At 38.8% G+C, this 72,089-nt stretch overlaps 4 protein-coding genes across 4 annotated transcripts; 2 read left to right on the top strand and 2 right to left on the bottom strand.

The window, feature by feature from the left end:
- Positions 1-2,949: 2,949 nt before the first annotated feature.
- Positions 2,950-3,989, top strand: LOC112666644 (olfactory receptor-like protein OLF4). The gene has a single exon (XM_025457828.1). It carries the CDS (start codon positions 2,950-2,952, stop codon positions 3,877-3,879), a length of 930 nt encoding a protein of 309 aa, XP_025313613.1. The 3' UTR covers positions 3,880-3,989.
- A 20,326-nt stretch (positions 3,990-24,315) lies between these two features.
- Positions 24,316-25,263, bottom strand: LOC112666879 (olfactory receptor-like protein OLF4). Its single transcript, XM_049097750.1, has one exon. The coding sequence runs from the start codon at positions 25,261-25,263 to the stop codon at positions 24,316-24,318; it is 948 nt and encodes a 315-aa protein (XP_048953707.1).
- A 17,891-nt stretch (positions 25,264-43,154) lies between these two features.
- On the bottom strand, positions 43,155-44,087 carry LOC112666881 (olfactory receptor 7A17-like). The gene has a single exon (XM_025458362.1). It carries the CDS (start codon positions 44,085-44,087, stop codon positions 43,155-43,157), a length of 933 nt encoding a protein of 310 aa, XP_025314147.1.
- Positions 44,088-65,562: 21,475 nt separating this feature from the next.
- Positions 65,563-66,510, top strand: LOC112666938 (olfactory receptor-like protein OLF4). The gene has a single exon (XM_025458408.3). It carries the CDS (start codon positions 65,563-65,565, stop codon positions 66,490-66,492), a length of 930 nt encoding a protein of 309 aa, XP_025314193.1. The 3' UTR covers positions 66,493-66,510.
- Positions 66,511-72,089: the final 5,579 nt, after the last annotated feature.

The following is a 72,089-nucleotide window of genomic DNA, read 5'->3' as shown; positions in this document are numbered from 1 at the left end:
CGAAAGATGAATGGATAAAGAAGATGTGGCTTATGTATACAATGGAATATTACTCAGCCATTAGAAACGACAAATACCCACCATTTGCTTCAACGTGGATGGAACTGGAGGGTATTATGCTGAGTGAAGTAAGTCAGTCGGAGAAGGACAAACATTATACGTTCTCATTCATTTGGGGAATATAAATAATAGTGAAAGGGAGTATAAGTGAAGGGAGAAGAAGTGTGTGGGAAATATCAGAAAGGGAGACAGAACATAAAGACTCCTAACCCTGGGAAACTAACTAGGGGTGGTGGAAGGGGAGGAGGGCGGGGGGTGGGGGTGAATGGGTGATGGACACTGAGGTGGGCACTTGATGGGATGAGCACTGGGTATTATTCTATATGTTGTCAAATTGAACACCAATAAAAAATAAATTTATTATAAAAAAAAAGAAAAAGAAAACCAAAGTGAGGGGTATCACAATCCCGGATTTTAAGTTGTACTACAAAACTGTGATCATCAAGACAGTATGGTACTGGCACAAAAACAGACACATAGATCAATGGAACTGAATAGAGAACCCAGAAATGGGACCTCAATTCTATGGTCAACTAATATTCAACAAAGCAGGAAAGACTATACACTGGAAAAAGTACAGTATCTTCAATAAATTGTGCTGGGAAAATTCATTTTCCCATGTGCATCCATGTGCAGAAGAATGAAACTGGACCATTCTCTTATACCATACACACAGATAAACTCAAATGGATGAAAGATCTAAATGTGAGACAAGAATCCATCAAAATCCTAGAAGAGACCACAGACAACACCCTTATTGAAATTGGCTATAGTAACTTGTAGATACATCTGTGAAGATATATCTGTATAGATACATCTGTGAACGCAAAGGAAACAAAAGCTAATATGAACTATTGGGGCTTAATCAGGATAAAGAGCTTCTGCACAGCAAAAGAAACAGTCAACAAAACTCAAAGACAACGTACAGAATGGGAGAAGATATTTGCAAATGCCATATCATTTAAAGGACTAGTATCCAAGATCTATAAAGAATTTATTAAACTCAACACCCAATAAACAAACAATCCAAGCATAAAATGTGCAAAATATATGAATAGAAATTTCACCGAAGAAGACATACACATGGCCAACAAGCATATGAGAAAATGCTCCGCATTACTTGCCATCAGGGAAATACAAATCAAACCCACAGTGAGATAGCACCTCACACCAATGACAACGGTGAAAATTAACAATGTTGGAAAGGATGTGGAGAAGTGAGAACCTTCTTGCACTGTTGCTGTTGCTGTGAATGCAAACTGGTGCAGCCTCTCTGGAAATCTGTGTGGAGGTTAAAAATAGAGCTACCCTACAATCCAGCAATTACACTATTGGGGATTTACCCAAAGGTAAAGGTGCAGTGAAAAGTGAAGACACCTGCATCCCAATGTTTATAGCAGCAATGTCCACAATAGCCAAACTGTGGAGGGAACCTTGATGTCCTTCGACAGATGAATGGATAAAGAAGACGTGGTCTATATATACAATGGAATCAGAAAGGATGAATTCTCACCATTTTCTTCAACTGGATGGAATTGGAGGGTATTATGCTCAGTGAAGTAAATCAATCGGAGAAGGAGAATTATCTTATGGTTTCATTCATACATGGAATATAAGAAATAGTGAAAGAGGTTATAAGGGAAAGTAGGGGAAATGAGTGAGAAAAAATTAGAGAGGATGATAAAACATGAAAGACTCCTAACTCTGAGAAACAAACAAAGGGTAGTGGAAGGGGAGGTGGGCAGGGAGATAGGGTAACTGGGTAACGAGCACTGAGGAGGGCATTTGAAGAGAAGAGCTCTGGGTGTTTTACTATATGTTGGCAAATCAACCTTCAAAAAAATAAATTAAATAGATAGATAGATAGATAGAGAAAGAAAGAAAGAAAGAAAGAAAGAAAGAAAGAAAGAAAGAAAGAAAGAAAGAAAGAATAAAAAGAGTACCAAGAACACCACTCTGGTCAAAAGTTTCAATCCCAATTGTTGTGATAGCTCTAAGGTTCTTGACAGGCTGATGAGTATGGAAGGGATTTCCTGTTGTTTTCATAAACAATTAGTGAGTTTGAGCAAAATTCATATATTTGGTCACCATTTTGATTTGCCCATTATTATCATATGCCCATATATACTATGCCCATTTTAATTTTTTAATTAATTTTAATTTTTTGAGGAAACTCTATCCTGTTTTCTACTTGCTGCACCTGTTTGCATTCCCACCAATAGTGCATGATGGTTCCCTCTTTTTCATGTCCTCACCAATGTTTGTTATTTCTTGTCGTATTATACTAGTCATTATGACTGATGTGAGGTGATATTCTTCTGAATGTCACATAGATGGAATTATTTTATCTCCTCAGATTGTTCACTGTTCATATGCAACAATGCAACTGATTTTTTTGAGAGTTGACTTTCTATCCATTACTTGGCTGAATTAATTTATTAGTTTTATTTGTCTTTTTGTGGCATCTTTAGGATTTTCTACATATAAGATCACAGTCTGCATAAATAAATTGATTTCTTCCTTTCCACTTTGGATGCTTTTTCCCTTTTTTTCTTTCTTTAATTGCTTTGAATAGAATTTCCTGTGTTATGTTGAGTAGAAGTCAGGAAAGTAGTCATCCTTGCCTTATTCCTGATCTTACAGGAAAACTGTTCTCTGTATCCCCATCACATATATTTGCTGTGGGTTTTTCATAAATGGCTTTGTGTTGAGATAGTTTCCTTCTATTCCTAGGTTTTAGTGTTTTTATCATGTTCCATACACAAATATAAAAAAAATAAAAAATAAACATTAATTTTTTGAGGTTAGAACATAAACAATAATGACCCTGCCAGGATAGTAATGGATGATTGTGTCATGCTCTTTCTCTCTTATAGTCACACTGATGACATGGAACTAGAGAATGATACACGAATTTCAGAATTTCTTCTTCTGGGATTTTCGGAGAAACCAGAATTGCAGCCCTTCCTCTTTGGGCTTTTCCTGTCCCTGTACCTGGTCACCATATTTGGGAACCTGCTCATCATCCTGGTCTTCAGTTCTGACTCCCACCTCCACAAGCCCATGTACTTCTTTCTGGCCAACCTGTCCTTTGTAGACATCTGTTTCACCTCCACAACCATCCCTAAGCTGCTGGTGAATATACAAACACAGAGAAAAGTCATAACTTACAAAAGCTGCATCATGCAGATGTACTTTTTCATACTTTTTATAGGTTTAGACAACTTTCTCCTGACTGTAATGGCTTATGACCGATTCATGGCCATCTGTCACCCCCTGCACTACACAGTCATCATGAACCCTCGGCTCTGTGCACTGTTGGTTTTGGTGTCCTGGATCATAAGTGCCCTGCACTCCTTGTTAGAAAGCTTAATGGTGTTGCAGCTGTCCTTCTGTACAGCCTTGGAAATCCCCCACTTTTTTTGTGAACTCAATCAGATGATCCAACTTGCCTGTTCTGACACCTTTCTTAATGATTTGGTGATGTATTGTGCAACTGTGCTGCTGGTTGGTGCTCCCCTGGCTGGGGTCCTTTACTCTTATTCTAAGATCCTTTCCTCCATACGTGGAATATCATCAGCTCAGGGAAAGCATAAAGCATTTTCCACCTGTGCATCTCACCTCTCAGTTGTCTCCTTATTTTACTGTACAGGCCTAGGAGTGTACCTTAGCTCTGATGCTCCCCAGAGCTCCCACTCAAGTGCAGCAGCCTCCGTGATGTACACGGTAGTCACACCCATGCTGAACCCCTTCATCTACAGCTTCAGGAACAAAGACATAAAGGAGGCTCTAACTGTATTTTTCAGAGGGAAGCCATAAAAGGACCATTTTTCAACAAGTATCTATGATTGCAGGCTTAATGCCTAATATCAGAAATTGTGAATCTTTAATCATATCATGAAATAAAAATTAATCCCTCTATTTGTATCCTGGAGTGTCAATTTTTCTAAATGTCTCTTGCTTTATTAATTTTTTCTTTTTTTAATAATAAATTTATTTTTTATTGGTGTTCAATTTGCCAACATACAGAATGACACCCAGTGCTCATCCCGTCAAGTGCCCCCCTCAGTGCCCGCCACCCATTCACCCCCACCTCCCGCCCTCCTCCCCTTCCACCACCCCTAGTTCATTTCATAGAGTTAGGAGTCTTTGTTCTGTCTCCCTCTCTGATATTTCCTACCCATTTCTTCTCCCTTCCCCTCTATTCCCTTTCACTATTATTTATATTCCCCCTGGGATTCCTGGGTGGCGCAGCGGTTTGGCGCCTGCCTTTGCCCCAGGGCGTGATCCTGGAGACCCGGGATCGAATCCCACATCGGGCTCCCGGTGCATGGAGCCTGCTTCTCCCTCTGCCTGTGTCTCTGCCTCTCTCTCTCTGTATCTGTCATAAATAAAAAAAAATATTTATATTCCCCAAATGAATAAGACTATATAATGTTTGTCCTTCTCCGGTTGACTTATTTCACTCAGCATAATACCCTCCAGTTCCATCCACGTCGAAACAAATGGTGGGTATTTGTCATTTCTAATGGCTAAGTAATATTCCATTGTATACATAAACCACATCTTCTTTATTGAATTTAAACAAGCCGCATTGTTGAACTTTATGCTCTTTCTGAAAGCCAACAAATTTTTCATTTTTGTTGTCTTCATTTCCAGAGTCCCAACTTTGAATCAGAAACAATTTGGAGATTCCTATTTGCCTCATAGTGATGAATTGTCCTAGTTTTAAGGAATAAACTATATTTGGCATCTGGAGCCATTTTTATAATTTTATTGTAGAGGAAATTCTGAGATCAAAGTTTTTAACTTTATATCTGCCATTCCTTTCTACATTACAACCCTAAATGCTCTTTCCGATAATATCAACTTTAACCTGCTGGTTTGTTTTGTAGCTAGTCATGGGGCTTTATGGTCCTTATTAGGATCCCATTCTCTTATCAGCTCAACATTCACAGTATCCCTGATACACAATAGTAACGCAAAAACTACTTATGAAAAACACACTCCAAGTATAATCTATAGAAAGATAAATTTGCATGAAACAAAGGTCTTGTTAAGTGTTCAGTTTCAGAGAAGACCTGAAATATTATGAAATAAAAATTTCAATCACACTATACTTAATTGTGGAGAATGTGTTTTTGGTGATGTACATCTATTCAGTGAAGTGTGGGATATTTGGTGTCCATTTTTATGGAGTTTTTTTTTTATGGAGTTTTATTAATTGAAGAATGTAGTGGCAGATTTTATTATTTTATTGGATGATTTTGCCTTTTGTATTTGAAAATTTCTAGTGCTGGTTACAAATATTACTCCTTCCACTGCCCTAAACTTAGTATCTTTTCCTTGAAAAATGTTGCCATGACTGTTATAGTGTGAATGAGTGTACAGTAAGTGTATTTGCTGTGTTATTAATTTCTTTGCTTTCTTATGATCTTCTACTGATGATCTTATTTATTCACATCTTCTCCCCACCTCCTTTTCTTTTCTCTAACTAAAGTTTGTCCATTATTGATTTGTTCATGTTCCATATTTCTTTTTGATTCTGTCATAGTAGGTTGTAAGTTTCTAGGGATTTATCCATATCTTCTAAGTTGTCCATTTGTTGGAGTGAAATTATCCATACTTGTCTCTTATGATTCTTTGTATTTCATAGTATTGGTTGTAGGGTATCAACTTTTCCTTCTGACCTTATTTTTTTCTTTTCCTTTATAAAAAAATTTTTATTTATTTATTTATTTTTTTTTTTTTTTTTCACATTTTTTTATTGGTGTTCAATTTACTAACATACAGAATAATACCCAGTGCCCGTCACCCATTCACTCCCACCCCCCGCCCTCCTCCCCTTCTACCACCCCTAGTTCGTTTCCCAGAGTTAGCAGTCTTTACGTTCTGTCTCCCTTTCTGATATTTCCCACACATTTCTTCTCCCTTCCCTTATTTTCCCTTTCACTATTATTTATATTCCCCAAATGAATGAGAACATATAATGTTTGTCCTTCTCCGACTGACTTACTTCACTCAGCATAATACCCTCCAGTTCCATCCACGTTGATGCAAATGGTGGGTATTTGTCATTTCTAATAGCTGAGTAATATTCCATTGTATACATGGAATGGATAAAGAAGATGTGGTTTATGTATAAAAAAATTTTTAAATTTATTTATTTATGATAGTCACACAGAGAGAGATGAGAGAGAGGCAGAGACACAGGCAGAGGGAGAAGCAGGCTACACGCATCAGGAGCCCGATGCGGGACTCAATCCCGGGTCTCCAGGATCGTGCCCTGGGCCAAAGGCAGGCGCCAAACCGCTGCGCCACCCAGGGATCCTTCTTTTCCTTTTTTAAAATTTAAATTCAATTAGCCAACATATAGTACATCATTAGTTTCAGATGTAGTTTTCAGTGATTGATCAGTTGTGTTTAACACCCAGTGCTCATCCCACCATGTGCCCTCCTTAATGCCTATCACCCAATTACCCCATCCCCCCACCAACCTTCCCCTCATCAATCCTAAGTTTGTTTCCCAGAGTTAAGAGTCTCTCATGGTTTGTCTCCCTCTCTAATTTCTTCTCATTCAATTTTCTTCCCTTCCCTTATGATCCTCTGCACTATTTCTTATATTCCACACATGAGTGAAACCATATTATAATTGTCTCTCTCCAATTGACTTATTTCACTAAGTATAATACCCTCCAGTTCCATCCACATATTTAAATGGTATTCATCCTCTTTAATGGCTGAGTAATATTCCATGATATACATATACCACATATTCATTATCCATTCATCTATCGACTGACGTCTCAGCTCTTTCCACACTTTGGCAATTTTTTTTAGATCTCTTTGAGTTTTATTAATCTTAATGGAAAATAGATCAATATTTTAAAAACAGTCATAGAAAAATAAAACCACAACTCACGTTTCATAAAAAATATAGGCTAATGTACTACTGATCAGTATATCTTATGTCCCAAAGCTCTAGAAAGTTTTATCATATTTCTTATAATTTTTTCACTGGGATAGTGGTGGGGGGTCTTCTATTACTTTTTTGTATATTTTTTATTGGAGTTTGATTTGCCAACATATAGTATAACACTTAGTACTCATCCTGTCAAGTGCCCCCCTCAGTGCCTGTCACCCAGTCACCCCATCCTCCTGCCCACCTACCCTTCCACTACCCCCTGTTCATTTCCCAGAGTTAGCAGTCTCATGTTCTGTCACCCTGTCTGATTTTTCCACCCATTTTCTCTCCATTCTCCTATAATCCTTTTAAGTATTTTTTAAATTCCCCATATGTGTGAAACCTTATAAAGTTTGTCCTCCGATTGACTTACTTCACTTAACATAATACCCTCCAGATCCAATCACATTGAAGCAAATGGTGGCTATTCATTGTGGAAGGAGCCTCAGTGTCCATCGAAAAATGAATGGATAAAGAATATGTGATACACACACACACACACACACACAATGGAATATCACTCAGCCATTTGAAATGACAAATACACACTTTGGCTATTGTGGACATTGCTGCTATGAACATTGGTTTGCAGGTGTCCCTTAGTTTTACTACATCTATATTTTATTTATTTGCATCTTCTCTCCTGATCCTTTCCTTACTCTAAGAGAAGTGTTCTTCTTTTGGCTTAGCTTTTCAAAAAATTAACTCCTAGATTTTTAAATCTTTTCTATTGGCTTTCTGATCTATATATCACTTATGTTTGCTCTGATACTTGTTATTTCTTTTCCTCTGTTGCTTTGGACTTAGTTTGTTCTTCATGTTCTAAGTCATTGAATCAAAAATTGAGGTTATTTACTTAAGCTCTTATTTTTCTTAATGTAGACATTTATTACCATAACCTTCCCTCTTAGAGCTGCTTTTACACCATCCCATAAATTTTGATAGGATGTGTTTCCATTTAATTTGATTCAAGAATTTTAAATTTCCTTTTTGGTTTCTTCTGTCACACATCAGCTGTTCATGACTGATGCGGCTTTAGTTCCACAAAATCTGAATATCTCAGATATCTGTACCCTTAAGTTCATTGCACCATTACAAAATAGCCAATAAGTGAAAACAGTCCAGTATCCATTGACAGATGCTTTAATAATGATAGGATATCTGTACAATGGAATTCAGCAATAAAAAAATGAAGACATCCTTTCCTTTGTTAAAACATGGATGGACCCTGAGGGCATTATGTGAAATACTATTTCACATATATTTCATTATTTCACTATGTGAAACAATCAGAGAAAGAAAGTATTGTATGGTTTCACTTATATGTAAAATACAAAATTCTGAATTCATAGAAACAGATAGTAGGTTCATGTTTGCCAGTGGCTGTGGTTTGAAGAAATGAGAAGTTGCTGATGAAAGCCTACAAACTTTCAGTTATAAGATGAATGAGTTCTGGGAGTATAATGTGCAACATGGTCATTATGGTTAACTATATTGTGTTGTATACTTGAATGTTGCTAACAGAGTATATGATAAATGTACTTACAGCAAAAAGAAATGATAACTTTGTGACATGAAGGATGTATCCAGTAACCTATTGTGGTGATCATTTCACAACGTATATGTATATGAAACCACCAAGTTGTATGCTTAAACTTCCAGAAGTGTATATATCAATTATTTTTCAACAAAACTTGAAAAATGAAGAAAAAACATTCCTATGTCTCTATGTTCTATTTGCATTTCAAATGTCTCCTCCTAAAAAAACAAAACAACAACAACAACAAAAAAAACAAAAACAAAACAAAAAAAAACAAATGTCTCCTCCTTCCAGGGGAACTCTCCTCATAAAAAAATAAAAATAAAAAAACAGAGTACCAGGATGAAAACCATTATGAATAGGTCACTGGGACGGTCAATCAATAGGCAAAGTGTATTTAAATAAGGATGCCATGAAAATGGCATCAATGATACAGCAGTTCTTCGTTTCATCAACTAGTGAGTTAGATACGAGGTCCCTGGTCTCTCTGAGGCATCTGGAGAGAAAGACTTATTTCTTTAATTTTTTTAGACTAGGAATGGTGATCTACAGGCAAGTGGTGGAGAGGATATATTTACATTTGGAGTAAAGCCTGTCTCTCTGGAGTAAATTTCCATAACTGCATAGTAGACACATAATTCAGTCTCACTCTCTTCTCAGAAATCATTCCACTGCTGAAGGTGTAAATGGAAATTAAACCTTTCAAATTGAAATTTACACCAGTGGAAGACTGTTTGCAGAGATGGTCCCACATCTCTGACTTTATAGCTATGTCATTGGCAATGTGGGCAGCACCTTCCATCAGGTGGTGGAGACTCTTCCTCCACCTTTGATCAGGGCCAGCATTAGGAATATTTATTTGCCATGACCAGCATAATATGATGACAGTGACAGTGTACCGTAGAGCCTTGTTACATTTCTGCTTCTCTCTCATGGAACTCTGCACCAAATAGTGCATACAGCCAGGTGGGCTGCCAGAAAAAAGTGAGGAAACGTAGAGCAGAGCCCAGTTGTCCAAATCAAAATCACCCTGGATCAACTACAGCTATCTAGCCAAGCCCTAGTAATATTAGAATGCTGTGATGACATCAGTGATCTTCCTTCCCCTAGCTGACACACTGCTGACTCAAGACTCTTGAAATCAACAGAGATTAGAACTACTCATCACCATACAATTCCACTTGATACTAAAGACATTTTACTAAGACATTTGTTTCCAGGCTGATTTGCTATGCAGCAACATTCATGACCATTTTGTTAATATATGTTTATGTTGGATAATTGTTTTTTTTTAATTAACTCTAATGAGGATCCTTTTTGAGTACCAAGTGGTTTAAAACATTCATTTCTGTGGAGAAAAAAATGGTGACTCAGAATCATGTATCTAGGCAGGAATTCAAGCTCTCTGTGTCTTGCTGAGACATCTTGATTTTAATCGATGAGATTTATTTTTGGTTTTGACCTCCAGGACTGGAAGAGAGTAATTTGCTTCTTTTAAATTCTCAGTATAGCAGCTGGTTGTAGCAGCAATAAAAGAGCAACAAAGACATTTCTACAATAAAAAATTTTCTTTGAAGAAACTGAAGTTAAGCTTCTCAAATCATTCACCAAGCCTCCTTGGGTAAGGGCATTTTGTGTTGAAACCTTGCCTTAAGTTGAGGAAAAATCTATGGTCAGTTTGGAGATATTCAGCTCTATGAGTTGGTATTCCATTGTATACATAAACCACATCTTCTTTATCCATTCATCTTTCGATGGACACCGAGGCTCCTTCCACAGTTTGGCTATTGTGGACATTGCTGCTATAAACATCGGGGTGCAGATGTCCTGCCATTTCACTGCATCTGTATCTTTGGGATAAATCCCCAGCAGTGCACTTGCTGGGTCATAGGGCAGATCTATTTTTAACTCTTTGAGGAACCTCCACACAGTTTTCCAGAGTGGCTACGCCATTTCACATTCGACCAACAGTGCAAGAGGCTTCCCCTTTCTCCACATCCTCTCCAACATTTGTGGTTTCCTGCCTTAATTTTCCCCATTCTCACTGGTATGAGGTGGTATCTCATTGTGGTTTTGATTTGTATTTCTCTGATAGCAAGTGATACAGATCATTTTCTCATGAGCTTGTTGGCCATGTGTATGTCTTCTTTGGTGAAATTTCTGTTCATGTCCTTTACCCATTTCATGATTGGATTGTTTGTTTCCTTGCTGTTGAGTTTAAGAAGTTCTTTATAGATCTTGGATACTAGCCCTTTAAATGATATGGCATTTGCAAATATCTTCTCCCATTCTGTAGGTTGTCTTGTAGTTTTGTTGACTGTTTCTTTGGCTGTGCAGAAGCTTCTTATCTTGAAGAAGTCCCAATAATTAATTTTGCTTTTGTTTCCTTTGCCTTTATAGATATATTTTGCAAGAAGTTGCACTGTCCATTTCAAAAAGGGTGTTTCCTGTTCTTCTCTAGGATTTTGATGGATTCCTGTCTCACATTTAGATCTTTCATCCTTTTTGAGTTTATCTTTGTGTATGGTGAAAGAGAGTGGTCTAGTTTCATTCTTCTGCATGTGGCTGTCCAATTTTCCCAGCACCATTTATTGAACAGACTGTCCTTTTTCCAGTGGATAGTCTTTCCTGCTTTGTTGAATATTAGTTGACCACAGAGTTGAGGGCCCATTTCTGGGTTCTCTATTCTGTTCCATTGATCTATGTGTCTGTTTCCGTGCCAGTACCACAATGTTTTGATGATCACAGCTCTGTAGTATAACTTGAAATCTGGCATTGTGATACCCCCAGCTATGATTTTCTTTATTGAATATTCCCCTGGCTATTCAGGGTCTTTTCTGATTCTACACAAATCTTAAGATGATTTGTTCCAACTCTCTGAAGAAAGTCCATGGTATTTTGATAGGTATTGCATTAAACGTGTAAATTATCCCAGCACCATTTATTGAAGAGACTGTCTTTCTTCCAATGGATAGTCTTTCCTCCTTTATCAAATATTAGTTGCCCATAAAGTTCAGGGTCCACTTCTGGATTCTCTATTCTGTTCCATTGATCTATGTGTCTGTTTTTGTGCCAGTACCACACTGTCTTGATGACCACAGCTTTGTAGTACAACCTGAAATCTGGCATTGTGATGCACCCAGATATGGTTTTCTTTTTTAAAATTCCCCTGGCTATTTGGGGTCTTTTCTGATTCCACACAAATCTTAAAATAATTTGTTCTAACTCTCTGAAGAAAGTCCATGGTATTTTGATAGGGATTGCATTAAACGTGTAAATTGCCCTGGGTAACATTGATATTTTCACAATATTAATTCTGCCAATCCATGAGCATTGAATATTTTTCCATCTTATGTGTCTTCCTCAATTTCTTTCAGAAGTGTTCTCTAGTTTTTAGAATACAGATTCTTTGCCTCTTTGGTGAGGTTTATTCCTAGGTATCCTACACTTTTGGGTGCAATTGTAAATGGGATTGACTCCTTAATTTCTCTTTCTTCAGTCTCATTGTTAGTGTATAGAAATTTCACTGATTTCTGAGTATTGATTTTGTATCCTGCCACATTGCTGAATTTCTGTATGAGTTCTAGCAATCTTGGGGTGAAGTCTTTTGGGTTTTCTATGTACAGTGTCATGTTATCTGTGAAGAAGGAGAGTTTGACTTCTTCTTTGCCAATTTGAATGCCTTTTATTTCTTTTTGCTGTCTGATTGCTGAGGCTAGGATTTCTAGTACTATGTTGAATAGCAGTGGTGAGAGTGGGCATCCCTGTCTTGTTCCTGATCTTAGGAGAAAGATTGAGAGGCCCATTGAGAATAATATTTGCTATGGGCTTTTTGTAGATGGCTTTTAAGATGCTGAGGAATGTTCCCTATATCCCTACACTCTGAAGAGTTTTGATTAGTAATGGATGCTGTATTTTGTCAAATGCTTTCTCTGCATCTAATGAGAGGGTCATATGGTTCTTGTTTTTTCTCTTGTTGATATGATCTATCAGGTTGATTGTTTTACGAATGTTGAACCAACCTTGCATCCAGGGGATAAATCCCATTTGGTCATGATGAATAATCTTCTTAATGTACTATTGGATCCTATTGGCTAGTAACTTGTTGAGAAGTTTTGCACCTGTGTTCATCAGCAATATTGGTCTATAATTTCCTTTTTGTGGTGTCTTTGTCTGCTTTTGAAATTAAGGTGATGCTGGCCTCATAAAACGAGTTCAGAAGTATTCCATATCTTTCTATCTTTCCAAACAGCCTTAGTAGAATAGGTATGGTTTCTTCTTTAAACGTTTGATAGAATTCCCCTGGGAAGCCATCTGGCCCTGGGCTTTTGTGTCTTGGGAGGTTTTTGATGACTGCTTCAATTTCCTCCCTGGTTATTGGCCTGTTCAGGTTTTCTATTTCTTCTTTTTCCAGTTTTGTTTGTGGTTTTCGAGAAATGCATCCATTTGCTCTAGATTGCCTAAGTTACTGTTGTGTAGCTGCTCGTAATATGTTTTTAAAATCGTTTTCACTTCCTTGCTATTTGTTGTGATCTTTCCATTTTCATTTGTGATTTTATTAATTTGAATATTTTTCTTTTGTTTTTAATACGGCTGACTAGACTAATGGTTTATCTATCTTATTAATTCTTTGAAAGAACCAACTCCTGGTTTTGTTGATATGTTCTAGAATTCTTCTGGCCTCTATTTCATTGACTTCTGCTCAAGTCTTTATTAGCTCTATTCTTATGCTTGGTGTAGGTTTTATTTGCTGTCTTTCTCCAGTTCCTTTAGGTGCAAGGTTAGCCTATGTATTTGTTTTTTTCAGTTTTGTGAGTGGTGCTTATATTGTGATGCATTTCCCTATTTGGACTACTTTTGCTGTATCCCAAAGATAATGTTGTATCTTCATTTTCAATAGTTTACATGAATCTTTTAAATTCTCCTCTAATTTCCTGGTTGACCCATTCATCGTTCACCAGGATGCTCTTTAACCTCCATGTGTTTGAGTTTCTTCCAAATTTATTCTTGTGATTGAGTTCTAGTTTCAGAGCATTGTGCTCTGAAAATATGCAGAGGACAATCTCAATCTTTTGGTATTGGTGGAGACCTGATTTGTGACCCAGTATGTGGTCTATTTTAGAGAAAGTTCCATGTGCACTTGAGAAGAATGTGTATTCAGTTGCATTCCGATGCAAAGTTCTGTATATATCTCTGAAATCCATCTGGTCCAGAGTATCACTGAAGGCCCTTGTTTCTTTGGTGATGTTATTCTTAGAAGATCTGTCATTTGCAGAAAGTGCCATTTTGAAGTCTCCTACTACTATTAGTGTATTTTTACCTAAGTATGTCTTTACTTTGGTTATTAATTGATTTATATACTTGGCAGCTCCCACATTAGGGGCATAAATATTCATGATTGTTAGGTCTTCTTGTTGGATAGACCATTTAAGTATGATATTATGTCCCTCTTCATCTCTTACTACTGTCTTTGGGATAAACTTTAATTTATCTGATATGAGGATTTCTACCCCAACTTTATTTTGAGGACCATTTGAATGATAAATGGTTCCCCAACCTTTCATTTTAAGGCTGGAGATGTTCCTAGGTCTAAATTGAGTCTCTTGTAGACGGCAAACAGATTGGTCTTATTTTTTTTTCCAGTCTGAAACCCTACGTCTTTTGATGGGATCATTTAGCCCATTCATGTTCAGAAAGATTAAATTAGTATCACTAACCACTATTGAAAGATATGAATTTAGTGTCATCATACCTCTTCAGTCCCTGTTTTCATGGATTATTTCTTTGGGCTTCCTCTTTCTTTACAGGGTCCTCCTTAATATTTCTTGCAGAGCCTGTTTGGTGGTCACATATTCTTTCAGTTTCTGCTTATCTTGGAAGCTTTTTATTTCTCCTTCTATTCTGAATGAGAGCCTTGCTGGATAAAGTATTCTTTACTGTATGTTCTTCTCATTTAGCACCCTGAATATATCCTGCTAGCTCTTTCTGGGTTTCCAGGTCTTTGTGGAGAGGTCTGCTGTTAATCTTTCTCCCCATATAAGTTATGGATCTGTTGTCTCTCACTGCCTTAAGGCTTTTGTCTTTATCTTTGGAATTTGCAAGTTTCACTATTAAATGTCGAGGTGTTGAGAGGTTTTATTGATTTTTTTAATTTATTTTTTATTGGTGTTCAATTTACTAACATACAGAATAACCCCAGTGCCCATCACCCATTCACTCCCACCCCCCACTCTCCTCCCCTTCTACCACCCCTAGTTCGTTTCCCAGAGTTAGGAGTCTTTATGTTCTGTCTCCCTTTCTGATATTTCCCACACATTTCTTCTCCATTCCCTTATATTCCCTTTCACTATTATTTATATTCCCCAAATGAATGAGAACATATAATGTCCTTCTCCGATTGACTTACTTCACTCAGCATAATACCCTCCAGTTCCATCCACGTTGAAGCAAATGGTGGGTATTTGTCATTTCTAATGGCTGAGTAATATTCCATTGCATACATAAACCACATCTTCTTCATCCATTCATCTTTTGATGGACACCGAGGCTCCTTCCACAGTTTGGCTATTGTGGACATTGCTGCTAGAAACATCGGGGTGCAGGTGTCCTGACGTTTCATTGCATCTGTATCTTTGGGGTAAATCCCCAACAGTGCAATTGCTGGGTCATAGGGCAGGTCTATTTTTGACTCTTTGAGGAACCTCCACACAGTTTTCCAGAGTGGCTGCAACAGTTCACATTCCCACAAACAGTGTAAGAGGGTTCCCTTTTCTCTGCATCCTCTCCAACATTTGTGGTTTCCTGCCTTGTTAATTTTCCCCATTCTCTCTGGTGTGAGGTGGTATCTCATTGTGGTTTTCATTTGTATTTCCCTGATGGCAAGTGATGCAGAGCATTTTCTCATATGCATGTTGGCCATGTCTATGTCTTCCTCTGTGAGATTTCTGTTCATGTCTTTTGCCCATTTCATGATTGGATTTTTGTTTCTTTGGTGTTGAGTTTAAGAAGTTCTTTATAGATCTTGGAAACTAGCCCTTTATCTGATAGGTCATTTGCAAAAATCTTCTCCCATTCTGTAGGTTGTCTTTGAGTTTTGTTGACTGTATCCTTTGCTGTGCAAAAGCTTCTTATCTTGATGAAGTCCCAATAGTTCATTTTTGCTTTTGTTTCTTTTGCCTTCGTGGATGTATCTTGCATGAAGTTACTGTGGCCAAGTTCAAAAAGGGTGTTGCCTGTGTTCTCCTCTAGGATTTTGATGGAATGTTGTCTCACATTTAGATCTTTCATCCATTTTGAGTTTAACTTTGTGTATGGTGAAAGAGAGTGGTCTAGTTTCATTCTTCTGCATGTGGATGTCCAATTTTCCCAGCACCATTTATTGAAGAGACTGTCTTTCTTCCAATGGATAGTCTTTCCTCCTTTATCGAATATTAGTTGACCATAAGACAGTGTGGTACTGGCACAAAAACAGACACATAGATCGAAGGTTTTATTGATTTTGGTGGGGGCAGGACCTCTATCTCCTGGATCTGAATGCCTGTTTCCCTCCTTAAATTAGGGAAGTGTTCAGCTATGATTTGTTCAAATATGGTTTCTGGCCCTCTGGCCTTCTCGGTGTTCTCTGGGACCCCAATTATATATAGATTTTTCCATCTGAGGCTGTCATTTATTTCCCCTAACATTTCCCCATGTTCTTTTAATTGTTTATCTCTTTTTTCCTCAGCTTCTTTCCTTGCCATCATCTTGTCTTCTATGTTGGTCACTCTTTCTTCCACCTCATTAACCCTCATCGTTAGGACCTCCAGTTTGGATTGCATCTCATTTAATTGATTTTTAATTTCAGCCTGATTAGACCTCAATTCTGCAGTCATGAAGTCTTTTGATTCCTTTATGGTTTTTTCCAGAACCACCAGTAGCTTTATAATTGTGCTTCTGAATTGGCTTTCTGACATCCAATTGTAGTCCAAATTCTGTTACTCTGGCAGAGAGTACTGTTTCTGATTCTTTCTTTTGTGGTAAGTTCTTCTTTCTAGTCATTTTGCTCAGTGCAGTGGCTGTATGAGCAGACTGAGTTGAGAACATCAACCATGACCCAAGTAAATTTTACCCTAGAAGATTCTGCCGAGGTCAGAGACCAGAAATTGAAAACAAAGAGCAGAATGAAATAAAACAAAAGGACCACTAAAGTGAAAAACAAATTTTAAAACAAAGTAGTAAAAAATTGAAGGCCAAGAATCCCAAAGAAAAAAGAAGTGAAACAGCAAAAGTAAAGAGGAAAAAAAAAAAAGAAAGAAAAAGAAAAAAAAAGGGGGGGGGACTGGGAGATGGTGGTGGTGAAGAAGTTGTAGTGGAGGGAAAATGTAGTCTACCTGAGGGATCCTAGAGGGTGATCCTCTTAGTTCTGAGTATATTAAGTTCTGTACATTAGAAGATGATCAGTCCCAAATTTATATAAACCAGAAATACTTGTAGAGAGCCCCAAGATTGACCACCAAAACATAAATGAGATAAAAGATGGGGGCTTAATGGGAATGAGGAATCTCACAGAATGAACCAGCATGGTATACCACTTGGTTCTGGGTACACATCGGTCATGTTTTAGATGGTATTAACTTCCACGACTGTAGAACAAATTGGGGCAGAGAAAACAAAAAAACACAAAACAAAACAAAACAAAACAAAACATATTTTGTGTATCTCTCAAAATTAAGCTGAGACTGTTGAAGGAAGTCTAGAAGTGGAAAATATATCTACGACATGTGATTATTGAAATATGAAAGTCAAAAAGGAAGAAACTTAAAAATGAAGAGGTGATAAAATATTGTAGTTAAGGTGAGAAAAGAGAAAAATATTGGAAATTTTTAGTCTGATATAAAAATGAGTTGTACTGGAAAAAGAGGGGGAAAAGTAGGGGTACCCTTTAGTTCTATATACTGTAAATCTGTCAACTTTCACTGGAGCTTTCCAGCGCTGCTTGGTCAAGAACTTGCTCTTCCACTGTCCTTCCAGCTGGTCTTCTGGGGGAGGGGCCTGCTGTGCTGATTCTCAGGTGTGTGCACCTGGGGGAGATCCCCACCCCCACCCCCGCACTGGCTGCCGGGCTCAGTGGAAGGTGTTTACCCTGTGAGGCCCCTGTTCTCTGGAGGCCCCACCTCTCCCAGGCACAAGGTGACACAAGGAGGAACAACAACATTGGCTGCGGCCAGCTCCCCAGCTCTGGGGGGATCAGCTCCCCCACTAGTAATTACCGCAGCTCCCAGTCGGCACTGGCCTAGGTGTCCCTGCGTGGCGGGGGGCACTGATCTGCACAGCTTGGGAATGCCCTGTGGCAGGAGAGTCCTCGCTGTCCTGTGTCCTCCTGGCCTCCTCCTGTCCTGCGGGGAGTGCAGGATCATGGGCTGTGTCCCCCAGCACCCTGGGATCTGGGGCCTGCACCACTGGGATCGCGCTCCCAGGGCCGCGGTCCCCGAAGGCAGCAGGGTGCAGCCCCCTCCATCCAGAGCCCCGCCTGACCCACCGGCTTCTCCCCAGGCCCCACTGGGTGCGTGCTCCAGCCCTTTATGAGCTCAGCCTGCGGTGCCTGGCACCCTCTCCCCTGGGTGCACTTCTCTGTTAGTGACCCCAGGAACCTGGAGGCTCCACTGCCCCTCCTGCAATCTTGCCCGAGTTCCCTGCTAAGCCCCTTTCAGTCCGGGAAGAATCCCGTGTGGATTTTTTAAAGGTCCTGCTTTCCTGTCCTGGAGGCTTTTACCTACCGGCCTTAGTCTGGCTCCTCGCAGTGCTCCTCCCAACTTGATTGTTTTTATTTTATTTTTTTCCACCTTCCTACCTTGTTAGAAGCGAAAACCCTTCTCTCTGTAGCATTCTGGCTGTTCTTTCTTTAAAGCTCAGGTCGAATTTGTAGATTTTCAGTATGGCTTGAAAGTTATCTAGGCTTGTTGGTGGGGCCAGGTGAGTTGGAAACCCTGCTCCTTCGCCATCTTGCCCCGCCTCTCTCTCTCTCTCTCTTTCTCTCTCTCTCTCTCTCTCTCGATTTTATTTATTTATTCATGAGAGACACAGAGAGGCAGGGACAAAGGCAGAGGGAGAAGCAGGCTCCCTGTGGGGAGCCCGATGTGGGACTGGATCCCAGGACCCTGCAATCAGGATCGCACCTCTGATGACTTTCTATTCAATTTTCCATCCCTTCCCCTATGATCATCTACACTGTTTCTTATATTCCACATATGAGTGAAACTATATGATAATTGTATTTCTCTGATTGACTTATTTCACCCAGTATAATATCCTCCAGTTCTAACCTCATCAATGCAAGTGGTAAGACACACACAGCTGATAAATCATTGCACACTACATCTGAAATTAAGTATGTACTTGATGTTGGCTTATTGAATTTAAATTTTTTTAAAAAAGAAATAATATAGAAAACCAAAAATCTTAGGTACTGCACTCCTTGACTGCATGATATTTTGACCAAAACAATTAGAAATTTCGTAGTTAGATCACAAGCTAAGAACTGGCAATTATTCATTAAGAAATATTTATTAATTATAAGAGATATATTTACATTACATGCACCACGACCTAGCTTAGCACATTATATGAGGTGTCACATTTTTTTTGACAAATATGCATTCTGTGAAGTAGTACCTTTATGAACTCCTTTCTCTATTGTAGAAATGGAGCTCAGAGGGATTTTATGTTTTGCTCTAATGTATAAACCAAGGAGGGGATGAAGTTTTGATTACAGTTATGTCAGGATCCTTTCAGTTCTGAAGTTCAGGCATGGTGGTTCTCAACTGGGACTATTTAGTCTGAAGGGCTGCTGCCAAACACTGTAACCCACAGGCCAGCACCCAGAAAAGTAATGATCCAGCCACAGTGTCAACAGTGAGAAGGTGGGAAATAGAATTCTAGACCAGCTCCTCTCTACCTTCATTGTATATACAAATCACCAAAGTTTGTAGTTAAGATGTAAATTCTGACTCATCAGGTCTCCAGTGGGCCAGAGACTCTACACTTTTTAAAAAGTATTTATTTGTTTATCCATATATTTATTTATTTGAGAGTGAGAGTGTGAGAAGGTAGAGGGTCTGAGAGAGGGAGAAGGAGAATGTCAAGTTGACCTGCGCTGAGCACAGAGCCCAACAATGGGCTCCACTCATGACCCTGAGTTCATGACCTGAGCCAAAACCAAGAGTAGGTGCTTAAAGGACTGAGCACCACAGGTGCCCCTAGAGATTCTGCATTGCTAATAATCTCCAAGGTGGTATTGATGCTGCAGGTTCTGGTCTGAGGAGCACAGTTTGAGAGCCAAGCTGTGGTCCTGTGTTAGAGCCAGGTGTAGTTAGTTTTAGATCTTCACCAGGGATCTTCCTTGCATATTTTTTGGAAAGATTAATTTTTCACTCACTATGTGGGTGGTGAAAAATTCTGTGCTCGATTGTTAAATAGAAGGGCTATTATGGGATATCAAATAAATTATGTGAAAAAGATTTTGTGGTAAGCACAAGAAGGACCTCCAAAAGATGTCATCCTGAGGAATGTTTGAAACTGTTCACTTACTTAGCAGGGCAATTAAGATAGCAGATGGAATAAAGCTACTAGTCATTATCTTACAATAATAAACCTGGACTATCCACATTGGACTAGTGTAATAACAATGGTACTTTAACTGTGGAAGAGCCAGGAACAAGAATGGAGTCAGAGAGACATTTGAAACTAACATTGTGTTGGTTTTGCAGATGGAGGAGAGGCCATGATCCAAGGAATGTGTCTCTCTTCCAGAGCATTCAGAAGGCTCACAGCCCTTAGACATCATTATTTCAGTCCAATGAGATACCTTTCATGCTTCTGATCTCAAAAACTTTCAGAGAATTATTTGTATTGAGGTGAGTGTAGATATTTGTGACAACAGCGAAATCTAATACAGATATCTTATAGGATGTTCTTCATAGGAATTGAGTTTAAGCTTCTCAAATCATTCAGTTAGCTTCCTTTGTGCCAAGGCATTTTATGTTGAAATCTCACATTAGTAGAGAATGTGGAGTTGTTTTGGATATATTTGGGTCTATTAGATGGTAGAGAGAATTTCCTACTACATAAATGTAAATATGGTCCTGACTTTGAGGCCTATGGGACATTTAGATAGGAAAAGTAATTCATTATTAGAATTAAGTTGCCCTAAAATTTTTTTAAAGATTTATTTATTTGAAGGGCAGGGGAGAGAGAGAAAAAGAGAGAGTGAGCAAGGGAAGGGGCAGAGAGAAGGAGAGAGAATATCAAGCAAAATCTGTACTGAGCAGGGAGCCCAACTCGGTGCTTGATCTCAAGATCCTGAAATCATGACCTGAGCAGAAATCTACAGTTAGATGCTCATGGAACTGAGCCATCCACTCACCCCACAATAAGCATATAACAGTGAACCTGGTGAAGAAGTACATAAATATTTGTTAAAATTTAGTAATGGTTTAAGAAAACAACAAGAAACCTTTTGCACACCCATCAGCCTGTGGAACAATGTAAAGATCTCACACTGATTGGGTTCAAAGTTTTAAAGTGCTAGCAAAAGAAAATTCTCTAATTTTGCTGGCAGAATTGTAAACTGTTACAATGTTGGGAAAACAACCTAAAGACAGGTATAAATATGAAAATAATTCATCATCATATTCATCAGCTCAGGGATTCTCAATCTCAGCACTATTGACATTCTGGTGCAGTCCATTCTCCATGGTGGTGTGTGTAGGATGAGAGCTTTGTAGGATGAGAGCATCCCTGAGAATCCCTGGCCTTCCTGACACCTCCCATGTGACCTCCAAATTGCTCAGTGTCTCCCTGGGGAACAATATCTCCTCCAGTGGAGAACCAGATTTTTAACATGACAATCTCAAAATAGTTTTGTAGAATTGTTTTAATAGCAAGGTACTGAGAAAGAAAACACTTTCAATGTGTGAGCGCCACAGCCAGATCGTGAAATATTATGCAAACCTTGAAATAAAGAATCAGAACCACCCTAGTTGATTGAGGGAAGTGCATAAGGTATTACTGAGTAAGAAGGAAGAATGGACACAGGTATAAAAAAAAGACTACCTCAGAGATTAAAGAGCATTTATGATGAGCACAGGGTACTACTTACCCATTTGTATGGTCTGTAAATGTGTATGTGTGCATCATCTAGGAACTGAAGTTTTAAAAGACACTAAGAACATAAGGAAGAAAGGATGTCAGGAGGAATGAAATCAGGTCAAGTATAGTGGTTTCAAAACAACTATGTGGAACAAAATAATATGAGGATCTAAAACTCATGTATGTAGACATAAAATAATAATTGAGTGCTATCAAAATGAGTTACTGATTCCAGATTAAATGTCCAAAGACTTGGGATAAAAGAATATGAGAGAATGACCTTTACAGCTGAGGAGGAAGCAGGATCTAAGTGATAATGTTTTTCTTACATAAAGGTATATGGATTCAAATATACTTAGGGAAGGTAAAGGCAATGGGCACTTGACGGGATGAGCACTGGGTGTTATTCTGTATGTTGACAAATTGAACACCAATAAAAAATAAATTTATTTTAAAAAAGATATGGTCAAATGATGCAACTTTTAGAAATAGATCTCATCACAAATAGACAAAAATGTCATTGGGGAATGACATAAATGCAAAAGCAAATGGGAAATACATATAGAGGTGATTTATTAGTGCCCAATGTACAAAATGCCATTTATTTTCATTTTTTATTGCAAGGATTGGCAAACGAAGAATATTAGTGACAGTCAATTTTTAAGTAAGTATAATAAAATCAAAAAAGCAATGTAGAGGGCAGCCCGGGTGCCTCAGCGGTTTAGCGCTGCCTTCAGCCCAGGGCATGATCCTGGAGTCCCTGGATCGAGTCCCACGTCGGGCTCCCTGCATGGAGCCTGCTTCTCCCTCTGCCTGTGTCTCTGTCTCTGTCTCTGTGTCCCTCATGAATAAATAAATATTTTTTAAAAAAGCAATGTAAAGAAAACCATATAACTGAGTGACAGATTTGAGCCCATACTAAAACGCAATTCCCCACATATACATCTACACAATAGAACTCAATGCAAACAGCGAATTTGGTAAAATAAAAACAAAAACCCAATGCCTTGTTTGAAAGAATGCAATCAGAAAAGGGAAAGAAACCCTTGGACCCCTCTGTACAAATGCAAAGACCTGGTAGACACAATGCACTATACAGAAAACCAATGAATAACTAATCCACAAATATGTTCAGCTCCCAGGTGATGAAATCATTGCAAAGTAAAGTTCCGTCACATAGTTTTCACTTGTCAGATAATTGTTTTCAAGTGGTTACCCAGAGTACCAGGGGATGCTAAGTAAATGGATGGCTCATGAATTACTGTTGCAAGGTCAGATCTGCAAGCCATGAATCAGTCTAGATCTTTCTCATCAATATGGAAACAGAAGTATGCTGCATTTAATGATTAAAAAGAAATGCCCTGACTTCACTGGTCATCCCTCCATCCCTAATATTCCTATTCCCTTTAATTGCAAAACTCACTGATTGTGTTCTACTTTTACTGGAAGTATTTTAGCTCCTCACTTTATTGTCAACAATTACCCATGTGCTGCTAGCTCTATGTCCACTTCTTTCTTTAATATCATCAGTGAATCCATTATTTCATCAGGTAAGCAAATGAGCATAGAGATCTCTAGGTTCTGGGCTAGGTTGGTGGCTGTCAGCTGACCTCAGGTAAATGCACCTGGCTTGAATCATCTCTGACCCTTTTCTGCAGGACCTGCTGGGCTCAGACTCACCTGCGTGGGAACTCTGAGGAAGTCTCTGTGTAGCAGTCTGAATTCCTCCTGGGTGGCAATGATGATGATTAAACTCTGTCCCCACACAAGCTTAGGACTCCAGAGGCAACTGCTAGGTCCTATCCAGCTCATGACTGGCACAGGCAGAGAGGCTGCCACACAGGAGATATTCAGAGCTTCCTCTGTCTATTCATGAGGCATGTTTCCCTCCTGCTCCTCCAACCTCTAAGTGCATGATTTCCCTGTGGGACACTGGTGGACACAAAGGAAAGTTTTTCCGGAGATTGTGTTCTCAAAAGACCAGGTTATAACCAAGTGAATCCAGATTTATTACTAATTCCTTGGGATCTCTGCTGTTCCCAGAGTTTGGACCTCTCAGCACCATATCCCAACCCTGACTTTAACTTTTCCACAAAGTCTAGGACTGAGCAATCCTTCTGGATTAGATCTCTCAGATCTCCAAAATGTCGACTGTGGTGAGCATACAACCCTGCCACCAACAGAATACTGCTGTTTTCCTTTTCAACAAGGAGAACTAACTTTGTTGACATAAACCTTGAGAAAGACATACCTTCGCTTCATGACACATTTGCCAAACTATTAGGAATTTCATACTTGTGTAATTAAGAGCTTTCATTTGGTCCCTCATTGTGAAGCATTTGTTAAAGATAAGAAGGATATTTCTTGCACTATTTTATAAGCTTGGAATAGAAAAGTAAATAGATTCTTCCCTGTAGCTTTGAGGATGAACCAAGCCCTGCAAACATCTTTTTACCCCAATGAGAACCATTTCAGGCTTCTGATTTCTCAAATTATAAGAGCACAAATGTGTGATAAAACACCAATGTAGTCACTTTACAGAGCATTAGGAATTGAATACAAACATTTGTCTAATAAAATTATGCTCAAGAACTGATATTAAGCAATCTTGGGGACTTGTTCAGTCCTATGACAATTGGCCATGTAGTGTCTCCTTTACTAAGAATGCTCTTAAAGCCTTCTTTATGTCTCTGTTCCTCAGGCTATAGATGAAGGGGTTCAACATGGGTGTGACCACTGTGTACATCACCGAGGCCACTGCACTTGAGTGAGAGCTCTGAGGAGCAGCAGAGCTAAGGTACACACCTAGGATTGTACAATAAAATAAGGAGACAACTGAGAGGTGAGATGCACAGGTGGAAAATGCTTTATACTTGCCCAGGGCTGATGATATTCCACATATGGTGGAAACAATCTTAGAATAAGAGTAAAGGATCCCAGCAAAAGGACCCCCACCCAGTAAGACAGCTGCAAAATACATCACCATGTTATTAAGAAAGGTGTCAGAACAGGCTAGTTGGATCATCTGATTGAGTTCACAAAAAAAGTGGGGGATTTGGAAGTGTGTACAGAAGGAAAGCCGCAACATCATTAAACTCTGTAACAAGGAGTTCAGGATACACATGATCCAAGACACCAGAACCAGAAGTCCACAAAGTCGGGAGTTCATGATGACTGTGTAGTGCAGGGGATAACAGATGGCCACAAACCGGTCATAGGCCATCACACTGAGGACAAAGAAGTCTGAGACAGCAAAGAGTATAAAAAAATAAATCTGTGTGACACAACCTGCATAGGTGATGACTTTGCTCTGAGTCTGGATATTCTGAAGCATCTTGGGGACAGTGGTGGAGGTGAAACAGATGTCTACAAAGGACAGGTTGGTGAGGAAGAAGTACATGGGGGTGTGGAGGTGGGGGTCACAGCTGACAGCCAGGATGATGAGCAGGTTTCCAAAGATAGTGATCAGGTACATGGAGAGGAAGAGCCCAAATAGGAGGGGCTGCAGTTCTGGTTCCTCTGACAATCCCAGAAGAAGAAACTCTGAAATTTCTGTATCATTGCCTTGCCCCATGTGGTGGAGATGACTTCAAGAAAAGAAGCAAATAGCATGACTAATTTTTATATAAACTTGCATTACTCACAGATTTGAAGTGCTACTCTTAATATTTTATAGTCTAGAAATTCATTTTAATATGCTGTGCATGGATATAGTCCCCTGCAAGGCATCCTTGTATCAGCATAGTGATGGAAATTTTCTTCCAATCCCCTTTTTTTCAAAAGGCCATGTATTCTACAGTTTTAATTAAAAAACGATTCCAAATTTCAGAAATATAATTGAGTGTTGCCATGTTTTAGGCATTGTCTAGGCAAAGAGTATAGGGTGCTAAAAACAAAATTTCCTATCACTCAATGATAGAGAAAGAATAATTAACAAATAAGAAAATTAAATAGCATTTCAGATAGCAGTAGGTGGTATGAAGAAAAAGAAAACAGGGATAAAGCAGAGAACAGAGCATGGTATTTAGGCCAATTCTGTTAACCAAGGTAACATTGCAACACAGACTTCAAGTAACAGAGGGAAGTAGATCAAAGATTATGGGGGAGTGTGTGCCCGATAGAGGGAATGGCCCAAGGAAGGTACTTGTTTCCAATGTTCAAGTCAAAGAAGCACAGCCAGCGCTGCAAGGGAATTAGCAGGAGGGAGACTGAGGAGAGACATTGTCAGACATACTGAGGAGGGAAGTGGCCTCTCTACTTCCTCTGGAACCTCATGGCACAGGAACTTCCCTGTCCACACTGCCTCTCCCACTGTGTTCATCCTGTTGCAAAGGCATCCCGGGAATTGAACCAGATCCCCTTCTTAATGGCCTCTCTTAACTGAGTCCTGGTCCCTGTATTGTGTCGCCTTGGGATTTATGAGGATTTCTCTGTCTCTGCACCAAGGACATTCTGGCCAGAGTCTGCGCTGGGGTGGGGTGTGTCCTGTGCATTGTAGGATGTTTAGAGAATATCTGGCCTACACCCACCCCTCTCCAGTATGACAGGCAAAGCTGGCTCCAGACAGTGATCAGTGACCCCCAGGGGGACAAAATGACACCCAATTAAAACCACACATTGAGTTTAACAATCTCAACTTACTTTTCTAACATTGCTATAATAGCAATTTAATGGTAAAGAATATGAAAGATCTTCAAAGTATGAGCATCAGCCACTCTCTGAAATTGACATTAGCACTGAATAAATTAATTATTTAATCAAGCCAAATAACAAACGCAGTGATCACTGGTTCTGGGCTAAGTTGAATTGGCTCTCAGGTGATGATGGATCCATGCTCTTGGCTTCCATTCTCTCTGACACTGCCATCCATAGTCCTCTGGGGTGTTGGACTCACCTGGCTGGAGTGTCTGACAGGAAGGTTACTTTGTGGAAGTCTGACTTCCTCCCTGGATGGCAGATGATAGGGACTCAAGCTCTGTCCTCAGTGGGGGCAGCAGGAAGGAGTGAAGCATCAGTCCCCAGCCAGAATTGGGACTCAGAACAAACAGACAAGAAGCATGGCCCTTCCTGTCCAAGGTTACAGGGGTAGAGGGATTAGAGATGAGGAGGTATTTACAGCTCCCTGTGTCTGCTCATTAGACAGATTTCCCTCTTGTGACTCCAACCTCTAAGCACATGATTCCCAAGTGGAAAATTCATCTGGACAGAAAGGATATTTTCCTAATGAATCCCAGTTCCCAAAAGACTAGGTGAGAGGTCAAATCAATTCAGTTTTAGGTTTTTTTTTCTTACCCCTTTCCTTTGACTTTACTCTCATCTCGATGTGTGAAATCCTAGCACCTTATCTCAGCTCTGAGTTATAATGTTCTCCAAGTCTAAGAATGAGGACTCACCTGGATTAGTTCTCTTTATCTTCAAAGCATTAACTTGTGGTGGGGAACTAGCCTTGCTATCTCCAGACAGGGTCTATTCTTCTTTTCAATAAAGCAGAGAAATAGATTTTTCTGGTAATAAACCTTGGCCACTACACACATTAGCTTCAATACAGATTTGCTGTTACCATTAGGTATTTCTTACTTTATACAAGTTAGGTGCTGTTACTTCTTCCTTTGCCATAAAATAGCTATTTATTATAACAGATGTGTTTAGATCTTTTCATATATTATAAAATGAGCTTCACATCTCATGTAGATTGTTTGATTTAATTCTATAAACATCTTCTCCCTGAGGAAGTACATTTATGAACTCCAATCTACATTGTTGACGTGGTGCTTGGTGCAGTCTTGTGATTTTTCCACATTTAATATCCAAGTTTGTGATGGGCCTTCAGTGTCATTCTGTCAGGATGCTTCTAGTTCTCAAGCTCTGGGACAGTTGTTCTCAACCAGAAATGAATTTGCCCCTGGAGATGTCTGGTAATGTGTGAAGTTATATTGTTGAACATGTATAATACAATGGAAAGCACTCCCCAAATTCTATCCTGTCACAAATGTCAACCATAAAAGGTGAGAAACCCACCTAGACCAGCATCAATGTGCCTGTGAATCCACATGGATCCCACTACAAATGCAGAATCTGATCACTGGTCCTGGTGGCTCTGTGATTCTGCTTTTCTAAAAAGTCCCCAGTGATGTTGATGTGCAGATCCTGGTGTTAAGAGTTCATGAGATAGGTAGTCAGGGCCAGGATCTCCAACAAGAAAATATGGAGTCAGGAGAACTAATATAAAATAGCACTGAGATCCGGTTTTTCAACTTAGGTAGGCACACTGATATTCTTCTTTGCACCCCTTGCAGAAATAACTTATGCAAAAGGTCCTATAATAAGACAATTAACCACATACATTTGTCAACATCATGGGCAAGTGGCAGGCAGGACATAAGCCCCCAGATATCAGAAAAAAAGACTATCTTTTGGGTTTTCCGAATAGAGTATCATATCATCTACAAAGACTGAGATTTTGTCTTCTTTGCTAATTTGGATGTGTTTGTTTCTTTTTGTTGTCAGACTGCTGAAGCAAGATTTCTAATACTATGTTGAGCAAGAGTGGCAAGAATAGACATTGCTGTCACGTCCTGACCTTAGGGGAAAAGCTCTCAGTTTTTGAAAAACTTGGCCATATTAGCTGTGGGTTTTTCATATATGGCTTTTATGATATTGAGGTTTGTTCTCTCTGTCTTTACATTATGAAAACTTTTAATCAAGCAAGGATGCTGTACTTTGTCAAATGCTTTTTATGCATCTATTGAGAGGATCATATGGTTCTTGTCCTTTCTTTTATTAATGTAGTGTATCACATTGATTGATTTGAGGATATTGAACCACATTGACAGCCCAGTACATCCAAGTTGGTTGTGGCAAACAATTCTTTCAATGTATTATTGGATCTTATTGGCTAGTATCTTGGTGAGAATTTTGGCATCCATGTTTGTGAGAGATATTTGTCTGTAATTCTCCTTTTGGGTGGGTTTTTTTTTTGTCTGGTTTTAGGGTCAAGGTAATGCTGGCCTCATAGAAAGAGTTTGGAAGTTTTCCTTCTATTTCTATTTTTTGAGGCAACTTCAGAAGAATAGGTATTAATTCTTTAAATGTTTGGTAGAATTCCCCTGGGAAGCCATCTGGACCTGGACTTCTGTTTGTGGGGAGAGTTTTGAGTACTGTTTCAATTTCCTTCCTGGTTAAGGGTCTGTTCCAATCTTCTATTTCTTCCTGTTTCAGTTTTGGTAGCTTATACAGGTCTAGGAATGCATCCACACCCAAAATTGTTGAGACTCATACAAGAATTCAGCAAAATGGCAGGATATAAAATCAATGCACAGAAATAAGTTGCATTTCTATACACTAAGATGAGACAGAAGAAAAATAAATGAAGGAGTCAATCCCATTTATAATTGCACCAAAGCCATAAGATATCTAGGAATAAACCTAACCAAAGAGGTAAAGGATCTATATTCAGAAAACTATAGAACACTCGTGAAAGAAATTGAGGAAGATACAAAGAAATGGGAAAAACTTTCCATACTCATGGAATGGAAGAACAAATATTGTTAAAATGTCTATGCTGCCTAGAGCAATCTACACATTCAATGCAATCCCTGTCAAAATACCATCAGCTTTTTTTCACAGAGCTGGAAGAAATAATTCTAAACTTTGTAGGGAACCAGAAAAGACACTGAATAGACATAAGAATGTTGAAAAAGTGAAAGAAAAGCTGATGGCATCACAATGCTGGACTTCAAATTGTATTACAAAGCTTTGATCATCAAGGCAGGATCAGCACACAGAAAGACACATAGATCCAAGGAACAGAATAGAGAACCCAGAAATGGACCCTCAACTCTATGCTTAATTCATCTTCAACAAAGCAGGAAAGAATATCCAATGGAAAAAGGACAGTCTCTTCAATAAATGGTTTTGGGAAAATTCACAGTTATTTTTAAGTATTCTTTATTGTTGGACATATAGGCTTTCTCACACTGGAATCCATTCATTATTGTTCTCAGATCTTTTCCTGATGTCTGTTTTATGTTCAGAGGATTAATATAATTGGTCTTTTAGAAGTCATTGTTATTTTACATTTTTTCTACAAGTTCATTTTAGTCATTTCATTTTCCACAAGTTCACTCACTTTATGCCAACAAGTTCTAGGCATTAAGATAGAAATTTAATGTTATTTTCCTTCTAACTAAGAACAAATTCTCCAAGCACTGTTTATTACCAAAACTTCGATTTCTTCATTGGTTTTGATTCCATTTTTATAATATAACATTTTTTTCCTTGTAGGATTTGTGTTTTTCTATACTCCTATCTTGATACCAATTTAGGCTTAGGCATTCACAAAATTTTGATAAACAGAGTTTATTGCACATTTTAATCATGAACAGAGGTTAGGTTACCTTAATATGGATTCTGTACTATTCCTAGTGACAGGACACTGATTTGATAGGGGTGGCAATATACTCAGATTAAAACACCAAAATATGGGTGATCATGTGCCTTGGCTGTTGCTCTTGTAACCACCAATCACAGACTTAGTGGCTTAAAAAAATACAAAGTTCTGCAGATCAGAAGTTCAAAATGAGTCTCCCTGAAATAAAAAGTTGTCTGCGGGGCTGTATTCCTTGCTAGAGACTCTAAGGGATTACCCACTAGGAGTCTTTTCTAAAGACCACCCTCATCCCTTGTCCCGCTCCTGCCCTCCATCTTCAATGCCTACAGTGCCTGGCTGAGTCTTTCCTGTGTCTCATCTCTTGTCCTCTTATTGCTGCCTCCATTCAAGGATGCTTGTGATTTCATTGGCTTCATATAGATAACCTCTATTTTGAAGTTGGGTGACTAGAAATCGTAAGTCTTTTGATAACTATAATTCCTTTTCTCTTATAATCTAATATATTAGCAGGTTCTGAGGATTGGGATGCAGACATTTTTGGAAGGCCATCATTCTGTCTCACATCCCATGTTGCACAAATTTGCCCAAATCTATGCAAGCTGAAGTCTGTTAGTGGAGCTTCTAGGAAAACATATGTTTTTCCTAATGAAAAAAAAAATGTTTCCCAAAATGGTGAAATAGGAGTTTTCTTACATCTTTTTCCCTCAAAGTACCACTTTTGACAGTAATTAATGGTTGAGAGTACCTTTGGGGAAGTCCAGGGATCTCACTAAGAATCTCAAGTCCAAAATTGGTGCAAACAATACTCAATATTGACACATTAAAGAGAGTAAGAGGAACAACTGACCCATATACCCTCTATCACAACACAGCATGCTCAGTACAACAGATCTTCTCAGCCAGAGACTTCTTCTGGGGATGAATGTGAGAGTGTATGAGTGAACACTTGGCTTCCCAGCTGGGCAGGATACTGCCAGTGACACCCACTGCATTCCCAACCCACCTAGAAAACTGTCTCAGAGGCAGAGGAAACCTGGACTTACTTCCTGTCCTAAAAGAAACTTTTTTTGGTGTCATTATGAGCAGAGGAAATGTGGAACTTAGATGGTCACAATAGTCCCTATAGATGGAGCACCTACTCTGTGCCACGGAATTTCCTGTGAACTGTAAAATATACTAGTTCTCAGACTGAATCCTTAGATGGAATTTCTTCAGTTTACAGATAGGGGAACAAAGACTTGCAAGGTTCTTTTCCTGTTATCAGGAAAAAGAGACACCTGTAAATTGTATGACCACCTAAAGTCAGATCTGAGGTGGGTGAGGGGATTCTGGGAGAAGAACACACCTGATGCTGACACTGGACCACAACCTTTCCATGCAAAAATATCACATACCAAGACAGGCAACATCCATGTATGGGAGCTAGTTACAGCTGCAGACTCTTTGGGCCACCCTAGACATGCCAAATTAGTAGTAGCACTTCCCAAGCTATGACAATCAAAAATTTCTCCAGATGTTTTCAAGTGTCCTCTGGAGGCGGAATCTTCCTTGGTTGAGAACCACTGGCCTATTTGTTGCATTCCAGTCAAAACATATTGGTTCATAATGACCCAGTTCATACTTCTGGGTCAAATACTCAATGCTTCCAAGTCACATTTCTACAAATGTGGAATGAGGCTTATAATTTTACAGTCCTCATAGAATGGCTATTGCAAAAATAAGTGAGACAATCTTATAATATTCAAAGCTCAGCCCACAGTGCATTAAAAGGTCTAAATAGATCTCTTATAATACCAAATGTTTTATAAGTGAAGGACTAAATGTCAACTTTTAAGGTGTATTAAAAACAGTATAGACTCCTAATTGACTTGTCAAAAGAATTATGAATCCAAGGATTATTGTACCCATCATTTTATAGCAATGAAATACTTTCCTTGTTGGAGAAGAAAGATCAGTTTTCTAGAGCTATCAGGAGTTGTGCTCCCACCACAAGTCAATGGTTTGCAGACCCAGGGACATGGTCAAGACAGATTCCTCAGTCTTAGATTTGGAAAAAAAATTCACTCAGGGTTGTGGAAGTGTTCACTGTTAAAGTTCTGGAAGCCAAGCAAGTGCAGGGAGGAGTAGTAAACATTGGATGCATCTGAATTCTAAGCTGGTCTCTTGGGAACAGAGAATCTACAGGAAAAAAATTTCACTCTGTCCAGATAAGTTCCCATGAGGAAAGGTGCTCACGGGTTGGAGTAATAATGGGAAATGTGTGTAGTGAGCAGGGATAGGAAACACAGACTGCAAACAGAAGGAGCTATAAATACCTCCTCTGCTGCAGCCCTTGGCCATATTCAGACTTGAGCTGGAGGAGACATTTATTTTTATTTTTTTTATTGGAGTTCAATTTGACAACATATAGCATAACACCCAGTGCTCATTCCACCAAGTGCCCCCTCATTGCCCATCACCCAGTCACCCCAACACCCTGCCCACCTCCCTTTCCACTACCCCTTGTTCGTCTCCCAGAGTTAGGTGTCTCTCTCATGTTTTGTCACCCTCACTTATATTTTCACTCATTTTCTCTTTTCCCTTTCACTAATTTTTAATTTCCCCAAATGAATGAGATCATATAATGTTAGTCCTTTTCCGATTGACTTATTTCTCTCAGCATAATACCCTCCAGGTCCCTCCACATCGAAGCAAATGGTGGGTATTTGTCATTTCTAATGGCTGAGTAATATTCCATTGTATACATAGGCCACATCTTCTTTATCCATTCATCTTTCAATGGACACCGAGGCTCCTTTCACATTTGGCTATTGTGGACATTGCTGCTATAAACATTGGGGTGGAGGTGTTCCAGCATTTCAATGCCCCAAGATTGCTAGCACTCATACAGCAATTCGGCAGTGTGGCAGGATACAAAACCAATGCCCAGAAATCAGTGGCATTTCTATACACTAACAATGAGACTGAAGAAAGAGAAATTAAGGAGTCAATCCCATTTATAATTGCACCCAAAAGCATAAGATACCTAAGAATAAACCTAACCAAAGAGGTAAAGGATCTATACCCTAAATACTATAGAATGCTTCTGAAAGAAATTGAGGAAGACACGAAGAGATGGAAAAATATTCCATGCTCATGGATTGGAAGAATTAATATTGTGAAAATGTCAATGTTACCCAGGGCAATTTACACGTTTAATACAATCCCTATCAAAATACCATGGACTTTCTTCAGAGAGTTGGAACAAATCATCTGAAGATTTGTGTGGAATCAGAAAAGACCTCGAATAGCCAGGGGAATATTAAAAAAGAAAACCAGAGCCGGGGGCATCACAATGCCAGATTTCAGGTTGTACTACAAAGCTGTGGTCATCAAGACAGTGTGGTACTGGCACAAAAACAGACACATAGATCAATGGAACAGAATAGAGAATCCAGAGTGGACCCTCAACTTTATGGTCAACTAATATTTGACAAAGGAGGAAACACTATCCACTGGAAAAAAGACAGTCTCTTCAATAAATGGTGCTGGGAAAATTGGACATCCACATGCAGAAGAATGAAACTAGACCACTCTCTTGCACCATACACAAAGATAAACTCAAAATGGATGAAAGATCTAAATGTGAGACAAGATTCCATCAAAATCCTAGAGGAGAACACAGGTAACACCCTTTTTGAACTTGGCCTATGACCATTTTGTGGCCATTTGCCACCCCCTGCATGGTCATCATGAAACCCACCTACTGTGTACTGTTGGTTCTGGTGGTCTGGATGATAAGTATCCTGAATTCCTTATTACAAAGCTTAATGGTGTTGTGACTGTCCTTCTGTAGAGAGGTGGAAATTTCCAACTTTTTCTGTGATGTCAAACAAGTGGTTCAACTTGCCTATTCTGACCTTTCTTAATGACATGGTGATGTATTTAACAGCTGTGCTGCTGGGTGGTGTCCCCTCACTGGGATCATTTATTTTTACTCTAAGATAGTTTCCTCCATACTTGGGATCTCATCATCCCAGGGCAGGTATAAAGCATTTTCCACCTGTGCATCTCACCTCTCCATTGTGTTCTTATTGTATTGTACAATCCTGTACCTTAGCTCTGCTGCTCCCAAAAGCTCCCTTTCAAGTGCTGTAGCCTCGGTGATGTACACAGTGGTCATACCCATGCTGAACCCCTTCATCTATAGCCTGAGGAACAGAGATATAAAGAGAGATCTGAGTTGTAGGGGTTCCAGTGATGTAAGGACCAGTCATCCTGTAGCTGAAGACCCGCTCATGATTGCAGGGCTCACAGCCTCAGAACTGGGAACTACTATTCTTAGATCAGACTAGGGAACTAGAACATACACCTTCAGTTTATTTCCTAGAATTTCCATGTGTTTGAATTCTACATTGCCACACATTTAAGTAACTCACTTATTAATCTTCTGCTCTGTCTGATGTATAGACAGCATTCCACTCTGTCTGTTTTCATATGTTCCAATGTTTTCCCCAAACTTGGATCTCAAATGCCTGGAATTTTCTGTATCTTACATGGGGCAAATTGAATTTCTTAAAAATAATTTAATTTCAAATGACTTAAACTATGCCAAGTAAATTTTCCCTAGATTTAGCAAAAGAATAATCATGAGTTGTATTCTTCATATGGAAGATACTACATTGACCTCTAAGCTCTTCACATAACTTTACTGGAAAGGAGAATACAAAACCTCTGTTTTTTACCTAGAGTCTGTCAATATTTTTACATCTCTACTGTTACTCCTTTTTCTGATAATGTGGACTCTAGCATAGTTCCCTTTACATCTCAGGCAACTGACAGGGATACACTAGCTTGGAAAGTGTGAGCACTCCCCCTTCCCCATGTGTTTGTTGACATTGCCCCAGAGTCTTGCCTGACCAGAACCTCTGCTGAGGCTGCACCAACCCTTGGATTCTTATTCTGATGCAAGACACACCTCAGCAATACCCATCAGAGAATTCTAACAAAACCAGGTATATTAGTCACAGAGGCTGGATGACAGAGATAGAAAGTGCAGAGGTTAAGATTCAGAACAAGAGAAAGAAAACCTGGAACTGGGGGCCCTGCCTTTATTGGGGCCTATGTGTAGAGTGGCTAGGCATTCCTAGGTTCACTCTTTATTGACCAGTTTTAAAACATAAGAATGAAAGTCACTACTGGTTCAGTATCAAGGTTACCCAGAGCTTTCTGAAGAGGTACTTCATAAATGGAGGCAGCCTGAGTGCTTTTCTGGTAATAGTTTCCCGTATCTAATGATGTTTATTCAGCATGGTTGTCCTTGAAATAAATGCCTCAGAAATCAAAAGCTTCATGTCAGGCACTTTCTCTTCAAACATGCTACTATGCTTTAAAAATAGTCTTCTTGGGATCCCTGTGTGGCGCAGCGGTTTGGCGCCTGCCTTTGGCCCAGGGCGCGATCCTGGAGACCCAGGATCGAATCCCACGTCAGGCTCCCGGTGTATGGAGCCTGCTTCTCCCTCTGCCTGTGTCTCTGCCTCTCTCTCTCTCTCACTGTTTGCCTATCATAAATAAATAAATAAATAATTAAAAAAAATAAATAAAAAAAATAAATAAATAAAAATAGTCTTCTTGTTTTATTCTAGTATTCATCTAGGTGTCCAGAATGCCTACCATAGCCACTAGAAAACACTGATTAGCAAACCTACATGTCCCAAAGGAGTCTACATGGAAAGACACATACGAATAAATAGATTGACCTGATATGTTCTTCATGTCAGAGAGGATCGCAAATATGAGGATGCATTTTATGAAGTAAATACTCAGTAATGGGATCCCTGGATCACAGGATCTTTCTATTTTTATTATTTTTGTGGAACTTCCACACTGTTTTCTGAGTGGCTGTACCAATTTTCATTCCCACCAACAGAGCAAGAGGATTCCCCTTTCTCCACATCCTCTCCAACATCTGTTGTTTCCTGTGTTGTTGATTTTAGCTATTTTGACAGGTGTGAGGTGATACCTAATTGTGATTTTGATTTGCATTTCCCTGATGGTGAGTGCTGTTGAGCATCTTTTCCTGTGTCTTTTGGCCACCTGTATATATCTCCTTTGGAGAAATGTCTGTCCATGTCTTCTGACCACTTTTTACTGTAATTATTATTAATTATTTTAGTATTAATATGTATAAGTTCTTTTTGTATGTTGGATTTTTAACCCCTTATTGGATATATCATTTGAAAATATCTTCTCCCATTAAGTGGGCTGCCTTTTTGTATGGTTGACTGTTTCTTTTGCTGTGCCAAAATGTTTATTTTGATGTAGCCATTTACAACATGGATGGATCTAGAGGATATAATGCTAAGTGAAATAAGTTAGTCAGAGAAAGAAAAATACCATATGATTTCATTCATATGCGGAATTTAAGAAACAAAACAAACAGACAAGAGACAAAGAAAAAAACAGATTATTCAATATGGAGAACAAAGCAATGATTGCTAGAGGGGAGGTAGATGGGGGAAGGGTAAATTAGGTGATGAGGATTAAGGGTACACTTATAGGGTTGAGTACTGAGTAGTGTATAGGGTTGCTGAATCACTATATTGTACACTTGGAACTAACCTGTACAACTATAACTTGGTGGAATTTAAAAAATAAAATATTTAAGAACTAAAAAAAATAGTTAAGAACTACAAAAATATAAACAAATAAAATATTTAAGAGGGTGCAACATTTCAAATCACCCATTTTATTACTATCCAAAATATTTTTTTTGCAGGCCATGCATCCATTTATAATGATGCTTGTCCTTCTCCGATTGATCTACTTACTTCACTCAGCATAATACCCTCCAGTTCCATCCACGTGGAGGCAAATGGTGGGTATTTGTCGTTTCTAATGGCTGAGTAATATTCCATTGTATACATAGACCACATCTTCTTTATCCATTCATCTTTCGATGGACACCGAGGCTCCTGCCACAGTTTGGCTATTGTGGACATTGCTGCTGGAAACATCCGGGTGCAGGTGTCCCGGCGTTTCATTGCATCTGTATCTTTGGGGTAAATCCCCAGCAGTGCAATTGCTGGGTGGTAGGGCAATCAGACAACAAAAAGAAATAAAAGGCATTCAAATTGGCAAGGAAGAAGTAAATTATTTTTTGTATATTTTTTATTGTAGTTCAATTTGCCAACATATAGCATAACACCCAGTGCTCATCCTGGTGTTTCTAAGGCTCAACCATGATGTTGTGTGTGGCTGTAGTGCTCTTCTGTCCTCAGCTGATATGAGTTGGTTTTTTTTTTAAGATTTATTTGTTCATGAGAAACAGAGAGAGAGAGAAAGGGGCAGAGGAGAAGCAGGCTTCACGCAGGGAGCCTGACGTGGGACTCAGTCCTGGGTCTCCAGGATCACGTCCTGGAGTGAAGGTGGCGCTAAACCGCTGAGCCACCTGGGCTGCCCCTGATATGAGTTCTTACTACTACATTTCCATATGTAGATTAATCTTATATTCATTGAAAAACTTGTTTATCATGTGATTTACTTAAATATAATTCCATTGTTCATACATCCATTTTTTTACTTTTTTTAATCTACTTTTATTATTTTTTTATAATAAATTTATTTTTTATTGGTGTTCAATTTGCCAACATACAGAATAACACCCAGTGCTCATCCTGTCAAGTGCCCCCCTCAGTGGCCATCACCCATTCACCCCCACCCCCGCCCTCCCCCCCTTCCACCACCCCTAGTTCGTTTCCCAGAGTTAGGAGTCTTTATGTTCTGTCTCCCCTTCTGATATTTCCTACCCATTTCTTCTCCCTTCCCTTCTACTCCCTTTAACTATTATTTTACTTTTTTTTAATTGGAGTTCAATTTGCCAACATATAGCATAACAACCAGTGCTCATCCCGCCAAGTGCCCCCCTCAGTTCTTCCCCATTTTAAGTGGTATTGTTGTGCCCAAGATTGTGAATCCGAGAAACCACCAAGGAGCCGACACCGATGCAAGTGCAGGAGGGTTTATTTACAAGCTTGAGCTTGGGTCCAAGTATACCCGACACAGCGGAGCAGGAACTTGGACCCCTAGACTAAGAGGTGTAGCAGCTTTATAGGGACCAGTGGCCAATGGGATACGCAGAAAGTTGTACAGTCATGTCGGTCCACCCGCAGGTGGCCAATTGAATTACATCTAATAAGCAGATCGTGTGGGGGTGATACAGGAGGTGGCAGGTGTAGCACAAAATGGAGTTAGTCCTGCTCTGCTTGTCCAGGGGTAGGGGATTTTTGTTAAATTTCCTGGGTCCAACAGTATCTCTCACCCTTCTTAAGTGAGAATCAGTTATCTGTGTTCTAGATCCTACCGGTACCCACGCACCGTTAGATTTTTTCCACTGAGTAAAATCATTGGAGTATAGTAATACACAATAACCTGCCTATGTAAAGGGTATGCTGTGGTTAATTAATGTATCTACACAAAAATGAAAAGTACATATTGCAAGTTTCTTTTCGTGCTTGATTTAAGACTATATATAAGGTTTAACTGGTTTGTTAGGGAATTATTAAAATTCAAGCATCCTGAGTATCATTTTCTGAAGGTAATGTGGGATTCTAAACATAACTTCAGGGCAGCCTGGGTGGCTCAGTGATTTAGCCTAGGCCTTCAGCCTAGGGTGTGATCCTGGAGACCCGGGATTGAGTCCCATGTTGGACTCCCTGCATGGAGCCTGCTTTCTCCCTCTGCCTATGTCTGTGCCTCTCTCTCTCTCTCTCTCTCTCTCATGAATAAATAAATAAAATCTTTAAAAAAATAATAAAATAATAAACATAACTTCATATGGACATTGTGGGGAATGAATAAAATTTATGGAACTTCCTTTTTTACCTCAAAGAAAACATTTGAGGATAATGGTTGTATCTTGGGTATGTGTGTGTCTGCGTATATTTTCTTTCAAACAAGCTCACTCACATGTACACACAGAGATGCATTTATGATTTCATCTTCTTTGTTGAAGGGAATCTTGAGAAAGCTGGAGAGGATAGCACTGAGAAGAATGAACTTTTGAATGTACGTAAAATATGATGCAGAAATACAAAGATGTAAATTACAAAGAGTGATATTAACTTTGATCCTGAGTTCCTTTCTCTTTGTCATTGCCTCAAAGGCCTCAGAGTCAGACCACACTCACCTTTATGTCATAAGGATTTCATGTACCAGCTGGTGGGACAAAATATCTCCAAATCAATTTAATTTTTTTCTACTTAATTGGGTTCCTAGAATGCAAATTGCTCTTATCCAAGCAAGATCCCCATTCTCTGTAGCTTCTTTATTTTTTTTCTGTAGCTTCTTTAATTCATTAAATTGTACACTCTAAATATGTAGTATACTGCATGTCATTATATTCCAATGATTTAATTAAGTGGGAAAATATCTATGCTGTGACAAAGGGAAGGATCTAGAGCACAAGTAGCTGAATCTTCATTGAAGATTTGTGATAGAGCTCTTTTAACAGGGAAGGATAGCAAGTGTTGTATGGATGTAGGAACAGTGGGATGAAATTCAAATAATTCACATGATAACTTCATTTAATTTGTAAATAGAGGAATACCTTACATATAGAAATGTAGTAGCAAGAGCCCATAAATAGCTGAGACAGAAGAGCACTATAGCCGCACATAACATCATGGATGAAGCTTACAAACACAATAGTCATTCATACTTGACTTCAAAAGATATCAGAAATGCTTCCCAGATGATGGGCACCGAGGGGGCACTTGACGGGATGAGCACTGGGTGTTATGCTATACGATGGCATATCGAACTCCAATAAAAAAGTATACCAAAAAGGAAAAGAAATGTTTCCCAGAATATAATGCCATTTGATTGTAAAGGCATTACTAATAAGGAGAACAAAGGCAAGAGAAATTTAACTAAAAGTCAATTTCCCTACAACTTGAAGCCCACTGGTAAATCCCTGAGACATGCAGACCATCACACTCCTCCAGGAACTCATAGCTTCCTTAAATTTGATTTTTTATTAGAGACTAAAATTGAGATTATCTTGACAATAGGCCACCCTCACATTCAGCATACAGAAATTCCTTAGAAATTTACATTAGCTCTACCTCTCTCCATCCACAAACTTCAAGGTACAGAATCATTCTCTCCTACAACCCTGGTGCAGCTCTTTCTGCCCACAGGTTCTGTCCCCATGCTATAATAAAAAGCACCTTATTGCAACCATATAAATGTCTCAAGAATTCTTTCTTGACCATTGTGCTCAGCCACCCTGCATCAGTATGATATCCCATTTGACAATGCCTACCTGTCACAGAGCAAGAGCTGACTGACACAATAATCCATACAAACATTCATGAAGAAGTTAGAATATGTGCTGCTTTTTATTTGTGGCATATGACCTGACAAACAGACATGATCATTCTATTAGTCAAGTTTCTTTCCAATTACTTTATAAACAAGTGACTACATGGGGGCTCCCTTCAGAGTCACTGGGAGAGTTTGAACAACATGCACATTTGTGCAGAAGAACTGATAATCCTGAACCACACGACCAGCAGGATATCCAGCTCTCCTGTGAAGCATTCCAGTGGAAGAAATTTCTAAGTGGAAAGGAGGCACAAAATGGATGATACTAATATTGTTCATTCACCATTTCTTAACATTTGTGACAAATATTAGGAAAAGGGAGTTATTTTGTGGAACAATAGAGAGAATCATATTAGCAGGCAGCACTGGATGTTTTCAAATAGAAACAGGAAGACAATTTGGTAATAAAACATTCAAGATGGCAAACCACAATGAGATACCACCTCACACCAGTAAGAATGGGAAAAATTAACAAAGCAGGAAACCACAAATGTTGGAGAGGATGTGGAGAAAGGGGAACCCTCCTGCACTGTTGCTGGGAATGTGAACTGGTGCAGCCACTCTGGAAAACTGTGTAGAGGTTCCTCAAAGAGTTAAAAATAGACCTGCCCCATGACCCAGCAATTGCACTGCTGGGGATTTACTCCAAAGATACAGATGCAATGAAACGCCGGGACACCTGCAACCCGATGTTTATAGCAGCAATGTCCACAATAGCCAAACTGTGGAAGGAGCCTCGGTGTCCATCGAAAGATGAATGGATAAAGAAGATGTGGTTTATGTATACAATGGAATATTACTCAGCATTAGAAATGACAAATACCCACCATGTGCTTCGACGTGGATGGAACTAGAGGGTATTATGCTGAGTGAAATAAGTCAATCGGAGAAGGACAAACATTATATGGTCTCATTCATTTGGGGAATATAAAAAATAGTGAAAGGGAATAAAGGGGAAAGGAGAAAAAAGGAATGGGAAATATCAGAAAGGGAGACAGAACATGAAAAACTCCTAACTCTAGGAAATAAACTAGGGGTGGTGGAAGGGGAGGTGGGCGGGGGGTGGGGGTGACTGGGTGACAGGCACTGAGGTGGGCACTTGAAGGGATGAGCACTGGGTGTTATTCTATATTTTGGCAAATTGAACACCAATAAGAAATAAATTTATAAAAATAAAAAAAATTAAAACATTCAAGATACTAAACAATCCTTCACTTCAATGAATAAACCCCTCAGTTGTGGACTGCAATCTTCCATGCTTCCACAAATACATGAACAGCATGAACTCTGATGTAAAATAAAGCAAAATAAGAAAAAATGAATATTTGTGTAGTAACAAAATGAATGTTTTTAAATTTTGCTTCACCGTATCTATGGTCATCCTCACACTAATTACATATCAGGTCTATGTGTTTATTCAAATTTTTCTTTCCATATAGACTCCACTGGGACATACATGTTTGCTAATCAGTGTTTGCCAGGGGCCATCGTAGGCTTTCTCAAGGAACCTTGCTGAATCACAGAATAAAATCAGGAAACCAGTTAGGACTGATTAAGCTTTTTTATTTTAATGTAAATGTCTGACATTAAACTATTGACCCTGAGGCATCCATTTCAAAGACAATAAGGTCAGTAAACATATTGTCAAGTGCTGGACACAATTAACAGATTAAGGTTTAGTATGCTCCCAGCCATGAAGTACCTCTTCAGAAAGCCCTGGGTAAACTAGATACACATGAGTGACCCTACTTTCCCCATCAGCACCCAAATCCTACTCATATAAAATTGTCCTTTAAAGTGTGAACCCACAAACCCCTAAACACTCTGGCCGTGGACCCCAATAAAGTCTGATCCCTCAGCACGGCTCTCTCTCACTCCCTCTCAATACCCATGTCTCGCCTTCTGAGACCTCCCCTAATGGTCTTTGGCATCCCAAGTGCCCTCCACCTCCTGTAAAGAATAAACCTTGTTTTGTTACAATTCTCAGGTGGGTGTTGATGAGGCCTGTCTCACAGTCACAGTAAGAGCCCAAGGACAAGTCCAGCCACAGCAGGAGCTCTGGTCAGAGAAGTATCTGTAGGAATGTCCATAAGCACATGGGTGCAAGGGAATGACCAGGATTTCTAAGCCTGAGCATGCTTGTCAGTAGCCTGAGATGTAAAAGGACCAGTGTTGGAGTCCACATCATCAGAAAGAGGAGTGAAGGTAATGGTGGAAAAGACTGACAGACTTGAGGTAAAAACTGTGGTTCTGTATTCTCATCTACAATAAAATTATGTGAAGGCCTTAATGGCCAATGTAGTATCTTCCATATGAAGAAAACAACTCATGATTAGTCTTTTTGGGGGATCTAGAGAAAATTTACTTGGCATGGTTTAAGTCATATGAAATGAAATTATTTTTAAGAAATTTAATTTGCCCCATGTAAGATACAAAAATTTCTAGGCATTTGTGACCCAAGATTGGGGAAATCTTTAGGAATGTATGAAAATAGACAAAAGATAACCTGTGTATCAGACAGAGTAGAAGCTTAACAAAATGTATTACTTAAATGCATGGAGAAGTTGAATTCAAACAAATGGAAATTCCAGGAAATAAATGGAAAGAACAGATTCCATATCCCCAGTCTAATCAAAGAATGGCAGTTCCTGACTCTGAGGCTGTGAGCCCTGCAATCATGGGCACTTCGTCAGCCCCAGGACGATTGGCCCTTACATCACTGGAACCCCAAAGATTCTTTTCAGAGCCCTTTTTATGTCTCTGTTCCTCAGACTATAAATGAAGGGGTTCAGCATGGGTGTGACCACTGTGTACATCACTGAGGCCAGTGCACTTGAGTGGGAGCTCTGGGGAACAGCAGAGCTAAGGTACACTCTTAGGATTGTACAATAAAATAAGAACACAACTGAGAGGTGAGACATACAGGTGGAAAATGCCTTATACTTGCCCTGAGCTGATGAGATCCGAAGTATGGAGGAAACTATCTTAAAATATGAGTAAATGATCCCAGCAAGGGGACCACCAGCCAGCAGCACAGCTGCCAAATACATCAGCATGTCATTAAGAAAGGTGTTTGAACAGGCAAGTCGGACCACCTGATTAATTTCACAGAAAAAGTGGGAGATTTCCACCTCTCTGCAGAAGGACAGCTGCAACACCATTAAGCTTTCTAATAAGGAATGCAGGACACTGATGATCCAGGACACCAGAACCAACAGCACACAGAGCTGGGAATTTATGATGACTGTGTAGTGCAGGGGGTGACAGATGGCCACAAACCTGTCATAGGCCATCACAGCCAGGAGAAAGTCATCCCACCCTGCAAAGAGTAAGAAAAAGTATATTTGAGTGACACAACCTGCATAGGTAATAACTTTGCTCTGAGTCTGGATGTTTTGGAGCATTTTGGGGACGGTGGTAGAGATGGAACAGATGTCTACAAAAGACAGGTTGGCAAGGAAGAAGTACATGGGGGTGTGGAGGTGAGGGTCAGAGGTGACAGCCAGGATGATGAGCAGGTTTCCAAACACAGTGATCAGGTACATGGAGAGGAAAAGCCCAAATAGGAGGGGCTGTAGTTCTGATTCCTCTGATAATCCCAGAAGAAGAAACTCTGGAATTTGTGTATCATTTCCAGGTTCCATGTGATGGTGAGGACTACAAGAGAAGAAAAAAAAATAACATAACAAATTTTAAACAAATGGGCTCCTTTTTATTTATTCATTGCCCTTTATTTTTTTTCATTTTTTTCAAGTTTTTATTTCAATTCCAGTTAATTAACCTACGGTGTAATATTCATTTCAGGTGTACAGTATAGTGATTCAAACTTTGATACAACAGGCAGTGCTCCTCACAAATGCCCTTCAACCCCATCACCTATTTCACCTATCCCTCCACCACCACCTCTCTGGTAACCAGAAATGTGTTCTCTATAGTTAAGAGTCAGTTTCTTGCTTGCTTTCTCTCTCTCTCTCTCCCCCACTCTCTCTCTCTTTTCCCTTAGCTCATTTGTTTTGTTTCCTTAAATTCTACACATGAGGGCACCTGGGTGGTTCACTGAGTTTGGTGTCTACTTTCAGCTCAGGTCATGATTCTGGAGTCCCAGGATCAAGTCCCACATCTGACTTCCCTGCTCAGTGGGGAGTCTACTTCTTCTACCTGTCACCTTGTTCCCACTCTCTCTCTCTCCCCCTCATTCTCAAATAAATAAATAAAATCTTTAAAAAATTCTACACAGGAGTGAAATCATATAGTACTTGTATTACTCTGACTTATTTTGCTTAGTTTAATACTCTCTAGCTCCATTTGTTTCATTCCAAATGGCAAGATTTTATTCTGTATTATGAATGAATAATATTCATGGAATATTACCATATATTATATTACTATATTTTATATATATATATATATATATATATATATATATATATATATATATCACATCTTCTTTATCCATACCTTTTATTGGCTGACACTTGGGTGTTTTTATAGTTTGGCTATTGTAGATAATGCTGCTAAAAACATTGGGGTGCATGTATCCATTTGAATTAGTATTTTTTTATTCATTGGGTATATACTTAGCAGTGCAATTGCTGGATCATAGGGTCATTCTATTTTAACTTTTTGAAGAACCTGCATACTGTTTTCCTGGGTGACTGCACCAGTTTGCATTCTTACCAACAGGGCAAAAAGGTTCCACTTTCTCCACATCTTCACCAACAGCTGTTATTTCTTGTGTTGTTGGTTTTAGCCATTCTGACAGTTGTGAGGTGATGCCTCATTGTATTTTTGATTTGTACCAAATGGGCACTATTAACAGAATTACATGGTAGAATTTATATTTTGCTATGAAGAAAGAAATACCTATTTTTTTATAGATCTGATCCCATTTAATGGATGTCCCCTCACATCTTTAATTAGGAATTCCTATCCACTCAGCCTTTTTCCTAAGAAGGCACTTAATACAGTTTTATTTGGAAATGCTTTATTGCATTTGAGCAATATATGTTGAATACTGATGTCTTTTGGACAAAGAAGCATCGGGTACTAAGAAAGAACAGTTCATACCTCCTTTAGATAAATACCTAGGAGTTCAATAGCCGGATCATAGGCTGTTCTATTTTTGACTTTCTGAGAGACGTCCATGTTGTTTTCCAGGGTAGCTGTACCAGTTTGCATTCTCACCAACAATGCAAGAGGTTTCCTCTTTCTCTGCATCCTTGCCACCATCTGTTGTTTCCTGTGTTGTTAATTACAGCCATTCTGATGCTGTGAGGTGATATCTCAATGTAATTTTGATTTTATTTCCCTGATGAAGAGTGATGTTGAGCATTTCTTCATGTGTCTGTTGGCCAGTTGTAGGTCTTCTTTGGAGAGATGTCTTTTCATGTCTTCTGCTCATTTCTTAACTGGATTATTTGTTTTGGGGTTATTGAGTTTGATAAATTCTTTATAGATTTTAGATACTAACCTTTTACTAGACATGTCATTTGGAAATATCTTCTCCCTTTATATAGGTTGCACTATTAGGTATTTATCCAAAGGATACAAAAAAACTAATTCAAGGTGTACATGCACCCTGATGCTTATAGCAATATTATCAACAATAGCCAAACTATTGAGAGAGCCCAAATGTCCATAGAATAATGAATGGATAAAGAAGATGTGGTATAGGAACGCCTGGGTGACTCAGTGGTTAAGCGTCTGCCTTTGGCTCAGGGCGTGATCCCAGGATCCCAGGATCAAGTCCCACATCAGGCTTCTTGCATGGAGCCTGCTTCTCTCTCTGCCCATGTCTCTGCATGTCTTTCATGAATAAATAAATAAAATCTTTTAAAAAGATGTGAGATATGCATGCAATGGAATATTACTCATCCATAAAGAAATCTTGCCATTTGCAATGATGTAGTTGGGTATAGTATGCTAAGTGAATAAGTCAGTCAGAGAAAAAAACATCATATGATTTCTCTCATGTGTGGAATTTAAGAAACAAAAAAACCCAAACATAGCAAGGGAAAGCAAGAGAGCCAAATGAGGAAATAGACTCTTAACTATAGAGAACACACTGAGGGTGGCTGGAGGGAGGTGGGTGGGGAGATAGGTGACACAGATGGTAGGGATGAAGGAGGTCGCTTGTGGTGTGAGCCCCTGGTTTTGCATGGAATTGCTGAATCACTAAATTCTACCCATGAAACTAATATTGCACTGCATGTTAACTAAGTGGAATTTATTTTTTTTGAACTTTGTCTTTTTTATTTTTTATTTATTTTTTATTGGTGTTCAATTTGCCAACATACAGAACAACACCCAGTGTTCATCCCATTAAGTGCCCACCTCAGTGCCCATCACCCATTCACCCCCACCCCCCGACCCCCTCCCCTTCCACCACCCCTAGTTCATTTCCCAGAGTTAGGAGTCTTCATGTTCTATCTCCCTTTCTGATAGTTCCCACTTATCACACTATGTCAGATGGTGACAGGTGCCATGAAGGAATGGATGGGGAGATGCTAAGTTTTAATAGGGGTCTAGGGTGACCTATAGGGTGACATTTTAACAGAGGCTTCCAGAGAGATTAAGCAGGAAGCAGGAGGATATCTGGAGGAGGTATGTGTCCTGCAGGGCAAACAGAGCAAAGGCCCTGCACAAGGCCCTTACTTCAGATATACCAATCTCAGAATGAAGTCAGAGTGTGAGGGGATGAGCAAGAGGGAGACAGATGAGAGGTGGTGGAAGAGAAAGTTGAGGAACAATGTGCCTTTCCTGCCACTGATGAGACTTCAAGACACAGGGAGTCCTTCCCTCACATGGTGTTCTTTGCATTTTACTAATTATGTTCCAAGGAATTCTATAAATAGAAGTAGGTCCTTTCCTTTTTTTCCATCCATTTTTTTAACATTATAGAATTTAAGAATCACATATTGGAGTATATGAAATTGGGTACCATTGCCCTGAGATCTGCTCATGCCCCACAACACACAAGTATATAACCAAACGTACACAGCACCTTCACACATACCACCCCCCAAACACACAGTGTGCTCTGGCCTCCTGCCACTGGGTTACTATCATGCATTTCTCACTCTCAGCCACAATAATTTTGAAAGAAATGATAAGAGGTAAGCTGTCAATATCTGATTACCTTTACCCTGAAGAACGTATAAATATACTTAAATTCTAGTTAATAAGCCATCTGTGGACATGGAAACACAGGGCTCCATTTTATTTTATTTTATTTTTTTATAATAAATTTATTTTTTACTGGTGTTCAATTTGCCAACATACAGAATAACATCCAGTGCTCATCCCGTGAAGTGCCCCCCTCAGTGCCCGTCACCCATTCACCCCCACCCCCCGCCCTCCTCCCCTTCCACCAACCCTAGTTCGTTTCCCAGAGTTAGGAGTCTTTATGTTCTGTCTCCCTTTCTGATATTTCCCACACACTTCTTCTCCCTTCCCTTATATTTCCTTTCACTATTATTTATATTCCATTTTAAAATGATCTCTTTGTGTTCTGTATTTAAAGAAACATAAAAAAGTGGAACCCAAAACACATAGAGGAAAGAAATGGACAAAGAGGGTAAAAGATATCTAATAAGCTCAGGCAGTCCCTGAGAGACTGTGATGAGCAGAAAGTTTCCCTGGTTCTGGCAGCCCCAGTTCACATCTCTTTGCTGCCCAGAATAATTAACAAAGCAGGAAAAGACAACGTATCTAAACAAGAAAGGAGTCGTATTTTTATGATGTCAAGATATTTTACTCATGGAATATCCCTCTAAAAATGTGCAAAGGGAATAAACCTACATTTTACAACAGAAAATATACAATGTATGACAATAAAAGGGAATTTTTGAAAATGAAATAATGAACTTTTCTGAATGATTTTAAGTGCAAAATTTTTGGAATCAGAAAGGCAGGTTTTGAATGTCAGATTTACCACAAATAAGCTGTTTGAACTTGGGAGAGACAATCAATCCATTCCAAATGTGAATATCCTTACTCAGGTAGTGGGGACAGCAGTACCCATCCTCCTAGGATGGCAGACAGTGGTCATCAGTACATGTAAATAGCTTACAGTATAGTTCTTTCCTGTGAGTAAAGCAGTGATTATCACTAGTGAAGTGACTTGACTGAGTTTCTTCTACCTCACAAATGTCTCCACCATTTCCACATCTCTTGGTAATGAAGTATTACAAAGTAAAGCAGTTAGCAATATCTCCTTTTGCATATTAAATACAATTTCTTATGTGAATACTCAATGTGAAAGAAGATTCTGAGAAATGTATGTCTCATGAACGATGCTGTTAGCTGCCTGCATGGGTCTGGGGCTTTCTATAAATACAGAACATGCTCACAAACACCATCTTAAAAAGTTCATCACACACATCCCCAACCTTAACACTAATTTCCTACTCCCCTTAGCTGCAAAACTCATTTCATATATTCTAATCTCACTAGAACCATTTTATGTACTCCAATCCCTTCTTTATCTCATCCAACTGGACTTCCATTCCCACCATATACTGTCAACAACGATGTCTGTATTGCTGAGTCCAATGGGCACTTCTCTTTTGAACACATTACATAAATTAATTATAAATGAGTCTCCCTAGGCTCATTTGACCACAGGAAATGTTCTCAGCTTTCATTCTCTCTGATCCTTTCTTGAAATACCTGCTGAGCATTCAGACTCACCTGGGGGTCTATTGCATGAAGATCTCTGTGTGGAGGTCCAAATTCCTTCCCGGATGGTTAGTGATGGAGACCAAAGCTCTGTTTCCAGACAGGACAGCAGGAAGAAGTGAAGCATGAATCCTCCATCCAGACATAGGAACGGAAAAATAACCACCATGCCTTGACCAGTCCAAGGCTTCACATGCTAAAGTTCTGCAGCAGAGAAGATATTAACAGCCCCCTATCTCTGCTCATTAGACACATTTCCATTGTTACTCCCATCTCAAAATACTTCATTCCCCCTGGGCCACTGGTCTGGACAGAATGGAAAATCTTCCTGCTAATATTCTGTTCCTGGGAGACCAGATTAGAAGTCAAGTGAAACCAGTTTTCATTTCTCATTTTCATGAACTTGACTGCTTTCCAGAGGTCTAACCTCCTTGTACTTTTTAACCTTGAGATGATATTGAATTTATTTAGCTGAGGGTTTACTTTACCATTTACAGCTTATTTTTAATAAATAAGCCACGTGATTCTCCGCATGTGTGGTTTTGAAAAAAAGTCTAAGTACCACCTTAGAGTCTGACATATATTCTATCTTTGATTCTTCAAAGGGAAAGACCCTGAGTTGACATCAAATATACCTCTGAAAAAGAGTTTTATTAGGCTGAATAATGTCCTCAAAGTATTTCCACATCTTAACCTATAGAATCTTTGGATGTGTCCTGTGTCATGGCAAGGGAACATTAAGGTTACAAATGCTATTAACATTGTTAGTCAGCTGATCCTAGGATAAAGTTACTCTGATGAACAGATGGGCTCAATAGAGCACAAGGGTCCTTCAAATGTGGAAGAAGGAGGCAGAAGACTCAGAGTCAAAGAAAGATTTTGAGGTTCTATGTCTGTCACTGGCCTTTTTCTCCTCTAGGATTTTGATGGATTCTTGTCTCACATTTAGATATTTCAACCATTTTGAATTTATCTTTGTGTATGGTGAAAGAGAGTGGTCTAGTTTCATTCTTCTGCACATGGCTGTCCAATGTTCCCAGCACCATTTATTGAAGAGATTATCATTTTTCCAGTGGATAGTCTTTCCTGCTTTGTCGAATATTAGTTGACTATAGAGTTGAGGGCCCATTTCTGGGTTCTCTATTCTGTTCCATTGATCTATGTGTCTGTTTCTGTGCCAGTACCACACTGTCTTGATGATCACAGATTTGTAATACAGCTTGAAATCCAGCATTGTGAAGCCCCTGGCATTGGTTTTCCTTTTTAATATTCCCCTGGGTCCTCAAGGTCTTTTCTAATTCCATACAAATCTTAAGATTATTCGTTCCAACTCTCTGAAGAAAGTCCATGGTATTTTGATAGGGATTGCATTGAACATGTAAATTGCCCTGGGCAACATAGACATTTTCACAATATTTATTCTTCCAATCCATGAGCATGGGATGTTTTTCAATCTCTTTGTGTCTTCCTCAATTTCTTTCAGTAGTGTTCTGTAGTTTTTATTTTTATTATTTTTAAGATTTTATTTATTTATTCATGAGAGAGAGAGAGAAAGAGAAAGAGAGAGAGAGGCAGAGACACAGGCAGAGGGAGAAGCAGGCTCCATGCAGGGAGCTGGATGTGGGATTCGATCCCAGCTCTCCTCTCCAGGATCAGGCCCTGGGCTAAAGGCGGCACTAAACCGCTGAGCCACCAGGGCTGCCCCTCTGTAGTTTTTAGAGTATAGATCCTTACCTCTTTGGTTGGGTTTATTCCTAGATATCTTATGTTTTGGGATAAAATTATAAATGGGATTGATTACTTAATTTCTCTTTCTTTAGTCTCATTGTTAGTGTATAAAAATGTCACTGATTTCTGTGCATTGATTTTATATCCTGCCACATTGTGAACACAGGCAACAGACTTTTTGAACTTGGCCACAATAACTTCTTGCAAGATACATCTATAAAGGTAAAGGAAACAGAAGCAAAAATGAACTATTGGGACTTAATCAAGATAAAGAACTTCTGCACAGCAAAATAAACTGTCAACAAAACTAAAAGACAACCTACAGAATGAGAGAAGATATTTTCAAATGACATATCAGATCAAGGGCAAGTATCCAATATCTAAAAAAGAACTTATTAAACTCAACACCCAAGAAACAAAAAATCCAATCATGAAATGGGCAAAAGACATGAATAGACATTTCACCAAACAACACATACACGTGGCCAACAAGCACATGAGAAAATGCTCCGCATCACTAGCCATCAGGGAAATACAGATCAAAACCACAACGAGATACCACCTCACACCAGTGAGAATGGAAAACATTAATTAATAAGACAGGAAGCAACAAATGTTGGAGATGATGTAGGGAAGGGGGAACCCTCTTGCACTGTTGTTGGGAATGTGAACTGGTACAGTGACTCTGGAAAACTGTGTCCAATTTCCTCAAAAAGTTAAAAATAGAGCTACCCTACAACCCAGCAATTGCACTACTGGGCATTTACCCCAAAGATTCAGATGAGGTGAAATGCCAGGATACCTGCATCCCAATGTTTATAGCAGCAATTTCCGCAACAGCCAAATTGTGAAAGGAGCCATGATGTTCTCTGACAGATGAATGGATAAAGAAAATGTGGTCTATATATACAACGGAATATCACTCAGCCATCAGAAAGGACAAATATCTACCATTTGCTTTGATGTGTATGGAACTGGAAGGTATTATGCTGAGTAAAGGAAGTCAGTTGGAGGACAATCATCATATGGTTTAATTCATATGGGGAATATAAGAAATAGTGAAAGCGGTTATAAGGGAAAGGAGGGGAACCGAGTGGGAAAAATTAGAGAGGAAGATAAATAATGAGAGGGTCTTAACTCTGGAAAATGAACAAAGGGTTGTGGAAGAGGAAGTGGGTGGCAGGTTGGGGTAACTGGGTGAGCACTGTGGAAGGCACTTGATGGATGAGTACTGGCTGTTACACTGTATGTTGCCAAATTGACTTCAATAAAAACAAAAAATAAAGGGCAACCAGCAGAAAGGGACAGAGACTGACTGGGCAAACGGAGACAGTAGGACAGCTGCTATTGTAGATTCAGAGAAATTTGTCCCCCTAGAGCATTCCAGGGGCTGCAGGAGGGTACTTGGTAATGTATACAAATAAACACAATGCTAAGAACTGGTTTCCTTTAAAAAAAAAAGAAAAAAAAAGAAAAAAAATGAAGATAAAGAGAGAGCACAAGAGCCAAGTAATATCGGTGGCTCTAAAGCTGGATTAGGAAAAATAACATATTCACCCCCCAGACCTGCAGAATGAACTCTTCTCTGCAGACAGTGATTTTAGCCCAGAGAGGCCTATTTCAGACTTCTGACTTCCAGATATTTTAATGCATTTATATTTCTAATTAAAATATAACCCAAAATAAGGACAATAGGGACTGTCAGAAAACACACTGGTTTGTTTTAAGGCAGCAGCATGGTAATTTGTTACAACCACAATAACAATCTAACCAATACATTTATCCAATAACACTGTTCAAGGGCAATGAATTCAGCCTTGGATCTTATTTATTTATATTCTCTTGGGTAAGGATATTTGGTGTTGAAATCCCACTTTAGGTAGAAAAAGCAATCTGAAGTCACTTTGGAGTTGTCCACCCCAATAGCTGGTACAAAAAAATCTCCCATGCCATGAGACCTACTGACTTCAGTCACTAAGGTAGAAAAATTAATCATCAAGGCCACTTGTTCTATCTTAAATCTGTGTGTCCAAATAATTACATACTTTGACTTTCACATTAATCCAAATGTTCATTCTTTCAATTCTTATCCTCTCCCACTTTCTCCAAATTTACCTGTATGTGAAAGGGATCACCTAATAATGAATCTGTGTGTGTGCATATGAATGCCTATGCTTACCTGAAAGAAAAATGTGCATAAACACACACACACACACACACACACACATACACACACATCTTACTCTTCACCATTGAACATTTTCTTGTTCTTGAACATACAAAATATGACCACACATTTATTTATTCCCACAGTAGCCCTCTGAAATGAGTTTAATTATCCCATGTTATCTTCAGAAATAAGAAAACTGAGGCTCAGGGGCATTAAATTTTAATAAGTTACAGAACAAAGTAGTTCTTATTGTACACTTTCTGGACATGGAATCAGGTAAATGGAATCATTCTGAATATGCTTCTAAATTTTGTATGATACCTTCAATGCAGCAAGTTGTATATTTTATTTTAAAAATTCTTCTTATTGAAGTAGAGTTTCCCCAAAATATTACCTTGGTTTTATTTATTTTTTTTAATTTATTTTTTATTGGTGTTCAATTTACTAACATACAGAATAACCCCCAGTGTCCGTCACCCATTCACTCCCACCCCCTGCCCTCCTCCCCTTCTACCACCCCTAGTTCGTTTCCCAGAGTTAGCAGTCTTTACGTTCTGTCTCCCTTTCTGATATTACCTTGGTTTTAGATGTTCAACATAGTAATTCAACCTGCAACTCTTTATGTTATGCAGCGTTCACCACAAGTGTCAAACAATATACTTTTGTAGGTACAGTTTATCATAAATAATTAAGTTTCAATGATACAGTTGAAAGGGAAAAGCTAGTGGACCATGGCTGAGGATAGGATCTGGAGCACTAGCATAGCTGATTCACATCCAATGTGGATGGAAGATATCTCTTCTGACTAGAAAGAAAGCAAAGGGTCTATATGGATATAGGACCAAAGAAATTAACTTAAGGCAAATCACAACTGGGAGCCATGCCTTTATTGGGGTCCATGGACCAAGTGGCTAGGGTTCCCTGGTTCACTCTTTTTTGACAAGTTCAAAACATAAGAGTGAAATTCTGGCACAGAAAGGAAAATCAGGTCATTCATGTGTCAGTATCTTGGTTATCCTGGGCTTTGTAGAGAGGTACTTCATGGCTGAGGCAACCTGAGTGCTTCTCTGATAATAGTGCTCCACACCAGACAGTGTGTTTATTCAACATGATTGTCCTTGAAATGGATGCTTCAGAAATCAAAAGCTTCATGTCAGGCACTTTCTCTACAAACATGCTACTGTGTTTTGTAACTAGCCTCCTTGTTTCATTCTGTTATTCACCTCGGTGTCCAGAATGCCTACAATAGCTACGGGCAAACACTGATTAGCACACATATAGAGTCTACATGGAAGACAAATATGAATAAATAGATTGACCTGATATGATCTTAGTGTCAGAGATCACCTCAAATATGACAATGCATTTTCTTTGGATAAATACCCAGGAGTGGAATCCCTGGATCACAGGGTCTTTCTATTTTGTGTGTGTGTGTGTGTGTGTGTGTGTGTGTGTGTGTGTAACCTTCACACTGTTTTCTGAGTGGCTGCATCAGTTTGCATTCTCACAAACAGTCATAGAGAGTTCCCCTTTCTCCACATCTTCAGCAACATCTGTTGTTTCCCATTATATAGACATTAGCCATTCTGACAGATATGAGATGATATCTAATTGTGATTTAGATTTGCATGTCCCTGTTGATGAGTGCTGTTGAGCATCTTTTCATATATCTGTTGGTCATCTGGATGTCTCCTTTGGAGAAATATCTGTATATGTCTTCTGGCCATTTTAAAATTGAATTATTTTTTGGTGTTAACTTATATAGGTTCTTTAAGTATTTTGGATATTAACTCCTTATTGGATATATCATTTGAAAATATCTTCTTCTCCCATTAGGTAGGTTGTCTTTTTGTTTTGTTAACTGTTTCTTTGGCTGTGCAGGAACTTTTATTTTGATGAAGCCATTTACAACATGGATGGATCTAGAAGGTATAGTACTAAGTGAAATAAGTCAGTCAGAGAAAGACAAATACCATATCATTTCACTCACATATGGGATTTAAGAAACAAAACAAAACAAACAAAGAAAAAGAGGCAAACAAAAAGTCGGACTCCTCATTATGGAGAACAAAGTGGTGGTTACCAGAGGGCAGGTGGGTGGAGGGGGTGGATGAAATAGGTGAAGGGAATTAAAGTACACTTATCAAGAGGATTCTGGGGGGCTCAGTTGGTTTGTCATCTGACTTTTGGTTTTGGCTCAGGTCATAATATCAGGGCTGTGAGATCAAGCCCAATATCAGGCTCCTCTTAAGTAAGGAGTCAGCTTCAGATCCTCTCTCTCCATCTTCCCCTCCCCATGCTCTCTCTCACTCAAATAAATAAATAAATACAATCTTTTTTTTAATAAATACAATCTTAATTTAAAGAAAGTACACTTATGATGACGAGTGTGTAATGTATAGAATTGCTGAGTCACTGAAACTAGTATAACACTGATATTAATTATACTGGCATTAAAAATAAAAATATTTAATAATTATAACAGTGCAACATTTCAAGCCTCTGGTTTTAGTACTATCCAAATTTTTCTTTCATGCTGTGCATCTATTTATTGAAGCATAGATAATTTGTGTCCACAACTGAGGGGATTTATTCATTGATGTGAAGGATTGTTTAGTGTCTAATATGTTTTATCACCAAGTTACCTTCCCCTTTCTACTCGAAACTTCCACCCGTACCTCCTAATATGACTCTCTCTATTGTTACATGAATTAACTCCCCTTTCCCAATACTTGTTACAAATGCTAAGGAATGGCAAATGAACAGTATCATCATCACCCATTTCATACCTTCTTCCTGCCCTCAAATCTCTTCCACCTGTATGATCAGAGGATGCTTCACTGGAGAGTTGGAAGTACTGCCATTCCTGTGGTTTAGGTTCACCAGTGTTTCTGCAGAAACATGCATGTGCTTCAAACTCTCCCAGTTACCTGGCAGGGAGCCCACATATAGTCACTTGTTCATAAAGTCATCAGAAATAAACTTGAATCACAGAATGATCATGACTGCTCTTCTTAAAGTCAGATCATGCAGCACATGTTCTAACTGCCTCATCTCTGTTCACTCGGATTATTGCATCAGTCAGCTCTTGCTGTATAACAGACTGTCCTTGGCAAAAGTGGTATCACAATACCTTTTATAATCAAATGGAATTACATGCCAGGGAGTGTTTCTGATCTCTGCTGGGCTTCTCATGGATCTGGAGTTGAGTCAGAATCTCTACATAGTTTTTCTAAGGGTGAACGATGGTGCTGTGTGTGGCTGTCATGCTCTTCTGTCTCAGCCAGCATGTATGCTCTTATTGTTACATTTCCATATGTAGATTAATCTTCTATCCATAGAAAAAAATGGTTTATCATGAATTATTTAAATTTAATTCCATTGTTGATACATCCATATTAATTCTTGACTTTCTTCCCCATTAAAAGTGGCATCTCACACCCCTTTAAGTGAGAATGAGCTACCTTTGTTCTGGATCCTACCTGTATCCAGGCACCATTAGATTATTTCCACAGAATAAATCATTGGAGTATAATTACACCCAATAACCTACATATGTCAAGGGTACTCTTCGGTGAATTAAAGGGCCTATATGAAAATGAAGAGTACACAGTGCAAGTTTCTATTGTGTATAATTTAAATCTGTACATAAGTTTTAACTCCTTTGTTAACTTGTTACTAAACCTTTAAGAATCCTGAGCCTCACACTCCTTATTTCTGAAGGCAACGTAGGCTTCTAAACAACTTATATGGACATTTTTGGAAATGAATAAAATGTGCAGAAGTTCAACGTGGGATTCTAAACAATTTATATGGACATTTTTGGGAATGAATAAAATGTGCAGAAGTTCCTTTTTACCTTAAAGAAAACACTTGAGGGTAATGGTCGTTTCTTGTATATGTGTGTGTTTGCAGACACTTACTTTCTTTTTTTTTAATTTAAATTCAGAGAGGGATAAAAAACCATGACATACTCTTAACTCTAGGAAACAAACTGATGGTTGCTGGAGGGAGGAGGATAGGGGGATAGGGTAACAGGGTGATGGGCATTAAAGAGGGCACAAGATGTTATGTGTCTATTTACTTTCAAATAAGCTCACTCACATGTGTACATCCTCAGATGCATTTATGATTTCATCTTTTTGAACTAGGGGTGGGGGAAGGGAAGGTGGGCGGGGGGTGGGGGTGACTGAGTGATGGGCACTGAGGGGGGCACTTAATGGGATGAGCACTGGGTGTTATTCTATATGTTGGCAAATTGAACACCAATAAAAATAAATTTACAAAAATAAAAAAATAAAAAATAAATAAAAAAAGATTTCATCTTTTATGTTGATATGAATCTTGAGGAAGCTGAAGAGGATAGCACTAAAAAAGAATGAAATTTTGAATTTATGTGAAATAAAAGGATGCAGAAATACAAAGATGCAAATTACAATGAGTGACCTTAATTTTGATCATGAGTTCCTATCCTGCACTGTCTTTAAGGCCTCAGAGTCAGATCACACATTTATGCCACAAGGAATTCACTGTGTGAGCTGATAGGGCATAATGTAACCACATCGATTTAAAATTTCCTTTCTATCTACTGTGGGCTTTTAATATAAATTTCTCTTATCCAAAGGAAGCTGATGAATGAATTGAGAGGCTTAAACTCAGTTTCCCCAAATAATTTTATTGACTATGTCCATATGAGATTCCTTCTGCTGATACAAAATATCCCCCACATTAGTTGCTTAAAACAAACATGTAATGCTCTTATGGTTATGAAGTCAGAAGCTTGAAAGGAGCTTCATACTGCTAATAGCAACACGTCTGCAGTGTTTAATGTCTAGAAGCTCAAGGAAGAATCGATTTCCTTCCAATTCCAGTCTCTCTTGCTGGCTCCCTGCATTCCTGGGTTCGTGGCTCTGCCTCTACCTTCAGAGCCACCAGGGTATGATTTTCAAAATCTCTCTGACACCAACTCTTTTGTCTCCCTTGTCAACATTTGGAGGACCATTATGATTACCTGAGTCCCACCTGGACAATAATAGCTAATCTTTTTATCCTTTTGTCTTTTTGAAAATTATTCCTTATTTTTGCTTTTAAAAATTTGTTAAAATATATTTAACATATGGTGTTTTATTAGTTTCAGGAGTACAATATATGATTCAACAGCTCTAGACATTTCTTAGTACTTATTAAGTGTGTTCTTTTTTAAACTTTTTATTTAAATTCCAGTTAGATAACATACAGCATAATAGTTGTTTCAGGTGTAGAGTTTAGTGATTCAACACTTCCATACATCACCTGGCGCTCATCATGGCAAGTGAGCTCTTCAATCCCAATGATCTCCTTCACCCACCTCTTAACCATTTATTTTTTTTAATTTTTATTTTTTTTTATTTTTACGTAGTCTTCATGCCCAACAGGGAGCCCAAAGCAGGGCTTGAATTCATGACCTTTTTCATGGAGATCAAGACCTGAGTTGAGATCAGGAGTCAGAGGCTAGATTGACTTAGCCACCAAGGTGTCCCTTAACCAATATTAAGTGCACAACTCAGCAGGAGTAAATACATTCATATTGTTGTGCAGCTGGGACCACTATCTATCTCCAGAACTTTTTCATCCAGTGAACCTGAAGCTCTATATCTAACTATATACCTTTTAATTACCCAAATATTTTATAAATTTAGACAAAACAACAACTCTTACTTTATCTTAAAGCATTGAACTCTTAATTGTTTTGGCAAAAGTGTCATGGAAGTCAAGGACCATAGTACTCATCGTTTTATGCCAAAGGAATATAGTTCTTCACCTGTTGAAGCGGGGAGTAGCAATCTTCTGGAGATACCAGTGCTGTTCCCACCATGAGTCAATGCTTGGGAGACCCAAGGAGCCTCATAAAGTAAAGCTCGTCACTCTTAGATTTGGGGAAATTATTAACTCAGTGTTGGGATAAGGTGGTAGGAGGTTAGTTCTGTGGGAGGCAGGTGAGTTCAGGGGACAATAAGAACTGGATTCACCTGACTTGTAAGCTGCTCTCCTGGGGCAGGAAACTGCAGGAAAAAAGTTCATCTGTCCAGAGAAATTTCCCATGGGAGATAATGTGCCCAGGGGTTGGAAAAACAGGATGGAAATATGCCTAAGAAGCAAATGGGAAGCGGTATATATCTCTTCTGCTGTTGTCCCTCAGCAGGTACAACCTTGGGCAGAATGGGACATGGGTATTTCTTCTGGAGTCCTAAGTCTAGCTAGGAGACTCCTGCTGGATTGTTGGAAAACAGAGCTTCAGTAACCATCATCAATCATTGAGGGAGGAATACAGACTTCCACACAGAGATCCCCATGCAGGTAAGTCTGAAAACTCAGCAGGCAGTATAGGAAAGAGCCAGAGAGAATAGAAGGGTGAGAATGTTTACCTGAAGCCACCTAAGAATCAGTCCAGCCTAGCCCAGCACCGGGACATCACTGCAGTTGTTGGCTTGCTCGAGTAAATAATATATTTATGATCCTCAAAAGAATAGTAAACATTGAAATCAACCATGCAGGGGAAATTGTTGAGGATTAACTAGTGCTGAAGGAAAAGCGGTGATAAGTGGCACAAAGTGGTCCCAATAAAATACAACACGAGTCCAAGAATCTTTGCAATGAAGGGGAGTAGAGATTTATAGTATAGCTACAAGGGATATGCAGTCAAGGGAGGGCATTACTTTTATTCTTTTAAGCCAGGGAAAATTCAAGTATGTTCCCATATTGATGAGAAAGATCCAGATCAATCGATCATGAGACATACATTCACAGTGTCATTTTTCATGCTGGGTATTCCAATCAATTTTTTTAAAAAAAAAATACGTAAGGTAAAAAGGGATAGACTATAAAAGTCTTGCATTGTGATTATTTCTTTTTTTTTAATAAATTTATTTTTTATTGGTGTTCAATTTACCAACATACAGAATAACACCCAGTGCTCAACCCGTCAAGTGCCCCCCCCTCAGTGCCCGTCACCCATTCACCCCCACCCCTCCACCGTCCTCCCCTTCCACCACCCCTAGTTCATTTCCCAGAGTTAGGAGTCTTTATGTTCTGTCTCCCTTTCTGATATTTCCCACACATTTCTTCTCCCTTCCCTTATATTCCCTTTCACTATTATTTATATTCCCAAAATGAATGAGAACATACACTGTCCTTCTCCGATTGACTTACTTCACTCAGCATAATACCCTCCAGTTCCATCCACGTTGAAGTAAATGGTGGGTATTTGTCGTTTCTAATGGCTGAGTAATACTCCATTGTATACATAAACCACATCTTCTTTATCCATTCAACTTTCGATGGACACCGAGGCTCCTTCCACAGTTTGGCTATTGTGGACATTGCTGCTAGAAATATCCGGGTGCAGGTGTCCCGGCGTTTCATTGCATCTGAATCTTTGGGGTAAATCCCCAACAGTGCAATTGCTGGGTCGTAGGGCAGATCTATTTTTAACTCTTTGAGGAACCTCCACACAGTTTTCCAGAGTGGCTGCACCAGTTCACATTCCCACCAACAGTGTAAGAGGGTTCCCTTTTCTCCACATCCTCTCCAACATTTGTGGTTTCCTGCCTTGTTAATTTTCCCCATTCTCACTGGTGTGAGGTGGTATCTCATTGTGGTTTGGATTTGTATTTCCCTGATGGCAAGTGATGCGGAGCATTTTCTCATGTGCATGTTGGCCATGTCTATGTCTTCCTCTGTGAGATTTCTGTTCATGTCTTTTGCCCATTTCATGATTGGATTGTTTGTTTCTTTCCTGTTGAGTTTAATAAGTTCTTTATGATTATTTCTTTATTAGTGAGCATTAGTATATTTGTAGATTTCTTAGATGTTTTCTTTCTCTGTTGCAAATTGCACCAGTTGTGTGTTTTTGTTTGGTGGGGTTGGAGTGTTTAAATTCCTGTTGTTGATTGCATTTTTTTCAAACATAAGAATTGGAGTTTTCCACCAACTTTGCTGTTTGATGTTCAGTTCCTTTATGTACATGTAGATGTATCACAGGGTAGTAGGAAAGTTAATATATTTTGCGTGCTCAAATTTATCATTTGGTCATATTTTCCTTCTCTCTCTTGCTTAAGTGTAGAAAGTTCTTCTGCATCATTTGGATTAATGTATAAAGTATCACCTTTTATACATACTTCCAATCTGTCTTCAGATTTCTGTTATTTCTTATTAAACCTTTTGGCCTCTCATGATTCCATCTATTTCTCAAAGTCACGTCACCTGCCGGCATCATTTGGAAGATATTCTTCTTTATTGTTTGACTAACATTCACCTTTTCTTTCTAAATTTTTTTAAAATTTTTATTTATTTATGATAGTCACAGAGAGAGAAAGAGAGAGAGGCAGAGACATAGGCAGAGGGAGAAGCAGGCTCCATGCACCGGAAGCCCGATGTGGGATTCCATCCCGGGTCTCCAGGATCGCGCCCTGGGCCAAAGGCAGGCGCCAAACCGCTGTGCCACCCAGGGATCCCTCACCTTTTCTTTCTAAACAAATATGAATTCATATATTTCTATTTGACGTGAAAGCATCACTTTTGATAATGCTTCCTACCCGCTTTTTTTGCTATATTCTTTTACTTCCAAATTTTATGTTTTTTTTTTAAAGTAATCTGCACATCCAGGGTGGGGCTCAAAGTCACATGCCCAAAAACAGGAGCCACATGCTCTACCAACTGAGCCAGCCAGTCCCCATTTCCAAGTCTTTAGCACTTTAATCTTGAATTAGTGATCCATGTGATGTTATTACATTAATACTATTTTATGCCTCTCTATAAATTTGGTTTGAGATTGTCATTGTGTTTCAGTCTGTTTTTGAGATAGCTCCATACTTAAGCTTAGTCTCACTCCTACTGCTCTCCTTTGTTCCATAGGCTCTTAGCTTCTTTTAAAACTTAACATTCATTGGGGAACCTGAGGGGTTCAGTTCATTGAGCATCTGACTCTTGATTTCAGCTCAGGGTCACGATCATGATCTCAGGGTCATGAGATGGAGCCTTGAGTTGGGCTCTGGGCTGATTGAAGAGCCTGCTTGCGTTCCTCTCTCTGCCTCTCCTTCTATCACTCCCCTACCTAGCTTCTGTGCTCTTTCTTTCTCTCTCTCTCTCAAAAAAAGGTATGTTTCTATATTATGCACACACAAATATTCATACATTCTTTTTAAAATTTTTTGTATATATTTTTAATTGGAGTTTGATTTGCCAACATATAGCATAACACCCAGTACGCATCCATCAAGTGCCCCCCTCAGTGCCCATAACCCAGTCACCCCAACCCCCCGCCCACCTCCCTTTCCACCACCCCTTGTTCGTTTCCCAGAGTTAGATGTCTCTCATGTTCTGTCACTCTCACTGATTTTTCCCACTCATTTTCTCTCCTTTCCCCTTTATTCCCTTTCACTATTTTTTATATTCCCCAAATTAATGAGACCATATGTTTGTCCTTCTCTGATTGACTTGCTTCACTCAGCATAATACCCTCCAGGTCCATCCACGTTGAAGCAAATAGTGGGTATTTGTCGTTTCTAATGGCAATATTCCATTGTCATACATTCTTTTTTAAAAAATGCTTTATTTATTGAGAGAGAGAGACAGAAAGTGAGAGAGAGAGAGAGAGCACAAGAGGAGTGGAGGGGCAGAAGGAGAGGGAGAATCAGGCTCCCCACTGAGCAGAGAGCCAGATACTGGGCTGGATCCCTGAACCCTGACCCCTGGATCATCACCTGAGCCAAAGGCAGATGCTTCACCAACTGAGCCACCAGGCACACTATTATACAAATTCATAAATAAATTCTTATGCACTATTCATTTACTTTTATACAAATTCATAATAGAATCTTATGCACATTATACATGCTTTTAATGCTCTGATCCAATTTTTTAATAGCTTATTTCCCTCAGCAATACCTTACAGACTTGCCTCCATCATCTAATATAATGCTAATGTATTATTTCAATGATTGCATAATATTTCAGTGTGGCTGCGTCATTTACCCCTTTGAGAATTTTTCATGTTCTTTCTCATCAAATTGCTGTTATATCAATTATACAAAAATATTTTGAGATCGAGTTAAAATACTGGTTCTCCACCAGGAGCTATTTTGTCTTCCAAGGACATTGAGCAATGTCCAGAGACATATTAGGCTGTCAGATAGGGGAGGTGTCACTGGAGGCCAGGGATGCTGTAAACATCCTACAATGCCCAGGACAAACCCCAGCACAGAGATTAATCTGGGCCAGAATGTCAATAGTGCTGAGATTGAGAAACTCTGAGATAAGGCATATCTATATTTTTAATACTTCTAACTGTTTTTGGATTATTTTCCCCAAATTTTATATAGCACATCACATTTCTGCAATGAAAATTAAAGAGTACCACTCTGCTGCCTGGTTAAAAGTTCCAAACCCAATTAGTATGACAGCTTTTTAAGTTTTTTGACAGGCTGGTGGCTGTGGAAAGGGGTTTTTTGTTGTTTTCATAAATGATTTGTGAGTTTGAGCAAAATTAGTATATTTGGTCACCATTTTTATTTGGCCATTATTATCATATGCCCATATATTCTATGCCCCCTTTCTATAGCTATCAGCATTTCAAAGGATTTTTACAGATCCTTGTTTCTCTATTGAATTCTATAGAGAGATTTTGGCCATAAAAATATGTTTTAAATTGGGCAGCCCTGGTGGCCCAGCGATTTAGCGCCCCTTCAGCCTAGGGTTTGATCCTAGAGACCCAGGATCGAGTCCCATATCAGGCTCCCTGCATGGAGCCTGCTTCTCCCTCTGCCTGTGTCTCTGCCTCTCCCTCTCTCTCTCTTTCCGTCTCTCATGAATAAATAAAATTTTTAAAAAATGTTTTAAATTCTATTAGTTAATATGTAACTTCTTTCTTCTCAGTTTCTTGTGTTAATAAGGATGATTTTGCCTGTATATTTTATTTGGTTTTTTTTTTTTTTGGAGAGTTTTTGGTAATTTTAAGGACTTTAGGCAGATTCTTTGTATTTTTAAATTTTTATTTTTAATTTCTGTATAACTGACATGCAGTGTTATATTAGTTTCAGACTTACAATATAGTGGTTAGACAATTGTATACATTACTCAGTGTTCATTGTGAATAAGTCTACTTTTAATCCCCTTCACCAATTTCACTCATCTCCCAACCCACCTCCCCTGGCAACCATCAGTTTATTCTCCATTTTGAAGAGTATGGGTTTTTGTTTTTTTATTTTTTTGTTGTTGTTCATTTGTTTTCTTTCTTAAATTCCATATATGAATAAATACATATGGCATTTGTCTTTCTCTGAGTGACTTCTTTCACTTCTTTCACTCTAGATTCACCCATGTTTTTGCAAATGGCAAAATATCATTTGTACCTGTTGATACCCTTTCTCTACCCTGAAAAATACCCTTCTGGCAAATATCAGTTTGCTCTCTGAATTTAAGTGTCTATTTTTCTGTTTGTTTGTTCAATTGTTCTGTTTTTAGATTCCGCATATAAGTGATGTCATATGGTATTTGTCTCTCGCTGACCTATTTCACTTACTATAGCATCCTCTAGATCCACCTATGTTGTTGCAAATGGCAAGACCTCATTCTTTTTTATGACTGAGTAATATTGCATTGTATATATATGTACACAAAAAAATCTTATCCATTTATCTATTGATGGACACTTGGGCTATTTCCATGTCTTGGCTATTGTAAACAATGTTGCAATAAATGTGGGGTACATATATATTTTCAATTTAGTGTTTTTGTCTTCTTTGGGGAGTGGAATTACTTGATAATGTGATATTTGTTTTTTTAATTTTTTGAGAAACATCCATACTTTTTCCACAGTAACTGTACCAGTTTGCATTTCTACCAACCATGCACAAAGTTTCCCCTTTCTCCATATCCTCAATAACACTTATTACTTCTTGTCATTTATACTAGCCATTCTGACTGGTGTGAGGTGATAGTCTTATTGTTTTGGATGTCACATACCTGTAATTATTTTATTTCCTATTCATATTATTCACTGTATGTAGAAATGCAACTGATTATTTGATGGTTGCCTTCGTATGCAGTTACTTGGCTGAATTAACTTATTAGTCCTATTAGTGCTTGTATGACATCTTTAGGATTTTCTACCCATAATATCACACAGTCTGCATACATAATGATTTCTTCCTTTCCAGTTTTGTTGCCTTTTATTTCTTTTACTTTCTTTAATTGTTCTGGCTAGAACTTCCAGTGTTATGTTGAGTAGAAGTTGTGAAATCAGACATTCATTTTGTGTTCCTGGTTGTACAAGAAAAATGTTCACCCTCTCTATTAAGTATCATGCTTGCTGTGGGTTTTTCATAAATGGCTTTATGTTGAGACAGTTTCCTTCTATTCCTGGTACTTAGTGTTTTTATCACGTTCTATAAACAAACATAAAAATTAACTTCTTGATGCAAAATATTAACAATAATGTATCTTCCAGGTTAGTAATGCATGATTGTGTCATGTTTTTCTCTTATTTTGGTAGTCTTGTCCACTACATGGAACTAGAGAATGATACACGAATTCCAGAATTTCTCCTTCTGGGATTTTCAGAGGAACCAAAATTGCAGCCCTTCCTCTTTGGGCTGTTCCTGTCCATGTACCTGGTCACCATACTTGGGAACCTGCTCCTCATCCTGGCTGTCAGCTCTGACTCTCACCTCCACACCCCCATGTACTTCTTCCTTGCCAATCTGTCCTTTGTAGACATCTGTTTCACCTGTACCACCATCCCAAAGATGCTGGTAAATATACAAACACAAAGAAAAGTCATAACTTATGAGAGCTGCATCATACAGATGTACTTTTTCATACTTTTTGCAGGTATAGACAATTTCCTCCTGACTGTGATGGCCTATGATCGCTACATGGCCATCTGCTACCCCTTGCACTACATGGTCATCATGAACCCTCAGCTCTGTTCACTACTACTACTGGTATCCTGGATCATGAGTGCCTTGCATTCTTTGTTACAAACCTTAATGGTGTTGCGACTGTCCTTCTGTACACATTTCCAAATCCCCCACTTTTTCTGTGAACTCAATCAGATGATCCAACTTGCCTGTTCTGACACCTTTCTTAATAACATGATGTTGTATTTTGCAGCTATATTGCTGGGGGTTGCTCCCCTGGTTGGAGTCCTTTACTCTTATTTCAAGATAGTTTCCTCTATACGTGGGATCTCATCAGCTCACAGCAAGTATAAAGCATTTTCCACCTGTGCTTCTCACCTCTCGGTTGTCTCCTTATTTTATTGTACAAGCCTAGGAGTGTACCTTAGCTCCGCTGCTCCCCAGAGCACCCACACAAGTTCAGTGGCCTCAGTGATGTACACAGTGGTCACCCCCATGCTGAACCCCTTCATCTACAGCCTCAGGAACAAAGACATAAAGGGAGCTCTAAATGTATTTTTCAGAGGGAAGCCATAAAAGAACCATTTTTCAACAAGTGTCTATGATTGCAGGCTTAATACCTAATAGCTAGAAATTGTGATACTGCAATCAAATCATGAAAGAACTTAATCCCTCTATTTATATCCTGGAGTTTCAATGTTTCTAAATTTCAACTGCTTTATTGGATATAATAAGTTCCTTTGTTGAACTTTCTGGTCCTACTGGTAATGAGCAATTTCCCTTTTGTTTTCTTAATTTCCAAAGTGAGTACCAACCTTCAATCAGAAAGAATTGGAGATATAAATTTGCCTCATTTACTGATGAATTGTCCTAGTTTAATAAAATAAAGTACATTTGGCAACTGAGACCATTTCTATAATTTTATTGTAGAGGAAATTTTGAGATCACACTTTATCATTCTGAATATGCCATTCCTTTCTACACTACTATCTTAAATGCTCTTCTTGATAATATAGACTTTAATCCACTAGTTTGTTTGTAGCTAGTCATGAGGTTTATGGTCCTTATTAGGATCCCATTCTCTTATCAGTTCAGCATCCACAGTATCCCTGGCACTGAACAGTAAGGCAAGAACTGCTTTTGAAAAACACCTTCCAAGTATAATCTACAGAAAGAGAAATTTGCATAAGCCATTTGACTTAGCATGAGTTCAGTATCAGGAAGACCCAAAAAGGCATGAAGTAAAATTTTCTATCACAGGATATTTTATTGTGGAAGATGTGTTTTTGGTGATGAATGTATAATCATTGAAGTGTGGAATATATGGTGTCCATTAAAGGATTTTATTAATTAGAATGAAGAATTTAATGGCAGATTTTGTATCCTTTAATTGGATGATTTTGCTGTTTTTCTTTGAAAATTTCAAGCCCTGTCTACAAATATGACTCCTTCCATTACCTTAAGCCTAAAATCTCCCCTTTTGAAAATGTTATCATAAATGCTATAGTGTGAGTGAACAATAAATGTATTCACTCTGTCATTAATCTACATTTTTTATGTTCTAAACTCTCTTCAATCCTATGATCAAAGGATGACTCAGACAAGAGCTGGAATTCCTACCCAGTAATGCTATGGATATGGAAACGTGTGACTGAGGTTACCACAAGTTATTCCTGCAAAAACACAGAGGCCTTTTCAACCTCTACCAGTTATCTGGAAGGGAATCTCCATAGTAGTCACTTTTTAGTACAGTTATCTGAAATAAGTATGAACAGCCAGGCCATTATGCATACTCCTTTCAAATATCAGAAGAAATATAAAAATGAGAATCATTGATTATTCTTAATATTTTCAGTTCTGTTTACATTGATTATTGTATCAGTCAGCTATTGCTGTGTAACAAGTCATGCCAAAGGTAAAGAATATAAGATAATTTTTTTTAAATCACATGTTGGAGAAATCTGGTTTCTGCTGGTATCCTCAGCAGAGTGTATCAATGGAGTGTATCACATTTATTGAACTGCTTATGTTGAGCTATCCTTAGATCTGACTGATAAATCCCATGTGATCTTGGTATATAATCCCTTCAGTGAGCTCTTTAATTCAGTTTCCTAATATATTTTTTTAAATTTGTATACTGGTTTACGGTTTTCTATTTTTGTACTGACCTTTTCTGGCTTTGGTATCAGGGTAATGCTGGCCTTGTTAAATGAAGCTGAGAATGTACCCTCCTGTGTAAGTTTCTGGAAGGGTTTGAAAAGGATTGTCATTAATTCTTCTTAAGTGATTAGTAGAGTTCACCTGTGAAGCTCTCTGGTCCTGGGCTTTTCTTTGGTGGGAGATTTTTTAATTACTGATTTAATAGCCTTGTTCATTATTGGTTTGTTCATATTTCCTATTTCTTCCTGATTTAGTCCTGGTGGCTTATAAGTTTATAAGCCTTTATCCATGTCCTCCAGGTTGTCCAATTTGTTGGAGGTAAATTGTTCATAGAGGTCTCCTATGATTATTTGTCTTTCTATGATATTGGCTTAAGGTAACATATTTTCTGTGATTTTATTTTTATTTATTTTAACAATTTTTAAAATATTATTTATTGATGAATTATTAAAAACTATATCTGAAACTAATGATGTACTATATATTGGCAAATTGAATTTTTAAAAATTAAATTAAAGAGGCAATATGTCAGACCCTGGGAGAGAGGGTTATTTATTTATTTATTTATTTGAGAAAAAGAGAGAGGCAGAGAGAGTGGGAGGAGGTGCAGAGGAAGAGAGGTAAGCTGACTCCATACTGAGCATGAAGCACAAAGCAAGGTTTTGAGATCATGACCTGAGCTAAAACCAAGAAGTCAGGTGCTAAATTGACTGAGCCACCCAGGTGTCCTGCTACTGATTTGATTTATTTGCATGTTTAGCCACCTCTTTTCTTTGGTCTGAATGTTTGTCAATTTTGCTTAGCTTTTCAAAAAATTGGCTTCTAGCTTTTTTGACCTTTTCTGTTGATTTTCTAGTCTATATATCATTTATGTTTGGTCTGATATTTGTTATTTCTTTTCCTCTTCTCCTTAGGACTTAGTTTATTCTTCTTTTTGTAGGTATGCAAATCATAAAGTACGGTTATTTACTTAAGCTCTTTTATTTTTATAATGGAGTCATTTATTACTATAAACTTCCCTCTTAGAGCTGCTTTTGCAACATCCCAAAGTTTTGATAGGCTATGTTCCCATTTTCATTTGAAAAATTGAAAATTTTTAAATTTCCTTTTTTGGTTTCCTCTTTCACCCAGCTGTTCATGAGTACATGGTTAAATTCCCACATATTTGTGAATATCTCAATATCTGTACCCTTACATTCATTGCAGCATTATTTACAACAGCCAAAACAAGGAAACAGCCTAGTCCTTTGTCATATGATTTAATAATGATGCCATATTGATACAATGGAATTCAATATATAAAAAAGGAAGACATCCTTTCCTTTACTAAAACATGGATGAACCCTGAGAGCATTACACTAAGTGAATTAATCAGAGAAAGACAAATACTGTATGATTTCACTTATATGTGAAATACAAAAATCTGTACTCATAGAAACAGAGATAGGTTGAAGTTTGTCTGTGGCTGGGGTTTAGGGAAATGAGAAGATGCTGATGAAAGCCTACAAACTTTCCGTTATAAACTGAATGAGTTCTGGGAAGGTAATGTACAACATGGTCATATGGTTAACTATATTGTGTTGTAGATTTAAGTGTTTCCAACAGCATATAGCAAATATTCTTAAAACAAACGAAATGGTAACTATGTGAAGCGATGGATGTATTCAGTAATCTATTGTGGTGATCATTTCACTAGTACATTATATGAAATCACCATTTACAATTTTATATGTCAAATACATTTCAATAAAACGGGAAAAATGAAGAAAAAATATTTCTATGTCTCTGTCTTCTATTTGAATTCCAAATGTTACCTGCCTCCAGCAGAGCCATCTCCATAAAGAAATAAAACAGTAATGGATGAAAACTACTAAACGTGTAAATTGCCCTGGGTAACATTGACATTTTCACAATATTAATTCTGCCAATCCATGAGCGGAATATTTTTCCATCTCTTTGTGTCTTCCTCAATTTCTTTCAGAAGTGTTCTATAGTTTTTAGGGTATAGATCCTTTACCTCTTTGGTTAGGTTTATTCCTAGGTATCCATTATGAATATGTCACTGGGAAGGTCAATCAGTAGGAAAACAGTATCTACATAAGGATGCCATGAGATGGCATCAGTCTACAACAGTTCTTAGCTCCATCAATCAGTGAGTTAGATATGAGGTCCCTGGTCTCTCTGAGGCATCTGGAAAGAAAACCTTTTATTTCTTTGAGCTTTTCTTAGGCTAGGAATAGTGATCTACAGGCAAGGGGCAGGGAGGAAATATTTACCTTTGGAGGAAAGCCCGACCCTTTGAGTAGAATTTCCATAACTACTCAGTAGACCCATAATTCAGTCTCACTCTCTTCTCAGAGATCATTCCACTGCTGAGGGTGTAAGTGAAAATGACACCTTTCAAATTGAAATTTACACCAGTGGTAGACTGTTTGCAGAGATGGCCCACATTCCTGTCTTTCTCTGCAGCTATGCGAAAGGCAATATGGGCAGCACCTTCCAGCAGGACTATTCTTCCACCTTTGATCCTGGCTGAAATAGGATTTTTTAAATCTTCTGTGACCACTGGAATTTAATGGGCGAGACAGTGGACCTTAGACTTGGTGCATTTCTGCTGTTCTGTCTTGGAACTTTCCCCACAAAAAGTAAATTAAGCCAGGTGGCTGCCAGAGAAAGTGAGGAAACATGGAGCAGAGCCCAGTTATCCAAACCAAGGCCACCCTGGGTCAGCCTCAGCTAAAGATCCAAGCCCTAATTATATTAGAATACCTTGGAGAGGGCAGCCCCGATGGCTCAGCAGTTTAGTGCTAGCTTCAGCCCAGGGTGTGATCCTGGAGACCTGGGATCGAGTCCTATGTCAGGCTCCCCGCATGGAGCCTGCTTCTCCCTCTGCCTGTGTCTCTGCCTCTCTCTCTCTCTCTGTGTGTCTCTCATGAATAAATAATTAATATCTTAAAAAAAAAGACAATTCACTTTTGATAAACTCTTTTTTCCCCCTCGTAACTAGAAGATTAGCCTACAGATATAAAAGGAGTAAAAGACAGAAATTGGTTCAAGGCAGAAGAACAGTACAGCCACACAATTCCTGGAGGATCCTTAGAAACACAATGTAGAGATTCACAGCTGAGAAAGGACACAAGAGGAGCCCTGCAGAGATCAGAATAACTCCCTACCCTACAATCCTCTTTGACAATAAAGAAATTATACTAAATCATTTTGTTTTACGATGCTTTGAATGCAGCAACAGATAATGGTTTTTTTTTTTATTTCAGTTAACCAACATAGAGTACATCATTAGTTTAAGATGTAGTGTTCAATAATTTATCAGTTACATGTAACACCCAGTGCTTATCACATCACGTGCCCCCCTTAATGCCCACCACCCAGTTATCCCAACCCCCCACCCACCTCCCCTCCAGCAACCCTTAATTTTTTTCCTATAGTTAAGAGTCTCGTGGTTTGTCTCCATCTCTGATTTCTTCCCATTCAGTTTTCCCTCCTTCCCTATGATCCTCTGTGCTGTTTCCTATAGTCCCCACATGAGTGAAACCATATGGTAATTGTCATTCTCTGATTGATCTATTTCACTTAGCATAATACCCTCTAGTTCCACCCACGAGAATGTAGATGGTAAGGATTTATCCTTTGTGATCACTGAGTAGTATACACACACATACACACACACACACTCACACACATACACACACACACACATCTTTATCCACTCATCTGTCAGTAGACATCTTGGCAACTCACACGGTTTGGTTTTTGTAGACGTTGCTGCTATGAACTCTGGGGTCCATATTCTTCTTTGGATCATTACATTTTTATCTTTGGGGTAAATACCTCATAGTGCAATTGCTGGGTCATGGCGTAGTTCTATTTTTAACTCTTTGAGGAACCTCCACACAGTTTTCCAGAGTGGCTGCACCAGTTCACATTCCCACCAACAATGCAAGAGGGTTCCCCTTTCCCCACATCCTCACCAACATTTTTTGTTTCCTCTCTTGTTA

This window comes from Canis lupus, chromosome 20 (genome assembly GCF_003254725.2).
Source record: "Canis lupus dingo isolate Sandy chromosome 20, ASM325472v2, whole genome shotgun sequence".
NCBI classification, from domain to species: domain Eukaryota; kingdom Metazoa; phylum Chordata; class Mammalia; order Carnivora; family Canidae; genus Canis; species Canis lupus.
The sequence above is the reverse complement of the archived record's forward strand: the minus strand, read 5'-3'. Positions and strand labels throughout refer to the sequence as shown.

What these genes read in the sequence shown, in the direction of transcription:
- LOC112666879 (XM_049097750.1), bottom strand. Translation starts at nt 25,263, where the DNA reads ATGGGGCAAGGCAATGATACAGAAATTTCAGAGTTTCTTCTTCTGGGA.
- LOC112666881 (XM_025458362.1), bottom strand. Translation starts at nt 44,087, where the DNA reads ATGGAACCTGGAAATGATACACAAATTCCAGAGTTTCTTCTTCTGGGA.
- LOC112666644 (XM_025457828.1), top strand. Translation starts at nt 2,950, where the DNA reads ATGGAACTAGAGAATGATACACGAATTTCAGAATTTCTTCTTCTGGGA.
- LOC112666938 (XM_025458408.3), top strand. Translation starts at nt 65,563, where the DNA reads ATGGAACTAGAGAATGATACACGAATTCCAGAATTTCTCCTTCTGGGA.